Source organism: Bos taurus, chromosome 16 (assembly GCF_002263795.3).
Source record: "Bos taurus isolate L1 Dominette 01449 registration number 42190680 breed Hereford chromosome 16, ARS-UCD2.0, whole genome shotgun sequence".
Lineage (NCBI taxonomy): Eukaryota > Metazoa > Chordata > Mammalia > Artiodactyla > Bovidae > Bos > Bos taurus.
This window is the reverse complement of record NC_037343.1, coordinates 74673806-74745894: the sequence shown is the minus strand read 5'-3', so window position 1 is coordinate 74745894 and position 72089 is coordinate 74673806. Positions and strand designations below refer to the sequence as shown.

General features: G+C 43.9%; 2 long non-coding RNA genes across 4 annotated transcripts; one reads left to right on the top strand and one right to left on the bottom strand.

The window, feature by feature from the left end:
* Window positions 1-11069: 11069 nt before the first annotated feature.
* LOC112441795 (uncharacterized) lies at window positions 11070-20279 on the bottom strand. 2 transcript variants are annotated; one of them, XR_009490930.1, is made up of 3 exons: window positions 19931-20279; window positions 12245-12444; window positions 11070-11263 (listed from the first exon to the last, which is right to left on the bottom strand). It is a non-coding gene; the product is annotated as an uncharacterized lncRNA (long non-coding RNA). The 2 variants fall into 2 exon arrangements; XR_003029662.2 differs by having other exon boundaries at window positions 20117-20271.
* A 6178-nt stretch (window positions 20280-26457) lies between these two features.
* LOC132342506 (uncharacterized) lies at window positions 26458-39774 on the top strand. Of its 2 annotated transcripts, XR_009490929.1 has the most exons (5): window positions 26458-26539; window positions 32993-33062; window positions 34949-35075; window positions 37511-37711; window positions 38417-39774. It is a non-coding gene; the product is annotated as an uncharacterized lncRNA (long non-coding RNA). The 2 variants fall into 2 exon arrangements; XR_009490928.1 differs by lacking the exons at window positions 26458-26539; window positions 32993-33062 and adding an exon at window positions 33131-34156.
* Window positions 39775-72089: the final 32315 nt, after the last annotated feature.

Sequence of the window (72089 nt, the reverse complement as noted above, 5' to 3'; positions counted from 1 at the left end):
ACCTAGGCAAAGAAGACGAAGGGAAGGTTGTTGGAGAACCACTTCCTCTCTCCCCCTGCCTATCTGTAGCCCTCTGTTTCCAAAACCTCATTTTGTATTTATCTCCTTACTCATCCTTCCTACTCTACAGTCCCTTGGAGAGCAGGGACTGAGTGTTGTTGATCCTTGCATATAGGGCTTTGCCCAGAGGAGGCATTTCATAAATATTAAAATTGTAGTTAAAAACATCCCTCTTCCTCCATGAAGTTTTGCCAGATCATTACACTTCTATAGTACTTATTATTTGTATCATTCATTTGGCAATTAATCTTAAAAAGCCTTACGACAGTTTTTGTATTGTTGTACTGGACTGTTATATATCTTTCGAATTGCTACGTATTTTTTAGCCCTTTTGCGTATTGACTCTGCAGCTAGGCTGCAAATAAAGGTTTTGAGTTGAGGAACTGTATTTTCATTTATTCATCCATCATTTAGTCTGTACCTACCTTGTACAAGGCGATGACATAGGATCTTGATACACGAGATAAATAAGTTGGGATCACTGAAGGGCAGTACAGTGAGAAAGGCTCGGCTCTCCATATCAGAGAGAACTAGACTTGGATCCTAGACCTGCCACTTTTCAGCTGTGTGACCACAGACAAAGACTTAGCACATCCAACCTTGGCCTGTCCAGCTGCAAAACGGGTTGAGGCATCAACTTAGTAGAACTGTGGTAAGTTTGGTTGAAATGATACATAGACTGTCCTGGTGATGAGCACCTGGTGAACATTCAGAAAAAAGTAATTCCTTATTCTTTGGAAAGGTATCACCGAATAGTTTAGAAAGAACAGTGAGTTACACAAATAGCCAAAGCACCAGAGAGACTATATTAGTGGAGTCATCCTTTGTAATTGCCCCAGTCTAGCAGGTAAGGGCTTAATAAATGCTTATTGTTGATTGGAGGCCTCAGTAGTACCTCTACCACAAAGCTGTTTAAGTGAGTTCAGTGGATTCAATCCACTTCATTTATTTTTATTTTTTTAACTTTTGAAGCATAGTTGACTCAATAAGTAAGTCAGCTAGTTTCAGGTATACAACATTTTTATAGATGACACACTGTACAAAGTTATTGTAGTAGTATTGATTATCTTCCCTGCGCTCCATATTACCCACTTATTAATGTCAATGCAACTTACTTGTACTGACTCTTCATATCTATCTATATCTCTATCTATCTATCTATATATATTAATATTATTAAAGGATGTATGACAGGTGCCAGAACTGGAAGTAGAAATTAAAGCTTAGGAGAACAAAGTTGAGTTATTTCAAATCCTAAAAGATGATGCTGTGAAAGTGCTGCACTCAATATGCTAGCAAATTTGGAAAACTCAGCAGTGGCCACAGGACTGGAAAAGGTCAGTTTTCATTCCAATCCCAAAGAAAGGCAATGCCAAAGAATGCTCAAACTACTGCACAATGGCACTCATCTCACACGCTAGTAAAATAATGCTTAAAATTCTCTAAGTGAGGCTTCAGCAGTACGTGAACTGTGAACTTCCAGATGTTCAAGCTGGTTTTAGAAAAGGCAGAGGAACCAGAGATCAAATTGCCAACATCTGCTGGATCATGGAAAAAGCAAGAGAGTTCCAGAAAAAAAACATCTATTTCTGCTTAATTGACTATGCTAAACCCTTTGACTGTGTGGATCACAATAAACTGTGGAAAATTCTGAAAGAGATGGGAATACCAGATCACCTGACCTGCCTCTTGAGAAGCCTGTATGCAGGTCAGGAAGCAACAATTAGAACTGGACATGGAACAACAGACTGGTTCCAAATAGGAAAAGGAGTACGTCAAGGCTGTATATTTAACTTATATGCAGAGTACAGCATGAGAAATGCTGGGCTGGAAGAAACACAAGCTGGAACTAAGACTGCCAGGAGAAATAACAATAATCTCAGATACGCAGATGACACCACCCTTATGGCAGAAAGTGAAGAAGAACTAAAGAGCCTCTTGATGAAAGTGAAAGAAGAGAGTGAAAAAGTTGGCTTAAAGCTCAACATTCAGAAAAGTAAGATCATGGCATCTGGTCCCATCACTGCATGGCAAATAGATGGGGAAATAGTGGAAACAGGAGCTGACTTTATTTTTGGAGGCTCCAAAATGACTGCAGATGGTGATTGCAGCCATGAAATTAAAAGACGCTTACTCCTTGGAAAGAAAGTTATGACTAACCTAGACAGCATATTAAAAAGCAGAGACGTTACTTTGCCGACAAAGGTCCATCTAGTCAAGGCTATGTTTTTTCCAGTGGTCATATATGGATGTGAGAGTTGGACTATAAAGAAAGCTGAGTGCTAAAGAATTGATGCTTTTGAACTGTGGTGTTGGAGAAGACTCTTGAGAGTCCCTTGGACTGCAAGGAGATCCAACCAGTCCATCCTAAAGGAGATCGGTCCTGGGTGTTCATTGGAAGGAATGATGCTGAAGCTGAAACTCCAATACTTTGGCCACCTGATGCAAAGAGCTGACTCATTGGAAAAGACCCTGATGCTGGGAAAGATTGAGGGCAGGAGGAGAAGGGGACGACAGAGGATGAGATGGTTGTCTGGGGTCACCCACTCGATGGACATGAGTTTGGGTAAATTCCGGGAGTTGGTAATGGACAGGGAGGCCTCGCATGCTGCGGTTCATGGGGTCGCCAAGAGTCGGACATGACTAAGCAACTGAACTGAACTGAACAAAGAACTATCCATTCTGCTGATGGCGGTATCAAGGAGGAGGCCGAGTGAGCGTCAGTGCAAAAAAGGGAGAGGACCTGTTAGGAAGCTCGGGCAGAAGATTTGACAGAAGACAGCCCACAGGTAGTCCTGTTGTCATGACAGCCAAAAAGATCCCCACACTGCCAGAGGGCCCGCCTCACAGGGGCCTTGTTTACTCAGACACCTTCACTATGAAGGATCATCTCTCATTTAGTCCAAGTGAGGATCCGGAAGCAGCATCCAGAGAATGGTGGCCCCACAGAGACAAGCCATGTGAATGTCCTGTATCTTGCCTGCCAGCCTGGAGACAGGGTTGGGTCCACAGCCTCCTCCACGTTGAAATAACTAAAAGGTAGAAGATGAGGACAAAAGAGCATTCAGTTCCTTCCAGCTTATGGGTCAGATGGTTTCCCTTCATTGTCTACCTGGACCAGAGCCAAATATTCCTTCCACCCTGGTCTTCATGTCTTTCCGGGAAAGCAATGAAAACCTGAATTGACTGTGGCCTCTGCTTGCATGCTTAGTCACTTCAGTCGTGTCTGACTCTTTGCCACCCATGGACTATAGCCCACCAGGCTCCTCTGTCCACGGGATTCTCCAGGCAAGAATACTGAGGTGGGTTGTCATGCCCTCCTCTAGGGGATCTTCCCAACCCAGGGATAAAATCCATGTTATTTGGAGTCTCCTGCATTGCAGGTGGATTCTTTACCCATTGAGCCACCTGGGAAGCCTGGTTATGGCCTCTAGTTTTGGCCAATCCAGGAATTTCTGGTAGTGGCTGCCACAAGGAGGTAATGACCCAGTGATGTTAAAATGTGTCTGACCCCATTATGGTGCTCAATTGTTAGGCTCTAACTGAACTCCACTGCTTTAACACTGCCTTGGGAATCCATTAAAATAAACTTGGACCTGACATATGGTCAGATTCCTGCCACAATGCATAGGGATGTCACCCAGAAGTGACTCTTGACATTTCCTGGTGCCAGCTTATATGAGCTCCGCACTTAATGGTGCTTCCTGTCTTGGAGAAGCTTTGCAGAATATTCTTCAATCCCGAAAGGTCATTCAGAGGGAGTTTGCTTGATCTAACCCGAATGAGAAACACTTTCTTGAGCTCTGCAGGTTTCTCCAAATACTCCTAGAAGCTAATAGATTTCACGCTCACTTCTGTCACCCAAGCAAACAAGCATATGCCACCAAACCATAAATCAGCAGTTAACAGATTTTCATTTATGTGCTTTGACCTTGGATATAGTTTTTAATTTGCTTTTAATTTGTATTGATTTCCACTTTGCTTCTTTAGCCTTCCAGCACCTTCAGGTTAGAGGATGCTGCCATGACATCATGATCCTAGGTGATCTAGACGGAGGAAGGATGCAACTGGATGGCAGAGTCCAGGAAGAGGAAAAAGTGTTTGTGTTTAGAACTGGGGGAGAGGGACTGGCAGACTGAGGGCAGCCTGTGTCTCCTGAAAACTCAGCCCAGGAGAAGTCTGGCCTGCAGTTCATATGCAGTTCTTCTTCTACAGAAGAAGAATGGGTGAGTGGTGAAACACACACATTAGAGCTGTGGAAGCCTTCTGATTAAAATGGGCAGCCAGGTGATCTGAACACGGCATCAGCTGAAAAAATTCATCTCCAGCACCGGGCCTATTAAAGACCAAGGGTGGAAATTAACCTCGCTTAGCACAGTGATTAAGCTGCTGTCAATTGAGCCCTTTTCCTTTAGTGCTAAAAACTTACTGGTTTTTCTTTTCTTTAATTGGATTAAAATGAAGGAAACTCAAGACCTCAGGGGGAAAGAAAGCTGAGCAGAAACTACACTCAAGGGGCACCAGACTCTGGCAACTGTGCTGCTCCTGTTGTGAGAGTGCTTTTTGCCCCTTTGATGCCCGGACTCAGCAAGCTAGATATCTGACTTTCATTACTGGAAAGAAGCTGCTAGGATAGGAGCTGAAATGGACTTACTTCAGATGCCATTGACCACTAGAGCTGGAAAGAAAAGTTACGGGTGGCCTTCTCTTGATCTCTTAGGCCATTAGGAAGGAAGGATGGAAGGGAGGAAGTGAAGTCACTCAGTCGTGTCCGACTCTTTGTGACCCCATGGATTGTAGCCTACCAGGCTTCTCCATCCATGGGATTTTCCAGGCAAGAGTACTGGAGTGGGTTGCCATTTCCTTCTCCAGAGGACATTAGGAACCTCTGGCTAATGAAAGGCACCTGACTACATTTGTCTTCCCACCAAATTCAAGGCCTTGTGATATGTCTCTCTTATTTCTGCTAAAACATAAAACGTCTGTGTCTTTCATTAGCCGGAGGTGAGTAACAAGGATAACCAAACACTGAATGCTTTGGGTGATGGTCCTGAAGAGGACTGCCAGGGCTAATACAAGCCTGTATATATATGTCTGGATGAATCAGGAAAAGGTGACCTTCTGGAAGGACATAGATGCTCATCCTTACTGCTCAGTGACCAAGTAGAACATGTGTGCAAAGAAAAGAGCGGTCCTTCATAAGAGAAGGTGAGGAATGAGGACTCAGACACGTCTCTGATGGCACACAGCTTGATCAGCAGAACGCAGGCTGACTTTCAGCCATCCCTCTCGGCTTCAGTTAGGCGCACAGGGGGAGGGTACAACCTGCAGAACCGTAAGCGGTGGCCCCGTGTAACGATCTGGCAAGCAAGGAAGAAGCACGGACACTTTAAGGTGAAAGTGAAAGTCGCTCAGTTGTGTACAACTCTTTGTGAGCCCATAGTCCATGGAATTCTCCAGGCTAAAACACTGGAGTGGGAAGCTTTTCCCTTCTCCAGGGGATCTTCCCAACCCAGGGATCGAACCCAGGTCTCCTGCATTGTGGGAGGATTCTTTACCAGCTAAGCCACAAGGGAAGCCCAAGAATACTGGAGTGGGCAGCCTATCCCTTCTCTAGCAGATCTTCCCGACCCAGGAACCGAACCAGGGTCTCCTGCATTGCAGGCGGATTCTTTACCAACTAAGCCATCAGGGAAGCCCCATACTTTAAGGTACCAGCTGTATAAGCAGAGGAGGAGAGACCCTTTACCTACTTTCTTTCTTTCTTAGTAGAGTCTATTGGACTCTGACTGGCTGGCTCTGGGCTCCACTAAACAAAGATGGGTTAATTATGAATGAAGGGCTCTTAGACTAACTAAAGTGAAGCTGAAGCCACAGACCCGGAAGGGGTGCTGAGGGAAAGACATATTGTCTGCTTTCCCAGATATATGCCATGATCAACACGGATTCATCTCTCTGTGGTCTCCCGTCTCATCCAGATTTTCCCACAGTCCCTGGTACTGTATATTCAGAGAGACAGTTACAAACTCCCTCCCACCTTTGCCACAGACGGCATCAGGGCACACTCTTACACACTGATTAGAGAGCACACCCAGGTCCGTGCGGCACACACTGCCTTCCTGCGAGGCTGTGTGCCTCTTTTATGTCTCAGTTCCCAGCCACTGTGGACTCAGCAGGGCTTTGAGAGGAAGATGTGGGAAGAAAAATGATTTTGACCAATGACGTGAGCTGAGAGGAATTTCAGAGCCAGATAGTGATCGTGGCGCAAGAAAAAAGATGTTGGGGTGATCGGAAAGTGACTAGCCATCTACATCTCTGCTTGTCTAGATATAATACATACGTAGCTTTCTGCCCTCCTCTCTCTCTCTCAAATGATAGTTCTGTTTCAGGAATAGAAACTGTTTTCTTCTTCCTAAGTATGGTTGCCTCCTGAATCCTGCCTCTCTTTAATACCCTAAAAAAGCATTACCATGTGAATAGGTTTCAGCCAGCACAATCAGGAGCCTTTTCTGGGGTTTGCCAGATGCTTACAAAAAACCCTATACTCAGGAGCCCCACTTAAAAATGTAACGCTGTTGTTCATCCTCTCCACCCCCATCCATCTGCATGCCTCCTTTCTTCTGTGAGAACACAAGTTTTATCATGGGATCCAGATTCTGTGAGTCCCTCCTGAATCTTTCTCAGTGCCTTTTTGAGCAGAGCCAGCCTATATCAGGGCTTCCCAGGTGGCTCAGTTGTAAAGAATCCACCTGCCAAAGCAGGAGACACCAGTTCAATCCCTGGCTCAGGAAGATCCCCTGGAGAAGGAAACAGCAGCTCACTCCAGCATTCTTGTCTGGAGAATCCCATGGACAGAGAAGCTTGTTGGGCTACAGTCCACAGGGTCTCAGAAGAGTCAGACACGACTGAGCAACTAAACAGCTGCAGCAGCACTCTGCATCATCAGCTGGAATGGGTTTGCTTTGCATTCTTCCATCCCTATATATTTGAGGACATGGGCTTAGGGCTCTGTTCAACTCTGTCAATATCCCTTTAGCTAATGTGGGGTCTGGGAGACTATAGCCCGTGGGTCAAACCTGGCTGGCTGCCTGTTTCTTATGACCAGTGAGTTAAGAATGGTTTTTACTTTTTAAAATGGTTGAATAGAAACCAAAAGAAAAGTACTATTTCATGACACACGAACGTGATATGAAATTCAAATCTGGCAGAGTGGAGTAGTTGCAAAAGAGTTGGTATGATCAACAAAATCCAGATTATTTATGCTCTGACCCATCACAAAAAAATGATTGTCCACCCTGGACTAGCTAACTGAGCTCTAGGTCATGGGTGCAGGCTTGTTTTCTAGGCTAGGTGAGCCCATGGAAGTCAATGAAGCATACATAGGCAAAAACCAGAAACCAGAAGACTAGAGCTGGGAATTTGGACTGAAATGAGCATGAGATTTCTACACATATGCTTTTAGAAAAGCATTGTTTATATGCACAGAATATGTGCGATTTCCCCCTACAAAAGATTCAGGGTGTTCTTTTCATTGGACTGTGATTGCATTAGATGTCTGTTTGTCCTTAGGTCAGGTTGTCAAAGGGGACTTAGACATGCCAATGGCAACCTGTCTGGATAGATGGCTCTGTTATTGATTAACTCATTCCTGATAACTGTGAAATATTCAAGAACTGCTGCTGCTAAGTAGTTTTAGTCCTGTCCGACTCTGTGCGACCCCATAGATGGCAGCCCACCAGGCTTCCCCGTCCCTGGGATTCTCCAAGCAAGAATGCTGGAGTGGGTTGCCATTTCCTTCTCCAATGCATGAAAGTAAAGAGTGAAAGTGAAGTCGCTCAGTTGTGTCTGACTCTTAGTGACCCATGGACTGCAACCTACCAGGCTCCTCTGTCCATGGGATTTTCCAGGCAAGAGTACTGGAGTGGAGTGCCATTGCCTTCTCTGATTCAAGAACTACTTGCTTTTAAAAGTGAAATGAAATCCACAAGGGAAGTAATTAGTAATTGCTATCTGATGCTGATGCCTCTAAGCTGAAAGAGGCAGCCTCTCTTACATCTGCTGCATCTCTATCTAACTTCAAACACCGTCTCTTCTCTGGCTGGACATGAGAGGAAATGAGCTCTGGATAGCTGGGTGTGTTCAGTGCCTGACTCCTGAGTGTCTTAATTCTGACCATATAACACTTTTGTTTTGAGAACTCAAAATAATCAGATGCCTAGTTCTTACTGAAGAGATTCTGGATAAATGAAAGTGGTTGAAAGGCACAAACTTCCAGTTATAAGATAAGTAAGTACTAGGGATGCGATGCACAACATGATAAATATAACTGACACTGCTGTACGTTACATACGAAATTAATTAAGTGTGTATCCTAAGAGGTCTCATCACAAGGAAAATATATGCATATTTTTTCTTGTATTTTATGTCTATATGAGACGATGTTTGTTCACTAAACTCAGTGATAATCAAGTCATGATATGTGTAAGTCAAATCACTGTATCCTGTATACCTTAGACTTATACAATAGCTGTACATCAATTATATCTCAATAAAACTGGAAGAAAATAAAGACAGTGCTGATTCTGTGGGCCCCCGTGGAGACAGGTCATTTGAATTTTAAAAGCTTCCCAAGTGATGCTGATAAACACCAAGGACAGAGCCATCTTCCTCAGTAATGTTTATACCTCAAAAAGCTTCAAAGGAAATTCTCCTGTCCCTCTCCTTCCTCTGGTATCCTTCAATTCTACTGGGTTGATTCTTTTGAGTGTGTATAGAGAGTTTACCGTAAGCCAGGCACTGTGCTAGGGCATGTGGGTACCAAGGTGAACAAGACCCTTTGCCCACCTCCAGAAGCCCAGGGCCAGAGTGGGAGTGAGTATGGGCAGAGCGCACCAGTGTACCTACCTCCACCCTGTGAGTGTTCTTGTGGGTCCTACTGATGACACAGTGGGATGCTGGATCAGGTGGCTGGACTGCTGCGGAAAACTCGCAGAAGAGGCCGTGTACCTTCGTTTTAACCCCCATTCACCCGATTGGGATCTTGACTCCCACGTAGCTGGGCCGCCAGCCTGCCCCTCTGCCAGGACCATCTGGTGTCTCCCGGCCAGGCTCATAGGGCACCTGCAATTCCAGGGCAGAGAGGAGCTGTGGGAGGCTCTCCTGCTCTTCTCTGAACTGGGAGAATCTTTCTTCCCTTGCTTGGCTCCACATCCCATGGGGCTAGGGGGAACAGTGGCGTTTGCATTCAGCTAATGAGGCAGGGGGCTGGGAACAGGGCACCAGGGCAGTCTTCCACAGACGGTTTTATTGGCCCCACGGCACTCAGCGTGGAGATAATAAAATCTTTCTTCTTTTCTCTTCTCTTTTTGTCATCAGTAAATGAAGCAGATCCACTGCTGGGGTGACACCGAGTGGGACGAGATGTGCACTGACAAGGTGCCTGAATATATATTTTTCTGAACTATGATGAATTTACTTTTTGTCAACCGAGTCACTGTTCTGACCAGTGTCCCACGTTGACACTTTTATTATCTATAGCTCAATTTCATGGAGCAAATTTGGTTTTCTTTTCCAATCGTAAGATTCTTTTCAAAACAAATCAGCCTCACTCTCTGGTGTGCCTTTGTTTTGTCCTTCTTCCTAGGAAGACATTTCTTGAGGATTAAATTCATGTAGCTCTGTGTAGAATAAAATCACTCATTTTTCTCCAAGAAGCCTCTCGTTTCACCCCACTTGTTTCCAAAGAAACGGACCTTCTTTTTTGTGATGAGAATAGTACAAAAAAAGCATATATTTATTGAGTGCTAACAAGTAGAGAATTGGAGAAGGGAATGGCAGTCCACTCCAGTATTCCTGCCTGGAGAATTCCATGGACAGAGGAGCCTGGCAGGCTACAGTCCGTGGGGTTGCAAAGAGTCGGACGGGACTGAGCAACTAACACACACAATGGTAGAGAATATCTTCCATTGGGCCCTGTATTTATAATTACTTTTATTCCTCATGGTAGCCTTATGAGGTAAATTTTCATATTATCCTCAGATTATAGAGAAAGAGATGCAAACACAAAGAGCTAGAGGATGCAATGTGCCTCAGATCATTAGTTTACAAGCTGCAGAGTCGGGATATGAACTCAAAGTCTTCGGGCTATAGAGTCTGGGTTAAAAATCAGTGCGCAGCATCAATGTTTTGGACATGACTTCAGTTCTTACATTCCACTTAAGGTAAGATTCCTCAGTTTCCTGGACACTGAAGAGGGCAGAAGGGAAGCTGTTCCTATGGCCTGCTTATCTCTTCACTTTCCTCAGAGTTAGTGCTGAAGGAGATTGTGGTTGAACGTGGGGATGAATGCATACCACACAGCTGCGGATCAAGGCTCTGATGCTCACTCCCCAAAGACCCATGGATCCCTCCCTTCTTCTCACTGCTTGGGTTTTTTTAGGGGAGGGGAAGGTATGTTACAGTTATAACCTCACTGCTTGCAGCCCATCTAGTTAAGATGAAGACATGAATTTGATAAACTTGTTAAGTGGTTCTATTGACTCTACATTCTTGGTGATGGCTTATCAAGAGAAAGAAGCTTTTATCAACACAACTCAACTTCATCAAATCTGTGTCTGTGATCAGTCCATTGTGAGCTTTCACCTGGAATTAAATACTGTGAGTTATCAAGGCAAGGGCTCGAATGAAGATACAGGATAGCACCTCTGAGATTCCACTAAATATCCAAGAATATTTCATCAGTTTCTTCAGGGAGAACTTTCCCTTCCCTCACTTGCCCCTCTTAGCTTTGCTTACTCACATTCTATCAAGTAGTAGTCTGGAAATAGCTTTCCTGTCTCTGTTACATAAACTTATTACAGGTGATGCTAAGCTGCCTGGGACCAGTTACCCCATAATCTGCTGAGGAGTTTGGTCAATGGTTAATTATAGAACTGAGGAAAAGAAGAGGTTCAAACCTGACTACATTCTCTTCACGGCTTGGCAACAACCTTTAAGAGGCAGAAACTCAATACTTTCAAATGCTCATTTTATTCCAGTATCTGGCAGCACAGTGCTTCAGGAGTCCTTCCCCAGGTCCTGGAGGTGAATGCTGATTTAAGTCCATTCCATTTCCCATTGCCATTGGTCAGTCAAGGCTGGGCAAGTGATACTCTCCTGACCAATGGAGGGAAGTCTACTGAGGCTTCTGGAAAGGTTTGTCTCACTTGTAAGAAAAAAAGAAAAGAAAAAAATCAGATAGAGACATGCCTCTTTTCACCTTTGAACTTTGTGTGAGGTAGCGATGCTTAGAGCTTCTGGAACCATCTTTCATATACAAGAAAGGAGGCCATGAAAATTACAGAGAAGCTGATACAGAGCCCTGACATTGGTGAGCTGCTAAATATGCCTACCTGGATCCACTTACTCAAAAGGGGGGATAATGCATGATCTTATTATTAAACTTTTTTGTGTGTTGTTACTTACAGCCTATAGAACCCACTTGATGGAGCAGGTGTGAGAAATCACTGCATATACTTTCCACTCCTAACTGCTTTTACTCTTACACTTCCTGCTCCCATAGATGCCTGCCTACTGACTCCATCTGTTAAAGTCCTACACACTCTATGAGATCCACTTCAAATGCCACCTTCCTTTACTCAAACCAGTATGACTTCCATCCCATATGACTTCTTGCCTATTTTAGAAGGCAGTGATAACGTTCTTCTTCACATCATGATTATTTCTGTGTTTATCTGATTTCTACTACCAGACTGAACATCCCTTATGGATGAATATTATGTCTTATGCTTCTTTGTGACTTTGAAGTGCTTCCCTGGTGTCTGACCTTAGTGGGTACCCAGTAAATGCTTGATGAATTGAATGGAATGGACTGAGGGCCTGGGGAGACATGAGATATAATCAAAGGAGAAGCGACAAACTAGTGAAATATGAAGTTAAAGGGAGACCCAGCTCGATGGAGAAAGCCTAAGGCCTGGGAACCTCTCATATCAGGACATGGGGAATTGCCAACTCCGAAAATATATATTAGGGCTGATAGGTCCATGCTGGGTAAGAGTTGACAGTTAAAGATGAGGGTCTCAGAAGCTAAAAACTAGTAAGCACAGAGATAAATGTATACCTATAAACTCACAATTCATCTCAAATAATGTCTTTGCAACTTAGTAATGTAGGAAGGAGAGCCCACCTTGGAAATCAGGCATGGTCACTGTGACATGTACCTAACAGGTGAGATCGCTGAGTAATAGATGGATTGCTTATTGTCGAGTTGCTCTCAGCCAAGTCTTGGGAGCCATGATGCCACCGCACAACAGTTTCCTGGACCTCAGAGAGGCCCCTTCCTCATTGATGCTTGAGTGGCTTTGGAAATCCAAGAATGTGTGGGAGCTGCAAAGAAAGTGGTAAAATATATTTGCAACTGAGCAAATTTCAGAGCTTCATGTGACATTCAAGGCTGCAGGGGACATGGGCTAGACATGCCACAAGGGGAAGTGTGGAAGACGCTGCTTCTAAGATTTGAGCTGAAAGTGAAAAGATAAAGAAGTGAGAAGATTGAGTTTTATTTGGGGTAGAGAAATGAGAAAGCAAAACTTCTTATTCTAGGGGTTGAAATGTAGGAGATTCCAGGGTGTTCTACTGAGAAACTTTTATCTAGTTGACTGGATTGGATCCTGTTTGTTTGTAAGACCAGTGAGTTCATTTACATTCTCCTTCTTCTGCCCTTTTCCCCTCCAATTTTCTTCTTTATTTCTCCTCTTTCTCTTGTCTTCCTCCTGAGAAGCATGGCTCCTGTACCTGTGCAGTAACTTCCAAATAATGAATTAGTGGCCCAGTCAATTCATGTCTGTATCCATTGATAAGAAAGTAGCAACTCAGTCTGTGTGTGAAGCCAGCTTGGAATTGTGGAAGTGGGCTAGAAGTGTCCATTTCTAAGGGGAAAACTCAAATTTGAACTCTCACATTACTGATCACTTAGAATGGCCCTTTCCATGGTGTGTTTGGCTGTTTATGGCATATTTTTATATCTCTGATGGACATTCAGATAAACAGGACCCTATGGAAGACCATAGAAAGTATGGCTAAGTGAAATGTGTCACATGAATATTAATGACTTTGCACTCTTTAAAAAGAATTGGGTGATAGCCCTCCCCATTAAAAAAAAAAAAAAAAAAGACTACAGAACTTGAACTCAAGACAGTCAAGCTCTAGTCTAACTGCTCATATGTAGTCCAATACTGACCATGCTCCTTCTCCTTCCTCGACTTCATCTTCTTGACCTTTAGAGTGAAGGCATTGGACTGAATGATCCTAAAATCACCTTTAAACATTTCACTGTGTGTTCTTCAGCTCCTGACTGGGCACTTCTAGGCTTGCAAAGTAAGATGGGTGCAGGCAACATTAAAGCCCTCCCAGCCACGCATGTTTCCTCCAGAGAGCCTGGGTACGTGGTGATGCAGGAAGAGCCCACAGGTTCCAGATACTCTGATCACAGAGAAGGGCTCCGCTGCCCCTTGACTGGGTTGAGGTCAAAGTACAGGTTTTCATAAAAATGAAAGTTTCATCTGACAGGCACGTATCAAATGCTGAGTAGTTCTAATGGTGTGCTGGTTCCCTGTAGCCACTTGGAAAGACCATGAGTCAAATATGAGTCACATATCAAAACATTTCTTAAGATGCAAATCCTTAAGATGCACATTTTCATGCCATGTTGAGAAAATCAGCCCTTAACCCTCCAAACACTTCCTCCCATCTGTTACTTTCGCCTCAGTAACTGCCCAGAGGATGCCCGTTTCATGGTTCCACTCAAGCTCTTCTCCCTTTCCACAGCAAGCCCACCCCTCTCTTTTATTCAAATCTTCAGCCTACCAAGTTCCATGGAAATGAACCTAAAAGGACTGCTGCTCATTCAGCTCACTCCAATTCTCATGAGACCTGCTGTCTGGTTTCATAATGTTCTCGATTTGTGAACCAGTCCTGTTTTATAACTATAGCTTGTTTACATTTCTTTAAACTTTTTTCTGAATGAACAAAAAATTAAATCCTATAGTGCTTTGCAAGTTTTCAAAAGTTTCACACACATGACTTCATATAATCCCATAATAAGACTTCTAAAAATTTCCTACCCCATCTTGCCCTTTCCCCTCTCCCTCTCCCCACTGGTAACCAATAGTTTGTTCTCCGTATCTGTGAGTCTGCTTCTTTTTTTGTTTTTATTCACTAGTCATATTCTTAAATCCCACATATAAGTGGTCTCACACAGTATTTCTCTATCAGCCCAACATTTCGCTAGCTTAATGTGCTCCAAGTCCATCGTGTTGTTGCAAATGGCCAAATGCCCTTCGTTTCTGTGGCTGAGTAATATTCCATTGCGTGTGTATACACACACATTCACACTGCAGCTTTATCCATCCGTCTGTTGGTGGATACTTAGGCTGCTTCCATACCCTGACAACTGTAAATATCAGCAATAGCTTTTTGTATTCATCTCCCTAAAACAAAGGAAACAAAAGCGGAAATAAGCAAATGGCACCGTTTGAGTGTGATATGGAGCCCACATGCACATACGCACATACATAAGCATACACATCAGGCCATTCACATTATGCTTAAGTACCAATGCACAGCCACAACTAAAAACCTACAGTTGCCTTAAGCCTGAACCACGCCTACTAACCCACTTCCACAGAGTGTTCAGGAAGGGGTCCGCCTCTGCCTTCATTCTCTGGGACAGTCCTCTCCCTTCAGTGTTCAGAGCCCAGAAGCCCCTGAGTACCCACGGCCATCCTGGCATGGGAAGGGAGAACACTTATCTAGGCCTACTTACCAGAACACAAAATGCACCAGACTTAGCTGCAATATTTGTCTAAGGGCTGAGAAAAGCAAAGAGGAACAAATTAGCACTGTGTCTGCTGCGTGCGTATAGCACTCTGTGAGTCTAACACTTGCAAAGCACTTACACGTGGGTTGTCTCTGGGAAACATTACTTCCACCCTGTGTGGATATACATACTATCTCTATTGTGGGCTGAATAAACAGAGCCCCAGAGTATAACTTATTTTTCCAAGCTTTTGTAGTTACTGAATGGTCAATTCAGAATTTAAGCCTGTAATTGCCTCCTACAGAGTCTATGGAATTTCTGTGGCATGAATATGATGTCCATTGAGAAATGTGGGCTTTAGGAGAGACTGATAAATATTTTCACTGGATTTATTAAGCTAAATAATAGTATTCCTTAGAGTCTGTGATTCTAAGAAGTCTATTATGGTTGATAACTGCAGGCCACAGCATCTACTTTTCTAACCATTCATTCAACAAATATTTTAAAAATTTCTTGAGTTCAAGGTCTCATGCCAGTTGTTGCCATTGTTTTGCATGTACACACACACACACACTTGCACACTCCCACACATTTGTGTGTGCAACCAGCCACTTGCCATTGTTCATTCTCCATTCCCAATGAGCCTATGCCATGGCCAACACCCTTGAACACTGGTATTCTTAAAACCGTTCCAGGTTAGTACCAAGACATACCAGGAAGTGGCTTGAGGAACTTTCAAGACCCCTGAAAAGTGAAAGTGAAAGTGTTAGTCGCTCAGTCACGTCTGACTATAGCCCAGCCAGGCTCCTCTGTCCATGGGATTCTCCAGGCAAGAATACAGAATGGGTTGCCAATCACTTCTCCGGGGGATCTTCCTGATCCAGGGATCGAACCCAGTTCTCCCGCATTGGAGGCCGATTCTCTACCCTCTAAGTCACCAAGAAAGCCTTAAGAACCCTGAGTAAAGTCAATTCAAAGGAGACCTCGAGAGCCAGTGGTGCCCCCAGCTTCCTAGCATCCCCTAGCTTTGCTCCTGGCCTCTCCCTGGAACCACTGCTCTTAGCTTACATTATCTACAAACAAGGGTGATTTATTTCCTCCTCAAACTGTTCCAAAAATTCAAAGCTGCTCTATGAGACTGCAATAGTAGCTGGTAGATTAAAACTCCATTCTAGACTGTCAAACTGCTAGTCAGCACTGGGCCTCAGGAGGAAGGGAGAAAAGACAGCAGGTAGCCAGGGAGCAGGGATGTTAGGGAGGAGGCGGGTGGGGGCGGGGGAACTTCACTGTCCTCTCCTGCTGTGTGCGTCAGGAAAGGTAGCCAACGAGGCCATTGTGTTTGCTCAGTGGCTTTGCTTTGGCTTTGTCTTCTTCCCAAGTGTCTGACAGCACGTGGGCAAGGGGCACGCTTCATTGTTTGGGTTCTCTCTTCTCTCTGTGTTGTCAACAGCACCCATCTACAAAGAGACATACAAGGAATAGTTTGTTTGTTAAAAAAAAAGAAGAAGAAGATTCTTTTGTTTCCTGTCTGGCTCTCTGCAGCTAGGAAACAGTCCTCACAGAGAAGAAATTTTTAAAGAAATGCTACCTAATTCAAAGGTAGGTCAATCTATCTCTGGCCTCATCAGCTTTATGATCTAGATTTCTTTCCAGTGCAACCTGCCCACCGCCAAGGAGAGCCACCTAAAACACGGGTTCTAGAAAAATCATAGGTAGACCCCTCATAAGATGGGCTGCTGCCTGGCACCACCATAATTCACTTATTGATTACAGTGGGTAGAGACTTGGATTGTTTACAGCAAAGTTTTCTGAGCTTTTATTGATGCTGCTGCTAAGTCTTGGCAGCCAGAAGGGAGAGTTGGCAGGTTCTGTAATCCAAAGAGAGGCGCTCTGAAGACCTAGCCTCAGAATAGCACCAAAGAAGCAAATGATTTGTGATACCCAGATGCAGTCGTGAATATTCAACTAGTTGAGAGTTTAGGTTGAGGTTATTTCACAAACAAATCATTATAGAAGAAAAGCGCAAAGAGAGAGAGGATGGGGAATAAAAAAAGGTGGTGCTGAGCAGTGTTTACCCCAGGCCCTAGGTCTGGCTGAGTGTATGCAATCCTGAGAAAGCATAATGGGTGATCTTAGATGAGTGTAGGTCAAAACGTTGGCTTAAAACTCAGCATTCAGAAAGCTAAGGTCATGACATCCAGTCCCATCATCTCATGGCAAATAGATGGACGAAAGCGGAAACAGTGACAGACTTTATTTTCTTGGGCTCGAAAATCACTGCAGATGGTGACTGCAGCCACAACATTAAAAAGACGCTTACTCCTTGGAAGAAAAGCTATGACAAAGCAAGACAGCATATTAAAAAGCACAGACATCACTTTGCTGACAAAAATTCGTATAGTTCAAGCTACACTTTTTCCAGCAGTCATGTACAGATGTGAGAGCTGGACCATAAAGAAAGTTAAGTGCCAAAGAATTGAAGCTTTTGAATTGTGGTGCTGGAGAAGACTCTTGAGAGTCCCTTGGACAGCAAGGAGATCCAAACAGTCAATCCAAAAGAAAACCAACCCTGAATATTCACTGGAGGGACTGATGCTGAAGCTGAAGCTCCAAACCTTGGGCCACCTGATGCTAAGAGCCGACTGTTGGAAAAAACCCCTGAAGCTGGGAAAGATTGAGGGCAAGAGGAGAATGGGGCAGAAGAGGATGAGATGGTTGGATGGCATCACTGACTCAATGGACAGGAGTTTGAACAAACTCAGGGAGATGGTGGAGGACAGGGAATCCTGGTGTGCTGTAGTCCATGGGTCACAAAGTATCAAGCAATACTGAGTGAATGAACAGCAATAGGTCAAGTAAAGCAAAGGAAATTTTGCAATTTGGAAGTCACATCAGATTGACCAGACACTGTACATTTGCTGTCACTCACTAAATGGCATTTTAAACTTAACAAATTAGGAAATAACTTATTGACATAGAATCTGATATACTGTTAGTAGCACCATCCGAGCTGGCCTGGTGGTGGTTGCAGCTCTCGGGTGTTGAACTATAAACTGCCGGTGAAGTCTGGGACCACATCTCATCACAAAACATCATTCTATCATGTAGTTAATATGTTCCTTCAAGATTTATTAAACAACTATTATGTACCAGTGTTATTCTAGGCACTGGGGATATAATGATAAACAACATTTTGAAGAGGAAATTTTTAGAAGAAAGATAATGAAATGAACGAGTATGTTTATTTCAGACAGTAGTAAGTTCTCTGAAAATAACAGAACTTGGTAATGTACTGGAAAAACCTGTTGGGTTAAGTGTAAAGCTTCTTATCTCGGGCAGTTAGAAAAAGGCTGACACTTGAACTGAGACCAGAATGAGGAAAGATGGACCGTACAGGCACCTCTAAGAACAATGTTTCAAGTCCGAAGGTCCCATCGAGGGGGATTCATATTACATAATTAAGAAACAGGAAGGAAGTTGGCAAAACTGAAAAGCAGAGATCCTGGGTAGACTGATATAAGACGAGGTCAAATCAGGATAGGTTTAGATTTTAAGTGTCTTGGGACCCCATTAGATGATTTGAAGAAAATAGTAAGATACTATTTCAGGCGATCACTCAGGTTATTATATGGAACATACAAGCCAGGGAGACCAGCCAGGAGGCTGAGAAACTGTCCAGGCAGAGATGAAGGTGGAAGATGTGGAGGTGGAAGAAGTCACATTTGAGAGGGTAAGAGGATTGTTTTAAGGATTTCTAAATATAGAATTGCAACAATTGTTATTGCTTTAATACACTTGATTAGGAAATCAGCACTCAAACTAAGTATTTTACTAATAGTGAATATTTAGCATTAGACTCAACCATCTCATGAACATTCCCCAGACCCATCCCAACTGTTCTAACAGGTAGGTATGTTTTAACAATAGCATAGTGATTAAGAGTTTAAACTCAAAAATCAAATGGGCCTGTTTTCAAATTCTGCTTATGTCCTGAGATGTTTGGCAAATCATTAAACTTCCAGATCTTCAATTTTATTAATTGAACCTTAGATAATAAAATTACCAGCCTCACAATTGTTGTGGGCCTGAGATAATGTATGCACATAACCCAGTTGCAGACTCATGACAAGTTTTCAAGGCATATTAACTAATATTCTTAATACTTCTAAGTGGGGTAGATACCTTATTCTTCTGGTCCAAACTGCAAGACACATCAATGTCTTGCCTGACTGATATTCACAGAGCAATCTTGAACGTCTCAAAAATGTAGCTTCTAATTTTCTTCTCACTTAAATTGAGGTATAACTGACATATAATACATTGTAATGTTTAATTTTTTGACAATAGTTTTGATGTAAGCATACGGTTATGAAACCATCATCACAATCAAGACCATGAGTAAATCTACTGTCTCCAAAACCTCCCTCTTTTTCCCTTATGCCACCTCCCTGCCCCTTCCTGCACCCTACCCCAGTCTCTGGGAAACCACTGATCTCCTTCTGTTACTATAGATTGGTTTGCATTTTCTAGAATTTGATATAGTAAGTGGACTCATACATTCTATATTTTTGCTGCTCTGGTTCCTTTCACTCAACACAATTATCTTGAAATTCAAGCATGATGTTGTATGTATCAATAGTTCGCTCCTTTTCATCGCTAAGGTGTATCCTTTGTATCCATAGCTGCTGCTGAAAATTCCGGTTGTTTCTAGATTTGTCTGTTTACAAATAAAGCTGTCGTGAGCATTTTTGTTCTTGTCTTTGTTTAGCTGTATGGCTTCACTCCTCTTGGATGAACACGCCAAAGTGGAATGGCTGGATTTTATGGTCCGTATGTGATTAACTTTTACAAGTAACTGCAAAACTGTTTCCCAAAGTGTTTACATCATCTTGCGCCAGTGTTTGAAAGAAGCTCCAGTGGTTCCAGCACTGGGTATTGGTGAATCCTCCAAATTTTAACCATTCGAACACGTGAGTTATGGTTTCTCGTTGTGATTCTAACTTGCAGCTTTGTAATGACTAATATTTTAATTCAGATAGCCCTTTGTGTGCTTACCTCCTCTTTCTCTGAAATCTTGAGATGACTATTTGCATGTAAGAATTCATTAGGTTTTCAATAAATAAATAAATAAGATAGATGACAGATAGGTAGAGAGAAAACAAAACAGATCTAAGTGCTTATCATGTTCCAGACATAATTTTCCATACTAAGAACAGAGCAGTCGAATAAGAAACGCGCTACCCTTGTGGAGTTTCCAGTCAGTGAGACAGGCAACAAACAATGTCCTGCACTGTTAGGTGTGCACAGGCAGTAGGAAGGAAGGTGAGACAGCATACGGTGCCGTAGTGAGGGGGCGGGGCCACAGCGGAGCTAACTGTGAGGGGGCGGGACCACAACGGAGCTAACAGTGAGGGGGCGGGACCACAGCGGAGCTAACAGTGAGGGGGCGGAGCTAACACTGAGGGGGCGGGACCACAGCAGAGCTAACAGTGAGGGGGCGGGACCACAGCGGAGCTAACAGTGAGGGGGCGGGACCACAGCGGAGCTAACAGTGAGGGGGCGGGACCACAGCAGAGCTACATTTTAATGGGACCTCAGGCTGTCACATGTACTACCGCCACGACATTGCAAGGTCCTGAGGGCCCTTTAAGCACTTCCCCTCTGGAGGATTTTGCACCATGGCTTGTGCTTAACGCCTATTTGTTAAGTATTCTTATTCTCATGATCCATTCCACAAGGCTGAGGGTCCTTCCATTTGTCTGTCTTGTTCACTGATGGATTTCCCAGACAAAACTCAGGGCCAAGAACACAGTTGGCATGCAACTGTGCATAATTATCAATCAGACAGGTGAATGGAGGAAGGGAAGAATGGGTGCTCTAAAGGAAGGCTCTGATGTCCAGAGAGAACTCAGCGCCAAGACTGAGGCAGGAATTCTGGTCTATGGCCGCAGCCAGCCGGGACCTCTCCTGATGGCTCCCTTCTCTTGGCCAACTCCTGTGCCCAGTGCGTCTGGATTTCTGTTTCCACCCCGTTTGGTTCTGATGGGAGCTGAGTGGTCTCCAAGGTATTCTTACCTCCACCATAGAATGACCTGGTTCCAGGTAAAATCGGTGGCTTCTTGTGGCCTTACTATGTCATATAACATGCAATTAGTGATGGCAGGGTCTTCCTCCTTCTCCAGACTGAGAACTTCTGTTGGAAGAAACCAGCCTTGTCACCTCTGTGACCCTCCCACCCCATTTCAGAATTAGGTACACGGGAACTCAGCAAATATTTATTATATGAAATTGAATCCTCAGTCCCTCTAAATGATTCAAGATGTCACTGAAATATCCTTCATCTCTTCCAGAAGGTAGAACAAGAGGAAATAGCCCATGTTCCTAAAGTGTGAGTGATTAAGGTTAGACCTAGGACAGCTTAGTTTTGGTCATCTAAGTTGTTCAAATAAGTCCACACATGTAATTTTACACTTTGTAGTTTTTGAAAACAGGAGTTTTCAGTCTGCACTGGTTTTGAATTGGTCTAAAGAAGAGACAGTGGCATGGATGAGATGACCTTTTAAAGTTTTTGAAATGTGTTCAAATGTGTCACTTAGCCTTATCTGTAGGCAACATCCTCTAGGAGCTCAAGTTCCAACCCCACAGACTTGCTCAGGCCACTACAGTCCTCTGAGGCTCCCCCTGAGAACTGCAGGCATTGCCTCCTGGTCCCAAAGTTTATAGTTTCTGCTGAGCTCAGGAAGGGAGGCCCCTTACCTGGCAGGGAGAACAAGCAGAGCTGCAAACCGCAGTTCCCTTGAGAATCCCAAGTAAATGCACCATCCAAGGCATGTCGCTGCCACCACAACCTGTGCGGTGCAGTGTGGAGGAGGTTTACGGCGGCCTTGCCCCGGGCTGTAAAGTTTATTTCTGCACATTAACCCATCCATTGTCCCTTCCCCTGCTGCCTCTTTCATCTTCTTTGGTAGACCTGTCAGGATCCCCTTTCAAACGCAGACCCCGCTGGGTGGCCTGGCAGAGCTGGGGGAAGGAGCTGCTCTCTCAGCACCTTAATAAAGGCCCGGATGTGACACCCACTGCACCCAGGCAGCCTTATATCGCTTAGCATCTGCTGCGCTAGGAGATCCTAAATAATCTCGGTGTCCTCATCTATGCGCTGACTCTGAGGCTTCTATAAACCAACAATAAGCAAGACAATTGTAGACAAAAGGAAGCATCTTTGCATTGGAAGATAAGTTGAGGGAAAGGGGGATTGTGTCTGGGTTCAGTTTTACTTCTAGGAGGACCTGTGTTCCTTCCCAGGTCATGATTCCTGACTCCATGGGGGAAATATTTACAGACAGAATGGGAATAAAATAGAGGAAGAAAATATGGTGGCAATATTCTCATCCATGAGGTGGGGATAATAATACCATCTTCTTCATCTTTTTTTGAAGGTTGTAAGAGAAAATGCACATAAAGAGTTCAACACAGAGACTGGTACTTAGAAAGCGAACCGTAAATGTTACATCAAATTATTCGCTGCTGTAACTGTTAGAGCCAACTTTCTGGGAAGTCAGTTGGGCATGTCAGAGGGAGAGGGGGATAAAAAGGTGGAAGTCAAAATAAGACAAGTGGGCGCTTCGTTCTTGCTGAGAGTCAGTGAACAGCAGCAAAGGAAGTGCCCACGCTGAGGGCCAGACAAGCCTGGTTTGTCATGGGAATGAAAGGTACGCCTGGAGTCCCCCACAGAGGGGATGCACAATGCACATTGGCTCTCTTTTCTTTCTTCCTTCTTTTTACCTCACGGACTTGTTTCTCAACAGGAAATTCTTTCTGTCCAAAAGCACTTCGCGGTTCATTCATAACTAGGCTCAAATTCCATTAGAAATTCTTGTTTTAAATCATGACTGCCCTGGTTTCCAGCCTCAGGTGTGCTGTTTTTAAGCATATGGCCTTGGGTATGTGTGACTTAACCAAACGGAGGCTTAGACTCCTCTTCTAATGAAGAGGAGACGTTAACGTCCATAGCAAAGGATGCTTAGGATGCTTGTCTGAGCTAACACAGAAGGACGTTCAGCATACAGTGGTGCTCAGCAAGTAGTTTCTCATAAACATAGGTGCTCATACACACAGCTGGATTGCAAGAGTGGCTGCGAAAACAACTATATGGGTTCGAATTTCTTCAATTTTTAGTAACAAAGAGAAAACTATATTGCTCCTTCCAAAATGTTGACGCGTGAGCTACAGAGGAAAGAAGTGCCCTCCCCCAAGGAGGAGTCCTGGGGCGGGACACATTCAATTGCTCTGTCTCCATTCCTGAAAGTCCTTCGTTGCCTCTTTTGATGAAATGAAAAACATCCCAAGTAAAAGACAGTACAATGCTACCCTCCTCACTGGCCTGCCTGTTGCTTCTTACTGAATTCTTGGCTTATTCAGCCCTTTTCTCATCAGTACCAGCCACACACAGGAGTGGCTTATGGCAGGCATGGACTTCTTCTGAGATGTGCTGACCTCAGGCCCTGTCTGACCGGTGCTTACTACAATGCCTCTATTTTATAGATTGAAAACCCTGAAACCCGCAGAACAGGAATGAGTAGGTCAAAGCTCTAATAGGGACATAACATAGGAAGACAGTGAATTTCAGTCTATTTTCAAACTGCAGAGGACTTTGTATTTTTTTCAAGTTATGAAAGCGGTTTGTGTTTGTCGTTCTAAGATACGTGACAGGGTTCAGTAGAGGGGAAGCTGGAGAGGCCAGCCCTGGTGCGGAAAGCACGTGCCACCCACAGCGCCCACAGAAGTGGTCTTACCTTGAAGATTCGATATAACCACAGAAATTATCTTTACTGTGTTCCTGCTGAATGCAAGGTTTTAATTACCATCTAAGTAAAATGTGCACAATACTCTGGTTTTCATAGGTGCAGACCCAAAAGGCTTCTTAAAACATCAACAGAAGGCAAACGGTTCTGTCTAGGATCAGTTGTTAAACCCAGTCTGCTCTTACAGAACCCCAGGTGCCGACCTGCCCTCTGCTTGGCTCCAGTTTCTGCACTTAAACCTCGTTGTTTCTGTTGGTGTGGCCTGTCTTTGCTTTTGCCCACATCCCTGCCAGCTGTCTGCCCACCTGGACTACTGCTCTAGATTCCACACCTTATCTGCTTCCTCTTGGCTGACTTCGCATTACTAAAGTTGAACTCGGTTTCCTCCTCTGGTTTCAGGGCAGCTGTGTGCCCTTTCTGTTTTACTGACTGCTCTCCTGATTCTGGGGCTTCCCCAGTGGCTCAGTGGTAAAGAATGCTCCTGCAATGCAGCAGACGAAGGAGACCTGGGTTTGATCCCTGGGTCGGGAAGATCCCCTGGAAGAGGAAACGGCAACCCGTTCCAATATTCTTGTCTGGAGAATCCCATGGACAGAGGAGCCGGCGGGCTACAGCCCATGGAGTCACAAAGGGTCAGACACGACTGAGCACACATGTGACACTCCCAGTTCGGCCCTCATCTGTGCCCAGGCCCGCCCTGCTGCTCTGGCTCTGGCCTCTGGCCCTCCCTGAGTGGCTCTGCTCTCCTGTGACAGCCCAGTGCTACCTGTGTTGGATTCCTTACACTCCCATCAGAGCAGCTCAAAGGTTTTGTTATCTTTCATGCCCTGAAATTACCCAGAAGAAGTGACTACAAGGAGGCAAGAAAATATGACAAGAGCATCATCTCCATTTTGCAAAGCTCTGGATTAAATTCCAAAGTGATGAGGCAGCTAGGCCAATCAAGTCAAGACCCACTTCAAGACAGTGTTCACGCTCCCTGACGCTCGTTCTGCTCTCCTGCCTGCCAGCATTCTCAAGATGTGAGAGAGAGATCTTTCTATAACACAGGAGGTGAGAGGCCAAGCAGAGAAAGCCACCTGCCAACTTTCTGCCCATCGTGGGCCCTCTGATATGGCCTCAAAGGAAAAGAGACAGATCTGTTCCTAAGTAACCAAGGCCAATAAGGGGACACTCACCGTCTTACATTGCCTAGGGCCAACGATAATAAAGCGCCACAAACTAAGGAGCTTAGAAACAACTGAAAGGTACTGTCTCTCAATTCTAGTGGCTTAAAGTCTGAAATCAAGGTGTCAGAAGGATCATACTCCCTCAGAAACTTGGAGGAAAATCCTTCCGTGCCCCTTCCTAGCTTCTGGTATTACCTGTAATGTTTGATGATTACTGACTTACAGATACATCAGTCCAATTCACATGGTATTCTTTCCATGTCTCTGTCTGCAAAAACACCAGTTGAGATGGGTTAGGACCTATCCTACTCCAATATGGCCTCATCTTAAATAATTACATCTGCAATTTCTCTGTTTCCAAATAAAGCAGCATTTTGAGTTATGAGGATGTAGGACTTAAATACATTTCTCTTTTTGGGGGGAAGAGGGAGAGGAGTAAAAGATGGATAAAATTCACCATGTGAAAATCAGTTGAATGATTTCATGTTAAAATAAGTTGAATTCCCTAGCAGGAGGAGGAGAGATGACAAAAGGCATGGTGAAAACAGAACATGGAAAGATAAACTCTAAATCAGTCTATGATATTTGCATCAAATCTTCTGGGCCTTCTCCTCACACAGAGCAGAGGACCACTGGCATCATCTTCCTCCTGGGGTCCTGGTAGGAAGACTCTGCCGACAGTGAGGTCTCCCCACCGCATAGCACAGAGTGGGATGTGCAGCATTTCATTTGTTCTTTTCAGTTCAGTTGAGTTGCTCGGTCGTGTCTGACTCTTTGTGACCCCATGGACTGCAGCACGGCAGGCCTCCCTGTCCATCACCAACTTCGGGAGCTTACTCAAACTCATGTTCATTGAGTCGGTGATGCCATCCAACTATATGATCCTCTGTCATCCCCTTCTCCCCCTGCCTTCAATCTTTCCCAGCATCAGGATCTTTTCAAATGAGTCAGTTCTCATCAGGTGGCCAAAGTATTGTAGTTTCGACTTCAGCATCAGTCTTTTCAATGAATACTCAGGACTGATTTCCTTTCGGATGTACTGGTTGGATCTCCTTGCTGTTCAAGGGACTCTCAAGAGTCTTCTCCACCACCACAGTTCAAACGCATCAATTTTTCTGCACTCAGCTTTCTTTATGGTCCAATTCTCACATCCATACATGACTACTGGAAAAGCCATAGCTTTGACTAGATGGACCTTTGTTGACAAAGTAATGTCTCTGCTTTTTAATATGCTATCTAGGTTGGTCATAGCTTCTCTTCCAAGGAGCAAGCGTCTTTTAATTTCATGGCTGCAGTCACCATCTGCAGTGATTTTGGAGCCCCTCCAAAATAAAGTCTGCCACTGTTTCCACTGTTTCCCCATCTATCTATTCTTTTGCTTTGGGACAAAACCCTAGATTCAAGTTTCTCCTGATGCCTAACTCATTCCTGCGCTCAAAATTTCCAGGGGCTGGAGACCAAGGCTTGAGTTCAATTCTTGGGCCTCCAACTACTTCAGAATATAACTTGATATGTTCAGCATGCCAACAACTCATAGAACCTGAAAGCTGAAAAGGAACTTGAGGTAATGTCATCTTTTTTCTTCCTCAGGACAAGAAATACTTTTGCTGCATTCCTGACAGTGGTCTTCTAACTACTATTTGATCTCTTCAAAGATAGAGTGAGTGCTACATCACAGAGTATCCCAAGTCCTGGTAGGTCAGCTTTAATTACAGGAGAATGCTTTTCGATGCTGAGTCAAATTCTAACCTCTGATTTCAGCTTCACTCTGGTTAACCTTAGCTCTTGCCTCCAGGGGATGTTTTCCAAACTGTTCTCTTCAGTTCTAGAGTGTCTGGGGAGCCCCTCACAGATGTCTGTGACAGGTCAGAGAGGTCAAACATTCCTGCTTCAGTCTGAGCATCACTCTCTGTTTTTCCTGCTCAATTTCTGTTAGATTTTTGTTGGAATTTCCTGAAGAAAGAAAAAAATAACATATAAGAACTATTTCGTTTACTTAAAACATGGTTCTTCAAGTTATCAAAAGTAGCCATTGTTTCCATTTCTCAACCCTTTATTCTCCAGAATAAATTCCCTCGACTCCTTCAATTTGGACTATATCCTGATTTCCAGTCCTTCATATTTTTCCAGTCTGCATAAACATCCTCATCTGGACGTCTGTTCTCAGCATAATAAATATGATGACCCTTGAACATGAAGGTAGCATCAAGTACATAATTGATGTTCTCATTTGCTTGTGTTTCTGAAATGGAGGTTGTGACATCTTCAGGCCATTTTTTTGCCTAAAAAAAGTTCTATGATGTTGAATCCCAATCATCTAAGAAGCAATTACAGGAAAGTATTTCCTGGTTATGAAGGTTTTCCTTAATTTGATCCTTATCTCATTTCATGTATCATAGGGTTGCCAGGAGCAATCTTTTTCATTGATCTCTAATGTGCTTCTTTCCTCCTGTCAACCTGCCCCAGAAATGCATTGTGCTCATTCTTTTTTTTTTTTTTTAATGGCATTTTATTTGGGAGGGGGGTATAGTTACTTTACAATGTTGTGTTCATTTCTGCTGTACAATGAAGTGAATTGGGACCCACAAGGCTCCTCTGTCCATGGGATTTCTCAGGCAGGAATACTGGAGTGGGTTGCCATGCCCTCCTCCGGAGGATCTTCCTGATCCAGGGATTGAACTCGTGTCTCTCAGGTCACCTGCATTGGCAGGCAGGCTCTTTACCAATAGCACCACCTGGGAAACCCTCCATGAATATAACACACCTCATTCCTCAACTAGTCCTACTGTAACGGGCACTGCAGGAAAGGACTCTATCACCACATGCCCTAGCACAAGAGCCCAGGGACTGGGGCTCTGGCTGCAACAGACCTGGGAGGCAGGTCTTGTGAGTCGCCCCCATAGAGCCACTGGGCAGACAACCCACAAACTGGAGAACAATTAAATCAAAGAGGTTCTTGCACTGCTGCAAAAGTTCTAGACCCCACAACAGATTTCCCAACCTGGGGATCTGGAAAAGGGACTGAGAACCCCCAGGGAACTTGACTTTGAAGGCCAGTGGGATTTGATTACAGAACTTCCCTGGGACTTTGGAAACAATTTCATGGAGGGCACAAACAAAACCTTTTGCACACAAGGACCCAGGAAAAAGAAGCAGTGACCCTACAACAGACTAATCCAGACTTGCCTGTGACTGGGAGGCCTCTGCAGAGGTATGGGTCAACAGAGGACTGCCTTGGGGTCAGAGGCACTGAACACACGAGTTCTGGCATAAGTCCTTTGGTGGGAAGTCCCCATTACTGCCATTGTTACCATTGTTTGGCCTCAAGCCAAAACACAGGGAGGGAACACAGCCCCACCCATCAACAGAAAATTGGATTAAAGATTTACTGAGCATGGCCCTGCCCATCAGAGCAAGACCCAGATTCCCCCACAAGTCCCTCCCATCAGGAAGCTTCCACAAGCCTCTTATCCTTCTCCACTAGAGGGCAGACAGAATGGAAACCACAGATCAGATCACAATTACAGAAAACTAACCAAACTGATCACATGGAACACAGCTTTGTCTAACTCAGTGAAACTATGAGTCATGCAGTGTAGGACCACCAAAAACGGATGGGTCATGGTGGAGAGTTCTACAAAATGTGGTCCACTGGAGAAGGGAATGGCAAACCACTCAGTATTTCTTTCCTTGAAAACTCCATGAATGGTATGAAAAGGCAAAAAGACAGGACACTGAAAGATGAACTCCCCAGGTCAGTAGGTGCCCAATATGCTACTAGAGAAGAGTGGAGAAATAACTCCAGAAAGAGTGAAGAGACAGAGCCAAAGCAAAAACAGCATCCAGCTGTGGATGTGACTGGTGATGGAAGTAAAGTCCGATGCTATAAAGAGCAATATTGCATAGGAACCTGGAATGTTAGGTCCAGGAATCAAGGCAAAGTGGAAGTGGTCAAACAGGAGATGGCAAGAGTGAACATCGACATTTTAGGAATCAGTGAACTAACATGGACTGAAATGGGTGAATTTAATTCAGAAGACCATTATATCTACTCCTGTAAGAATCTCTTAGAAGAAATGGAGTAGCCCTCATAGTCAACAAAAGAGTTTGAAATGCAGTACTTGGGTGCAATCTCAAAAGCAACAGGATGATCTCTGTTCGTTTCCAAGGTAAACCGTTCAATATCACAGTCATCCAGGTCTATGTCCCAACCACTAATGCCTAAGAAGCTGAAATTGAACAGTTCTATGAAGACCTACAAGACTTTCTAGAACTAACACCAAAAAACAACCACTTTTTCATCACAGGGGACTGGAATGCAAAAGTAGGAAATCAAGAGACACCTGGAGTAACAAGCAAGTTGGCTTTGGACTACAAAATGAAGCAGGGAAAAGGCTAACAGAGTTTTGCCAAGAGAATGCACTGGTCATAGCAAACTCCCTCTTCCAACAACACAAGAGAAGACTCTACACATGGACATCACCAGATGGTCAATACTGAAATCAGATTGATTATATTCTTTGCAGCCTGAGATGGAGAAGCTCTATACAGTCAGCAAAAACAAGACCAGAAGCTGACTGTGAACTCCTTATTGCAAAATTCAGAATTAAATTGAAGAAAGTAGGGAAAACCACTAGACCATTCCATTAGATCACAAACCACTAAATCAAATCCCTTACTATTATACAGTGGAAGTGAGATTCAAGGGATTAGATCTGATAGATAGAGTGCCTAAAGAACTATGAACAGAGGTTTGTGACATTGTACAGGAGGCAGTGATCAAAACCATCTCCAAGAAGAAGAAATACAAAAAGGCAAAATGGTTGTCTGAGGGCTCCTTACAAATAGCTGAGGAAAGAAGAGAAGAGAAAGGCAAAGGAGAAAAGGAAAGATATATCCATCTGAATACAGAGTTCCAAAGAATATCAAGGAGAGATAAGAAAGCCTTCCTCAGTGATTAATGCAAAGAAATAGAGGAAAACAATAGAATGGGAAAGACTCTTCCAGAAAATTAGAGATACCAAGGGAACATTTCATGCAAAGAACGGACCCAATAAAGGACAGAAATGCTATGGACCTAACAGAAGCAGAATATATTAAAAAGAGGTGGCAAGAATACACAGAAGGAACTATACAAAAAAGATCTCCATGACCCAGATAACACGATGGCATGATCATTCACCTAGAGCCAGACACCTTGTAGTACGAAGTCAAGTGGGCCTTAGGAAGCATCACTGTGAACAAAGCTAGTTGAGGTGATAGAATTCCAGTTGAGCTATTTTGAATCCTAAAAGATGATGCTGTTAAAGTGGTACACTCAGTATGCCAGCAAATTTGGAAAGCTCACCAATGACCACAGGACTGGAAAAAGTCAGTTTTCATTCCAATCCCAAAGAAAGGCAATGCCAAAGATTGTTCAAACTACTGCACAGTTGGACTCATCTCAGTTCAGTTCAGTTTAGTCGCTCAGTCGTGTCCGACTCTTTGCGACCCCATGAGTTGCAGCACGCCAGGCCTTCCCTCACACACTAGCAAAGTAATGCTCAAATTTGTCCAAGTGAGGCTTCAACAGTACACGAACCCAGAACTTCCAGATGCTCAAGCTGGATTTAGAAAAGGCAGAGGAAGCAGAGATCAAATTGCCAACATCTGTTGGATCATAGAAAAAGCAAGAGAGTTCCGGAAAAAACATTTATTTCTGCTTCATTGACTACGTTAAACCTTTGACTGTGTGGAACACAACAAACTGTGGAAAATTCTGAAAGAAATGGGAATGCCAGACCACCTGCCTGCCTCCTGAGAAACCTGCATGCAGATCAAGAAGCAGCAGTTAGAGCCAGACATGGAACAGTGGACTGGCTCCAAATGGGGAAAGGAGTACCTCAAGGCTGTATATTGTCATCCTGCTTATTTAACTTATATGCAGAGTATATTATGTGAAATGCCAAACGGGATGAATCATAAACTGGAATCAAGATTTCAGGGAAAAATGTCAATAACCTCAGATATGCAGATGACACCACCCTTATGGCAGAAAGCAAAGAGAAATTAAAGAGCCTCTTGATGAAAGTGAAAGACGAGGGTGAAAAAACTGGCTTAAAATGCAACATTTGAAAACCTAAGATCATGTCATCCATTCCTATCACTTCATGGCAAATCGATTGGGAAACAATAGAAACAGGGAGTGACTTTATTTTCTTGGGCTCCAAAATCACTACAGATGCTGACTACAGTCATGAAATTAAAAGATGCTTGCTCCTTGGAAGAAAAGCTAGGACAAACCTAGATACATATTAAAAAGCAGAGACATTACTTTACTAACAAAGGTCCATATAGTCAGAACTATGGTTTTTCCAGTAATTACATATGGATGTGAGAGTTGGACCATAAAGGAAAGCTGAGCACTGAACAATAGATGCTTTTGAACTGTGTTGTTGGAGAAGACTCTTGAGAGTCCCTTGGACAGCAAGGAGATCCAACCAGTCCATCCTAAAGGAAATCAGTCCTGAATATTCATTGGAAGGACTAAAGCTGAAGCTAAAGCTCCAATACTTTGGCCCCCTGATGAGCAGAACTGACCCATTGGAATAGACCCTGATGCTGGGAAAGATTGAAGGTAGGAGGAGAAGGGTTGACAGAGGATGAGATGGTTGGATGGCATCACCGACTCAATGGACATGAGTTTGAACAAGCTCTGGGAGTTGGTGATGGACAGGGTGGCCTGGCGTGCTGCAGTCCATGGGATCGCAAAGAGTCGGATATGACCGAGCTGAACTGGACTGAGCACAATGCTAACCTCTATGGTAGGTAGTCTAAAATGTGGTTGGATCAGTGAAGGATACGTTTTCCTACTTTGTTTCATTTGTGCTATTCTTGGCTTCTTCTCTATCTCACCCTTCCAAATCGGACCATAAGCAACCTGGAGTGAGATCTGAGGCTTTCCATGAGGCTGAAATAGCAGAGCTCTTTGGGAATCCTGAACCCTGAAGAGTAACAGAAAAGAATTGATTGATGATCAAAGAGTGGATCCTGCATCCATCTCATCGACGTGTTCTTTTTTTTCTACTCATTTTTAAATTAAGTTTTTGACTCACTGTGATACCTTGATCCAGCTTCCTCTAGCTCAGTCCCTCAGTCCATGCTCAGGTCATGGAAATCCTTCACATAGTTTTGACAGCATGCACATCCTTGATGAGCTCGGTGAGTTGGGTTGCACCTTGAAATTGCAAAAGTGAAGGTTTGCCTAATGATTTTTAATTAATTTTAATTACTTACATTTTGAATGGTAGTTTAGCATTCTGATTCCCAGCCGCTCAGATCACTCTGGGATGCCTGCCAATTTCCTTTTTACACATTTGCTCCCCTGTTTGGTAATCAAAGGCTTTAAAGAAAACCCCCCAAAGATTCAATATGTAATGGGGAGCCCCTGGGAGACAGGAGTGGATTACAGTGTGGGGTATGGATAATATAAGATCACTGTACTTGAATTTACGAAAAGATATTTTCACCTAGGGAGCATCTTACTCTTAGCAATGAAGCAGAATCACTCCCCTTTTAAATCTTACCCATACACATAAGTGTTCTAACCCCAATGCAACCTTAATCAATTCCTATAACTTTGCAAAGATAGAAGCAATGGTCCCAAAGGAATGAGATGATATTTCCCCAAAAGGTTGAGATGTCACTTAATTTGTAAAGATGCATTAGAGATAAATCAGAGGAGAACAAGAAATGGGAGGTATTCACAGTGTAACAGGAAGGATTTAGACAAGACACAAGGAAGCACTTTTTGGTTTTAGATGGTAAGACACACTTCACACAGGCTTTCAACCACAGTTGAGAACTCTCTTGGGGAAGAGGTCGCAGCATTTTGGAAAGCATGTGGATATTGACACAAGAATAGTCAGGTTCCAAACACTAACTTTTTAAGCTTTGGAATCAGGGGAAATCATTTGATTCCAGAAATTCAGTTTCCATTTCTACAGTCATTCCTGTTTCACTGGTCAGTTGAATATTTTATATAGTATTTGGTGCACATCGGGTGCTCAGAAATATTAATCTGCTCTGTCTTAATCTCTCAGGGTTGTAAGAAAGCTACTATATACTGGATGTTTATAAGTGACAGAAATGTATTCTTTGTAACTCAGGAGGCTGGGAAGTTCAAGATCACGGCCAGCACATTCAGTGACTGATGAGAGCCTGCTTCTTAGTCCACAGGTGACTGTCTTCTTGCTGGGTCCTCACACAGCAGAGGGGTGAATGAACTCCATGGGGTCTCTTTATCTGAGGCAGCAGTCCCATTCATGAGGGCTCCACCTTCATGGCCTAACCACTTCCTTCAGGCACCACCCCCAAATACCATCACATTGGGGAAAGGTCATACTTTCATACTTGCAAACATATGTACTTGCATACATATGCAAAATTAAAATTTTGTTGATTTTGCATATCTTTCACAGTGAATTTTTAAAATTGAAGTATAGTTGATTTGGGCTCCCCTTGGGAGAAAGAAATGGCAACCCACTCCAGTATTCTTGTCTGGAGAATCCTGTGGACAGAGGAGCCTGGAGGGCTGCTGTCCATAGAGTTGCACAGAGTCGGACACGATTGAAGCGACTGAGCACGTATGCATGTGGCTCAGTGATGAAGAATCCACCTGCCAATGCAGGAGATGTGAGTTTGATCCCTGGATCCAGAAGATCCCCTGGAGAAGGAAATGACAACCCACTCCAGTGTCTTTGCCTGGGAAATCCCATGGACAGAGGAGCCTGGTGGGCTATAGCCCATGGCGTCACAAAGGAGTCAGACATGACTTGGCAACCACACAAAAACAATGATAAAGTAACAGGCACTGTTTCTGTCCCCACTCTGACACTGGTTACATAGAAAAGCAACAGAGGGAAAGGTTGTATCTTCTGGAAACAGTGTAACAAACTCAGTCCCATAGATGATAACCTGAAGTCCTGGATCCTGAGAACATGAATAAAACATGTTCAGAGTGCTGGTGCCGTGACTAGCCTGAACTGGCTACTTAGTCTTGGACTCATCAGGCTCGTGCAAGATGGAGCAGATTCAGGACTGTATGTAACTTCCAGTTGCTGTGGAGATACTCAGCTTCATGTCAGATGTGAAATGAGAGAGGGGGCCAGATTACAGCATCCTGTGGAAGACACAGCTCACAGAGAAGTGGTGTATGTCTGAGATAGAGCCACTCATGTTTATTCAAGGAGTTTAGTAACACTATCTTTGAGGCAGCACCTGAATTTTACTTCGAATCCAGCTGTTTATCAAAGATATTTATTGGTCATCGGGTATGACATTTCCATTTCTCTCTCTTTCTCTGCCCACGTTTTCTTAAATGGCCACTTTCCCCTTGTTTCCCTACTTTACCCCCTTGGTTAACAACTGGATTTTGCAACCTGAAGTCCTGATCGAAAGTTTTGAAGGGGAAATTAGTTTGCTGCTGCTACTGCTAAGTCGCTTCAGTTGTGTCCGACTCTGTGCGACCCCATAGATGGCAGCCCACCAGGCTTCCCCGTCCCTGGGATTCTCCAGGCAAGAACTCTGGAGTGGGTTGCCATTTCCTTCTCCGGAAATTAGTTTAGGGTGACTTAAAATTAGTATCAAGGAAAAGAAATTTTTAAGAATTTTATGAGTTCACCAAAGTCAAGGATGTTTGATCTTCACAGTCCTCTTTTCCTGGACCAACTCTTTTTTAATAGATTTAAGTAGATGCGATGGAGGCTGCCCCCCAGGGACCTTGGAGATTAAGGCGAAATTGGCAGAGGGGAATCAAGTGGAAAGTTGCCTATCTCTTCTGTCCACAGTCTCTGTACAATTCTTACCACAAAGATTATACACAATGTCTTATTCATGAACTTTGAAACAGATTGGTTATTCCCATTGGCCCATTGTATGGAGATGACTCCCTTTAGGTTCTTCCGTCTCTCTGCCAGGATAAAGGCCAAAATGAGAGGCACAGACAGTCTCTCAGATCCTTAAAAAGAAAGTCATCAATTTCTTAAATGTCCTTAATTTTGAACCCTTGCTAAGTTGTTGCCATGTCCACTTGGAAACCCCGCCACCCTTTTTTTTGATCCCAGAATAGATTCTACTGTCAGCAGATATTAAGGCCACGTATCACTCCTGGAGTATGAGGGCTGAAGGAGGAAGGTGTGGAGAGAGGGAGAAACGACATACTGGCAAGTCGAGAAGGATACAATTGAAGGAGTGAGTCTATTTTCTCCTGAAACAACAACAAAACTGGGTGGGTTGCCTGGTGGGGAGGGCGGAGATTGGTTTCCACACTAAGTTTCAATTCTCTTCCTTCCTCTCAATTGCCTTTCTACTACGTCCCATCCGTGTCAGAAGATCGCCCGAGTGTCTAGAATCTTTGAGAAGAATCATGATTGGTATTTGAAGTGAGGGCTTAGAGTACCACTGAGTGCTTTTGTGTTTCCAGGCAGCCAGAATGAGAGAGGAGTTGCAGACGGGAGTGTTAGTCAGAAAAGTGGGGAGCCAGCTTGGTGGGGTGTGGGGGGACTTCCACCTGAGAGCTGGGGGTGGTGTCATCCACGGTTCCGTGCAGTGTTGTCGGAACAGCCCTGGCCCTGCTGAAAAAGTTGAGGAAGTCGGCACAATCGGTGGTAGCCTGGATCAAATATAGTCTCTTGTTATCCTGCGCAGAATCCCAGCCCTGATGGAGTTTTTTGTGTCCAAGGCTTTGAAGGAAAAGCGAAAAAGATGCAGTTCCTGCCATTCCAGTTTAGCAAAATTTTATGGGCGCTTTATCTCTGACAGCCATTTCATGCTTTTCTTCCTAGAGCTTGGGAGGCAGCCGAAGCCAGTTCTCAACACCTTTGAAAGGAGAACTGCGCTTCTCTGAAACGGGAAGCTTTTTTTCTTTACAGCTGCCGAGGCTCCTGTTCCTTCCTCCGCGACGGGATGCGAGGCGCTGCTTTATGTCTGCACTTTGTCAGTGCCTGGGAGTTGTCGACGCTTTGGCAACGTCGTTCTCCAACCCAAGGGACGCTCTTTTGTTTCTTCATCTACTAAGTTTGTTCCCTCTTCTTTTTTTCTTTCATTTAAAAAAAAGTATAGGTAGCAAAAGGCATTTTAAATGAGTGAGGCAGGAAGGTGCCAGAGTGTGGTTTCTATACCTCAGTGAGTAATGATGAGATTAAAAAAAAAAAACCATGTGTTCCATCCAGGTAGCTACCCAGGCACCTCACCAGGGGAGAAAGCAATAGAAACTGGAGACCACAGGGGAAGACGGTGCGGAGGCCTGTTCGTAAAATCTCCATTACACTTCTTTCTTCCCTTCGTATTCAGTTCCCCAGGGACTGAAGGAGCTGGTATGAAAGAGCCTTTCATGGAATGAAAATCCAAGAAAGCTACACAATTGCAAGCGTCTTGGAGACGACTGCAAAAGGAGTGTGGCGCTCAGCTAATTAAGTGATGAAGGCAGCAGAGCCATTCCTGACTTTGTGGCCCTGGCATCTTGGCAAGCAGGGTTGGAGTTAAGCTCTCCTCATCCTGACAACTTTGCCATCAGTCCCCGCTGCAGAGCTGCCAGTCGGCACTTCCAGGGAGTATCCGGACTCTGCCTTGAGATAGTGAAGAAGAATCACTGCCGGTTCACGCACCTCAAAAGTAGAAGTTCTCATTCAAGGTTCTTCCCTTGCCCTGTGGTGAAGGGTGGTGTGTAGAAATAGCCCTGAAATTCGAGTCAGGAGTCCCAGATACTAGTCCTGGCTCAACTTATTTCCAGTTGTTGCAAGTTTTTCCCTCCATGAGATGAATTAACAGTAATTCTTACTCTTACTGACTCTTGAAGGGAACAAATGACATAAATCTATGTGTTATATGAACTGTACTAGGTCCCATCATTCCACTGTAACTATTCCTAACCGGGCTGTAAACTTTCAGAAGATGTCAGATTAAAACTGTTGAGAAAGAGAGATCCAAATGTAAGGGAGTGAATTGACAATAACAAAATGAAGTCTTTTTTTTTTTCTTACTTGTAATATGATCCAGCCACAAGTTAGTGATAATATCTTAAAAGTAAATCATTTTTCTTTCTTGTCTCATCACCCTTTCTGTTTACATTCTTTTCTTCTAATATTACCCTACTCAGCCTGCTAGAGTAATTAAATCACAAGAGAAGAAGCACTGAACAGTGATTTTGAACAGCAGTGGGCGTTCAGATGTGCGTGGGTTAACCAGAAAATCTAGTGGGCAAAGGAAACTCTATTGGATGATTCCCCAGGCATTCTCCTCCCTACCGATGCCCTGTTTATCCTTGCCTGAGAGGTGGCCTGCCCCTCAGGGACTCTTGAGTGTCTCCTATGACCCCTGGCTTTACTGGCTGTAGCTTGGCAAAGGGACTTTCCCAGTTGAGTCGTTGGATTTGTCCTAACAATCTGAGTTCAGTCTCTCCGAGTCCTTACTCATAGAGGTTGTATTTGCTTCTCCCCATAACCTCAAGCCTACTGCTCATCTCAACATGTCTACCCTGGGCTAATATATCCATCCTTCCTCCTGATTGTTCTCGACTTTATTTGGTGGTATTGACACCATTAACCTTGTCAGAGCTGTTCAGCAGGAAAGTCTCAAATTTCTTTCCTTGACAGACTCTGAAAGTCTTTATTTATTTCTCTCCCCAGGTGTGAACTTTCTCACAGCTTCAGAGTTGTCCTGTTATTTACAAAGTAATCCAAAAAAAAAAATCCATCCAAGGCTAATGTGGAAGTAAGGCATCAGGGTTTCCAGTCCTACTCAAATATCTGATGATCCTTATGAAGAAAGGATGGATGGCAAGGGGAAGAGCTGATACTCTACCTGGGTTGTACCTGAATCTTGAAGAGGTAGGAGAGGTATACTAATTTAAATAGCATTCTTCAGTGGGAGCTCAACCCTGGCTCAAACTAAACATATGAACTGAATATTGGGGTTATTTCTTAAATATGGAACTGGAGTCACCATTTCATGGCTTCCATCATCAGTTCTGGAAACACAGTTATGCTGTATCTTATGGTTATAACTTGACTTCAGCTTGGTTCCCAAAACCAGAGCACAAACTTGTGCCCTTGGTCTGGTACCATGTTCTGCAGAGCATGAGTAGTTTTGGGGTTCAGCTCTACTGGGTTGAATAATGTCTCTCTTCACACCCCTCCTCCCCATTCCCAAATTCATGTCTACCCAGAACCTCAGATTTGACTTAAGACAGTAGGGTCTTTGCAGATGTAGTAAGTTAAATTAAATGAAGTTGTACTGGATTGGGGTGGACCCTCATCCGATGACTTGTGTCTGTATAAGAAGAGAAAACAGAGATACAGAGATACACAGGGAGAGCACCATGTGATGACAGAGGCAGTTCAGTTCAGTTCAGTTCAGTTGCTCAGTCGTGTCAGACTCTTTGCGACCCCATGGACTGCAGCACACCAGGCCTCCCTGTCCATCACCACCTCCTGGAGTTCACTCAAACTCATGTCCATTGAGTTGGTGATGCCATCCCACCATCTCATCCTCTATCGTCCCCTTCTCCTGCCCTAAATCTTTCCCAACATCAGGGAAATTGATGTTCCGAAGAATTGATGCTTTTGAACTGTGGTGTTGGAGAAGACTCTTGAGAATCCCTTGGACTGCAAGGAGATCCAACCAGTCCATTCTAAAGGAGATCAGTCCTGGGTGTTCATTGGAAGGAATGATGCTAAAGCTGAAACTCCAGTACTTTGGCCACTTCATGTGAAGAGTTGACTCATTGGAAAAGACTCTGATGCTGGGAAGGATTGGGGGCAGGAGGAGAAGGGGACAACAGAGGATGAGATGGCTGGATGGCATCACCGACTCGATGGATGTAAGTTTGAGTGAACTCCGGGAGCTGGTGATGGATGGGGAGGCCTGGCATGCTGCAATTCATGGGGTCTCAAAGAGTCAGACAGGACTGAGTGACTGAACTGGACTGAATTGAACTCTCCGCTCTGTGTTATTTATGCGCCCCTCCCCCCTGTGTTATTTACATGCTCCCTCCCTGCGTTATTCACTAGGCAGTAAGCAGGGCCCCAGGATCTGCTTGGCACTTGGCACCATTTAGTTTCTTAAATGTGCTGGCAGAAGATTCTGTCTTTCTATGGGGAGCTTCTTTTGTTCTTTCATCCTTTGACTTTCTTCTTTCTTCCCTTTTCTCTCTTCTAAGACAAAAACAGAGGAATTTCAAATGAGCCAATTCATGGTTTACAAAAATGGTCTTATCCATATCTTGGTGAGTAATTAGTAGCATCAGACATCCTGCCTGAGTACATTTTTTGCCTCTCATCTAACCCCTTAACCCTGACATCCAAAAAGCTGTAATCTTCAAAATCAGAGTAGGAAGGGACTTCAGCTCATTTTCAATGCACAGAAAATAAGAGGGAGAGGAGAGAGTGAGGAAGATGGAAAGAGAGAGGGACACACACACACACACAAGCTAATCAATCATAGTTAGGAGAAAAATGCAACACAGGCAGCTACAAGAAGCTAGTCTAGTGAGCACCATATATATCTGCAAAATATAGACACAGGAAACAAAGATACACTATCTGTAACACCGTTTTAGTGAGGCAGGAAAATACTTAACATTGGGGATGTATGACTATGGAGAATGTGGCTTAGAATTGATGGAGTGTTCATCTTACATTCAGTTCAGTCATGTCTGACTCTTTGAGACCCCATGAATTGCAGCACCCCAGGCCTCCCCATCCATCACCAACTGCTGGAGTTCACCCAACTCACGTCCATCGAGTTGATGATGCCATCCAGCCATCTCATCCTCTGTTGTCCCCTTCTCCTCCTGCCCCCAATCCCTCCCAGCATCAGAGTCTTTTCCAATGAGTCAACTCTGTGCATGAGGTGGCCAAAGTACTGGAGTTTCAGCTTTAGCATCATTTTTCCAAAGAACACCCAGGACTGATCTTCTTTAGAATGGACTGGTTGGATCTCCTTGCAGTCCAAGGGACTCTCAAGAGTCTTCTCCAACACCACAGTTCAAAAGCATCAATTCTTTGGTGCTCAGCTTTCTTCACAGTCCAACTCTCACATCTATACATGACTACTGGAAAAACCATAGCCTTGACTAGACGGACCTTTGTTGGCAAAATAATGTCTCTGCTTTTTAATATGCAATCTAGGTTGGTCATAACTTTCCTTCCAAGGAGTAAGTGTCTTTTAATTTCATGGCTGCAGTCACCATTTGCAGTGATTTTGGAGCCTCCAAAAATAAAGTCTGACACTGTTTCCACTGTTTCCCCATCTATTCCCCATGAAGTGATGGGACCAGATGCCATGATCTTCGTTTTCTGAATTTTGAGCTTTAACCCAACTTTTTCACTCTCCTCTTTCACTTTCATCAACAGGCTTTTTAGTTCCCCTTCACTTTCTGCCATAAGGGTGGAGTCATCTGCATATCTGAGGTTATTTATATTTCTCCCAGCAATCTTGATTCCAGCTTGTGCTTCTTCCAGGCCAGTGTTTCTCATGATGTACTCTGCATAGAAGTTAAATAATCAGGGTGACAATATGCAGCCTTGACGAACTCCTTTTCCTATTTGGAACCAGTCTGTTGTTCCATGTCCAGTTCTAACTGTTGCTTCCTGACCTGCATACAGGTTTCTCAAGAGGCAGGTCAGGTGGTCTGGTATTCCCATCTCTTGAAGAATTTTCCACAGTTTATTGTGATCCACACAGTCAAAAGCTTTGGCATAGTCAATAAAGCAGAAATGTTTTTCTGGAACTCTCTTTCTTTTTCGATGATCCAGCAGATGTTGGCAATTTGATCTCTGGTTCCTTTTCTAAAACCAGCTTGAACATCTGGAAGTTCACGGTTCACGTATTGCTAAAGCCTGGCTTGGAGAATTTTGGACATTACTAGCATGTGAGATGAGTGCAATTGTGTGGTAGTTTGAGCATTCTTTGGCATTGCCTTCTTTTGGATTGGAATGAAAACTGACCTTTTCCAGTCCTGTGGCCACTGCTGAGTTTTCCAAATTTGCTGGCATATTGAGTGCAGCACTTTCATGGCATCATCTTTCAGGATTTGAAATAGCTCAACTGGAATTCCATCACGTCCACTAGCTTTGTTCGTAGTGATGCTTTCCAAGGCCCACTTGACTTCACATTCCAGGATGTCTGGCTCTAGGTGAGCCATTGTGATTATCTTGGTCATGAAGATCTTTTTTGTACAGTTCTTCTGTGTATTCTTGCCACCTCCTCTTAATATCTTCTGCTTCTATTAGGTCCATACCACTTCTGTCCTTTATAGAGCCCATCTTTGCATGAAATGTTCCCTTGGTATCTCTAATTTTCTTGAAGAGATCTCTAGTCTTTCCATTCTGTTGTTTTCCTCTATTTCTTTGCATAGATCACTGAGGAAGGCTTTCTTATCTCTTCTTGCTATTCTTTGGAACTCTGCATTCAGATGCTTATATCTTTCCTTTTCTCCTTTGCTTTTTGCTTCTCTTCTTTTCACAGCTATTTGTAAGGCCTCCCCAGACAGCCATTTTGTGGGAGCGCATAAATAACGCGGGGTGATGGGGGACATGTAAATAACACAGAGGGAGGAGGGAGCGCGAGGCAGGCAGTTCTTTCTGAGTGAGGAAGGGACCGGGCTTCAGAGAATTCACTCCCAGACTGTCTTGCCTCATCTGGTAGCCCAGGTAGGCACAAAAGCTTATCTAAGTCATGAATCTGAGTCATGAATTCCATTCGTAAAGTTGCTTATTGATCGACATCAATAGGTGGGTTTTAAAATTTTCTGACCGTGTGCGTCCCTCACTAACTGGACTCCAGGGTCCCTAATGCCATGTTGCGTTTGCAGAGTCTGCCCTGGTTCCACTGTCTGGTGTGCCATGGACGGATGCCTCATTTCCCCCTTTGCTTTCTTTGTCTTTCCAGATAATATTTACTTATACATTGTAGATAATAAAGAGAGATTTTACTGATATCAGGATTGAGAGAAACCACGCTAAGCTATTTTCATGATTTAGCAGGTAACGTAAAGTGCTTCCTGTATCCCCTTGGATTCCTTTGCCATTTATCAATTTTGTGCAAACAATTTTGAGTACGTTTCCATTGGCAAAATCAGTCCCTGAATTACCATCAAAGGGCTGCCCTAGGGCTCCTGAATCTCCTTTAATTCTGTGTACAGAGAATCAGAAGTGCTTGAGAATTTACATCTCTGGGGGGACAGCCCTTAATGACAAATGGGCTTGAGGCTATAAATAACCCAGCGACCCTGGTCCCATTTGGGGCAAAATCTATGTTTGTAACTTACTCTCCCTGCAGTGCGCCCCTGTGGGACTGAGCTACAGTTACTCTAGAGGAACTCTGCTTAATATCACAGCCACACTTGACTGCCTGCCTTTCCTAGGTCCCGTTTCCCCATTCCCCTACTGGTTTTGCCTGGGGCACTGTGTAATAAAGTGCTTTCACACAAATTATCATCTCAGGGTCTGTTTCTAAGGTCTAGATCTAAAACACATGTGCTGTCTTATTTAATGCTTCCAACAAGCCCATGAGATAATTTTTCACAGACAAGAAAAAAAATCCAGAGTGATAGAGCCATTTCCAGTCCAGTTTCGCTGGTCCAGCACTCGTAGCCCCTACACCCTACTGGGGTTAGCCCTCCAGTTCTCTCGCTTCCCCGGCTTAGGCCGTGCGTGTGGCCAGTCTTGCCAAGACACCCTTCTGCCTGGGAATCTGGGGCCAAGATCCCTTGTCCAGCTTTTTGGCAGATAATCCCAGCATGTCTACTGGGGCTGCAGTCTCCACTCTGGCACCAGGGGCAGGTTTCATGGACAATTTTTCCATGGAGCTGGGCTAGGGGGATGGTTCAAACACATTGCATTTATTATGCACTTTATTTCTGTTATGTTGTGATATATAATGAAATAATCAAGCAGGTCACCATAATGCAGAATCAGATCATCAGGCATTAGATTCTCATAAAGAGTGCACAACCCAGGTCCCACACATGTGGAGTTCACGGTAGCGTTCCAGCTCCTATGGAATCTGATGCTGCCACTGACCTCACAGGGGGTGCAATAATGCGAGCAATGGGGAGCAGCTGCAATACAGATGAAGCTTTGCTCCCCCACTGCCCATTTCCTATTAGGCCATCGACTGGGCACCCCTGCACTAGGGAGCCCACTCTGTTTTTGCCAGTTCTTTGTAGCTCCTTTCCTGAGTCTGCATTCTTCCTAAAATCCCCCACAACATCACCCGTCCTGAGTACTGATGGATGATTTGAACTCCAAAATGGATGTAGATAACCCATGTGTGAAGTCGTTCAGTCGTGTCTGACTCTTTGTGACCCCATGGACTGTAGCCGACAAGGTTCCTCCATCCATGGGATTTTCTAGGCAAGAATACTGGAGTGGCTTGCCATTTCCTTCTCCAGGAGATCTTCCCGACCCAGGGATTGAACCCGGGTCTCCCGCATTGTAGGCAGACGCTTTACCGTCTGAGCCACCAGGGAAGATAACCCATGTTATCTACAGATCTTGAACTCACACATGCATGGACCCTAAAGTTAGATCCTCGTGCCCTGGGGGCTCAATGAGTGGCCCACAGACCAGTGGTACTGGCATCACTTGATCCTGTGTTAGGATTTCAGAATCTCAGGCCGCATCCTCACCTAGTAATACAGAATCTGCATTTTAACAGTATCCCTTGGGAAATCCTTAGGCCTAGACATTGAGGCCACACTCCCAGGAACTCAGCAATCTGGCTTCTAGACTGGTCCGTCAGCTCACCACCCTTCCTGACACAAGCCCCCAGCATTCCATTTGGCCAGAACCATGCTGTTTGTGTCCTTTTATTCGATTTGTTAATTTCTTAAATAGCTAAGAAATTCTGTCTCTCTTCTTACATCAATCTCCTTCTGAATCAGTTTAAAGTGATTATTTCTAGACAGCATGGATTCTCACCTTGGGTCGGAACACAATGTCAATTTGCCTGAAAGATGGATAAACTACCTGTACTGTTAATAACCAGTCCATTCTAAAGGAGATCGGTCCTGGCTGTTCTTTGGAATGAATGATGCTAAAGCTGAAACTCCAGTACTTTGGCCACCTCATGCAAAGAGTTGACTCATTGGAAAAGACTCTGATGCTGGGAGGGATTGGGGGCAGGAGGAGAAGGGGACGACAGAGGATGAGATGGCTGGATGGCATCACCAACTCAATGGACGTGAGTCTGAGTGAACTCTGGGAGTTGGTGATGGACAGGGAGGCCTGGCATGCTCCAATTCATGGGGTTGCAAAGAGTCGGACACGACTGAACTGAACTGTTAATACAGAGGATACAGTCTACAGACTAAAGTGGAAGGCTTATGATGAGTCCTGACTTCCAGCTTGAGTGAAAAATACCTGCTGCCTTGACTTAGAGGGGTGTGTTCTGAGGAAGAACCTAAAACGTTAAGTACTTCAATGTCACATCATTGGTGAAATGTGGCTTCTTGAAGTTCTGCTACAGACTGCGTTCAGCTGTTCTCTAGGAGAGCTCTAAAGAGGCACCTGCTTGGAAACACAAACCTTCTCTGTAGGAAAGGGCGAGGACTTTGTGGAAAAACAGAAGGAAGTAGTGAAGAGATTGCTCCAAAGGTTTATTTTGTGATCTTTACAGATACTTGTATTAAAAAGCCTTCCAGCCATAATAGGACTGGAGTGATATTTGTCAAGTAAGGATACAATTTGGTAGATGGCTATTTCACAGTGCAGGGTCTGAGCTATTGCAGCTATCAGGAGGTCTGAAGGTATGGGGCTTACTCCAGGTTTTTCTAATGGGAAAATATCAATGGGCATAGCTTCTTTCCATAGTCAGCAGCTCCTTTTAACACCACGAGAAATTTAGCAAGGCTGTGACTATCTGTGTTTCCTTCCTACTCATTCACTTTTCCTCAGTTCATAAGATGTTCTTTGTGACTCTTTCTCATCTGTCCCAAAGCTGGCAACAGGGAGAGATTTCTATGTAAACCAAAGAAAAGATTTTTGAAAAGCTAGAAAAATTACTGAGTAGGAAGTCTGACTAATTTCCACTGTACATTTTCTACTTTTTGAGGCTGTTGTCTAGAGCAAGACTCAGCAGAGCCTTACAAAGATCCAGAAACTGAATAGCTTAGATTTTGTGGACCACACAGTCTTTGTCATAACTCCTCATCTCACCCCAAAATAGCCTTGGGTGATAATAAAATGAGTGAGGGTCTTTGTGTTCCAATAATCCTTTCTTTTTGAAGACATGTGTGTGTGGGGGGGGAGGAATTTTACCCCAGCCTTAGTCCAATGAGACGCTGTGATCCTGCCCATCAGCACGTCCACCCTGGTCCAGGGCACCTTTATCCCTTGGGAACCTGAGAGTAATTTTCTAATTAGTCTCCTTTCTCTTCCCTTCTTGCCACCCTAGAATCCATTCTCTCCACAACAGAGTGAAACTTTAAACCAAAAGGCAGGACTCGTCTCTTGCCTGTTAAAATCCTTCGGTAGGTTTCCACACCACAAAGCTCGGGTATTCTGCTATTGCCTCAGACCCGCCTGCCGTTCCCTGTCCTCATCTCGTGGCCACAGTCCACGTCCATCACGTTGCCTTTCTTTTGTTCCCTCAAACACCCGCTTCTTTCCTACCTCAGGGTTTTTGCTATGTGGTGTTCTGCGTGAAACGCTGTTCTCACCCTGTCTGGACAGCCCTGCTCCTCCTTCAGGTTCTAGAGTTGATGTCGTGTCCCCAGACTAACTCCAGCCTTAACTATGTACCCTGTTATTCTCTCTCATGGCAGTCTTCTTTTCCCCCAATATCCTTTGTGCACTTTTTAATCAGTACACTTGAATTTCCTTGTTTCCTGTCTGTCTCGTGGGCAAGTGTGAACTCTGGGATAGCAGAGCCTGTGTGGTCACTGTGGTCCTGGTGCCTAGAACAGGTCTACACAGAACAGGCACAGACATTAGATTTGTGGCAGATGAATAAATGGGTGAATGTGTACATTAAGGATCGTCTGTGGTGATCAAGAGGTTTTTTGGGTTGGAACAGAGTAGTGTACAAAGACAACACCAGAACAACCCTGGGTGTTTTTGGTTTTTTGCCTTTTTTTTTTAAAAAAGAATGGACCAGCAGGAAGAAACAAGCAAAAGAGTGAGATAAGACCCAGGTGAGAACAAAGGAATTAGCAAACAGCAAGTGTAACTGAGGAATGAATGGAAGACCCTTCAAGTCAGAAACTAGATTTCTCTGTCTATTTTTGTATCAGTCCAAGATGGGATACTTTACAAGTCCCAATATCAATTCATCAAATGAAAAGGTGGTTGATGAAAGAGCAGAAGGTTATAGAGGGCTTTGAGGGTTCCTGTACAGTTTTAAGATTCAAAGACTCAAATTAAGTCAGAGGACATCCTACTTGGTTAAACACTAAGAAGACTGGAAAATCAGAGGGGAAAAAGAATATAGCTGATAGCTCAGTGTGCAGGATAATAGAGAGAAGGTTTTGGTTGGCAGGAGTGTGGGAGACAATGGTGTGGAAGAGAGAGCTAATTGTTTCCCTACATCGCTTTTCCTTTTTTTGCTTTTAATGACAGAATCCCAGTTTTACTTGGGCATATGGATTTCCTGTTAAACCTACATTTTCCTGCTTCCCTTGCAGCTAGATAGGTCCATGTTACTAAGTTCTGACCGATATAATGCAAGTGGAAATGATGTGCATAGCAACTGATCAAGGATTTTATAATGTAACAGTGTTTCCTGCATTCATGGACCTGAACACAGAAGCCCCACATTGAGGATGGAAGTACTGAGTAGCCAGCCTGCGTCTCTGCATGACTTCACGGAGCAGAGTTTCTTGTTCACCCTGGACCTGTTCTTTACTTGATCCCGTGTATTTTAAAATTTAGAGTAGATTATCCTATTATATAATTAAAGTAGCATGGTAGAACCAGAAAAAAAGAAGCATACTTTTCAGGAACCAAGTAATGAAAAATCCTGGGCTGGGAAGGATTGCATTGGTGGTACTAAGTCTGTGAAGTCTTTACGCAGTTATACGTATATCTATCAAACTAGACAATGTAGTTTTGCTTTAGGAATGTGAATAGCAGATGTAAAGCAGACCTCTGGAGAGTAGTTTCCTGTACTCTAAATATCTAACTAAAATTGATTCACCTAATGGATGGTTCGATCCTTAGATGGATGTGAAAGTGTTGGGAGTCCTGGATATGGAAGGACTGGGCTGACGATGTGGAAAGATAGCAAAGAGAAGATAGTTTCTGCAGTGACTGTGGCCATGAACTGCCTGATATTTGAAGATTACCTTGTAATGTGTGTGTTATCTGTTCGTCTAAATGATGACTTTCTTGAGGGAATATTAATTAGGTCATGTCTATCTTTATGTCTTTCATGCATGGAAATCCAGTGTTCTGCACATGATAAGCTTTCAGCCAAACATTGATCAAATGACTAGCCTCAAGTTATTTACTTCTGTTGTGCCTTGTCTACCCTTATTCCCTGGGTTAACCCCACCTGTGTTCTAGCCAAGCTGTCCTTACATGGTAACCTCCCAAATACCAAAGGCAGACAGGCAGCTCTGGAATTTCCCTGCAAGCTAAGAGCCAAACTATTGGTTTGTCCGAAATGTTCGTTCAGATTTTTCCATACGAAAGCCCGAACAAACTTTTTGGCCAACCCAATAGACTGTGGGTATGCATCTGAAAACTGAGAACCTCCAAGCTTTCAGACATAGAAAGGGATGGCATTCACCTCAGTCTCTTTCCTCCTTAGTCTTCTTTGGAGAGGGAGGAAAGGATGTCAGAGCAGGTGAGTGAGACCCACAGGTCAAGACACATGCAGAGACGTAGAGGCGGGCAAAGCAGCAGCACAGTCCAGTTCCCTGAGCTGTCAACCTTCTACCTCTCACCCCACACCAGATTCTTTCCAATTTTCCCTCTTAAATTGCAATCCAAAACACACTGCAGATGTGATATCATTTTCCCCGATACTGGACCCTCCGAGTTAATGACTTTCCTTCCTTCTAGCGGGGAAACAATTTCGTTTTGCTTAATGTAATAATCTATTATAGTCCTTTCTGTTCACCACTCTGACCCAAGGCCCAGTTTCAGAGGAGCTCAGCCTCTCCCGCCCAGCTGCACGGGGAGCATTATTGTTGGTGTTTTGTGAATTCTGCTTTGTGAATTGTGGAGCGACGGTCTACCCCGGCCTACCTGATGATCTCCCAGGGACATAGTTTTAATACCAAGGGACTGCCAGGAGACAAAGCTAGACAGTGCGGAAGAAAGAGATGCATGACTGACGGGGAAATAGAAGAGCTGCACCATGTTCAAAGGCAGCCTACCTGGAAGTTCCCTGGACTAGGGGCAGGGTCTGGGAAATGTGAGTACTTGGTTCTGGCTGTTACCTTTACCTGAGCCACACGTGCGCTCTGGGATCCTCTTTTCCTTCAATGAACCCAGAGGAAATTTAAGCACTCGTGGACTAGCAGTGATGGGCCCTGACTGCCTTGCAACAATGTGAACAGACTCCTAAGTGGGAAGAGCATTTCTGGGAAAGGCAGGTGGGGCGCCTCTGAGAGAAATTTCCTGAAACCAGAAGCAGCCTTCGGCTTCCCCCACTGCTGACTCAGATGGGGGCTTGGTGCCTTCACCAGCGCAGTTGACAAATGGGAACGAGGCTAATTTGGTGTCGTTTGTTTCCCATTTCCAAGCCCTCATTAAAATAATCTGCTCTGATTGTCTGGGGAAGTTATTTTTTGCACTTCCTTTCACTTTGCTGTATCGGTACAATTTCAGACACAGCAGATTTCTGCGTGGAGGGGTCCAGACAGCTCTGTGGAGAGATGCAGGGTTGGAGGTAGGGGTGGGAGGGGGCTTCAGGAATCACTGGGAGCAGAGCCACATCTCTTGGCAGCCAGGGAGGTGGGAATCCCGGACCCTCCACCATCCCCTGGATTGGGTCTCTGAAGAGCATCCCGATTCTGGTGTTGAGGGAGTCTGGAAAATTCCTGTGATCAGAGAGTGGGAATGAAGGGAAATCTTCATTCTGGATAGTATCATTGGGAAAGGATTCTCCAGGAAGGGAATGAAGAAGCCCAAAATAGACTTCAGGATTTTGATTCTGTTAGTCACTCATATATGAGACGGTTTAGCCCACAGAAATAATGATGAAGAAGACAGCTGTTCATTTAATTGACTTTTGCTAAGAACCTACTATGTGACAGACAGTGCATAATGTGATGGGGACACAAAAATGAGTGGATTATGGGTTCCAGCTCCTTTTCTGTGTCTGTTTTCTCTCTCATCTGTTTTCAGGATGAGAGAAAACTCAGGAAGCCTGTCTCTGCAGGCAGGCCGCTATCGCCATCTGAGGTGCTTTACACTGTCTTGGTTGGACTTAAATGTTTGCCCGTAGAATCTGTCTTCATGCGTGTCTCTGGTCCTCCTCATCCCCTAGGGTCTTGGACAGAAATTTGTTAGCTTAGATTTTGCTCTTCTGAATCCAGTCTCTGATGTCTGCCTGGTGGCTAGTGCCCAGTCAGGCCAGCCTCACCCCCAGCCCACTTGAGTGGGACCCTTGAATACCAGTCCTAGAAAGGATTAGATTTGGGTGGGGAAATAGAGCATCCACATGTGCATGGATCAGTGAGGCTGGCAGGACAGCACGAGACAGAAGTCCAGCGTGGATCTCACTGCTGTCCTGGGTTCACTCCTCACCACCCAAACCTAGCCCCAGAAGGCAGAGACAATGCGGTGATCCTGCCCCAGCCAGAATCCCCAGGACCATAGCAGCAGTCTCCTTCACTGGCTTTCATCTAAGCCCTGCAACATGGTTTGTCTCTGACTTCTGTAATAGAACAAGACTATTTCATATTTTTTCCTATTGCTGCAGTCCGTGGGGTTGCAAAGAATCAGACACGAATTGGCAACTGAACAACAAACATTATGGTGATGATGATAGTTAAACTATTTTTCATTACTATACATTGCCACCTACTGTGTGCCAAGCAGTGTTCTAAGCAGTACAAATATAAAAGCCATCAAGATACAGCCACAGCCTTTGGAAGGAATCTACCAAAAAAAAATATGATGAATAGCTCCTTGAGTTTCTGACTACACTGGAGGAGAGCTTTACATACAGGGTAGAGATTAATCAAATGTCTTCCTCTCCCAACATCCTTTATCTTCATCCTGGTGTCTGCCCCACACCGATGTGCCCTTTTCTTTTCCTCATTCTCTGTTCCTGCCAACTCCCTCCTGTCCCAAAGCAGAGATGCCTCACGCATTCAAGTCTATCTGTAAGGTCTTCAGGCACTTCATGTTTTCACAATCAACAAATTTTAAAATCTTGGAAAGGGTTTTTAATTGGCTAAAATGCTGATTGCCATAACAACTGGCTAATGAACCATCTGGTGGCACATGTAATATTTATTTATGAATTAAACTGTCATGCACTATGGAGTCTAGCTTTCTCTCAAGGACAGTTTGGTGGCCATCTTTGGTGAATGCAAATTCCCTGCAGGGGGCGGCGCTTAATGGATCTCCAAAAGGACAAGAGAGAAGTCAAAGTGGGAAACGACGCTCCACTTCGGAGTAGCTGTGAATTTGTGTCAAGTGGAGAAAAAAGCGATCATAGGCAATGGAGAGGGAAATCCAGCCAGGAGAGGATGGAACAGGTTCAAGGTCTGGGCACCGATGCTCCCTATACTCTGCAATTTAATATACTAAACAGAACTCTTGATGATAATTTACAGACCACAGGAATGTGTTCTTCTTGAATTTAAGTAGACTTTCCAGGTTCTCGTGATTATCAGAACAGAATTTGAAGACACTGAAATTATGGGGAGGCAGTAATAGTGACTTAGGGTAGGAATCTATCATCAGATCTTGAAGTTTTTTATTTCCAAGTTGGTATCAGTCACTGACTTTCCAATCCAGGGGCTAACGTTAGATGATCAGACACCCTCTGAGTATCCGACTAGAGCTATACATCTTTCCTAGAAAAAAAAAAATATGCGTATTCACACAAAATTTAATTACTCATATGCCTTTGCCTGTATCCCAATTCTGGCTTTTGAAAATTCCAGGTTCAGACTCCTGAGTCATCCTGATGAGTGTTTTTCATATCCACAGTCAACTGAATGATAAGATCAGCACCTTTTTCCATAACCACTATGTGCCATATCCCAGGATGGAGCCAGCAGATGTGAGTCTAGCACCGTGACTGGGTCAGAGGAGGTTCTCAGCTCATTGACGGCTGAGGGGCTACATATGGATAACGCTTTTTTCTTCACCTGATTTTTCAACCAAGTAAAGGGCAGATTAAAGACAGGTAAATGGAAACCAAAATGTCAGCTTTATTATTTATTATAGAATTGTTAGAAAATGTGACTTAGCCTCTCTAATATAGAACCCCAGAATTAAATCACTTATTTTCTTAGACATAGACTATTCTTAAGAGAGATTGGTCTTCCCTGCAGGGGAGGGCTCTGTAATGAACAATTTACAGGCAGGTAGATCCCGAAGAGCTAGATGGAGAAGGAAGCCAAGGAGCGATATGCTAATGGATATCACTCCAAGTGGAGAGGAACGTTGGAAGGGAAAGCAGGTATCGTCTCCTTGTAGTCAACTTCTTTTCTCTAGCTTCCCTTTCAGGAAAATCAAAAGCAGTTTCTTTTTGCAGAAAGATCAGGAACTTCTCCTTTAAACATACTCAAGATCTAGAATCTGGGAAGCCATGGGTTCATTGGGAGGAGACTGGACTTTGGAGGCAGACAGACCTGAATGCAGACTTCTGCTTCTTACTAGCACTGTGACCTTGAATAATTGACTTCTTTCAGCCTTGGCAGCCTTGAGAAAAATCTTATGCAGACAAAATCTTTGAATATTTCCGTGTATGGCAGGAACGAGGACGGCTACTTCTATCCCCATTCAAGATGAGTTTGTGTGCGTGTGGTAGTGATGGGGGTGGGGAGGGGTTAAAAGCAAAGCATCTGAAGGGAGGAAAGACCGTCTTAAAGAGTAGAGGCCACGTCAGGAGGAACCAAAACCCATAACAGGATCAGGGCATGAGGCAAATGCTGCAGCAAGAGATTTGGAAGCTGACCGGAGGTTCTCAGCACAAAAACCTTAGGAAAATGACTGAGTTTTGAAACAAGAGAAGGAAAAAAAGCATGCACATATACAAAAACACAATACACCAGAAATCAGCGCGCTGAGAGATGGCAGCAAACCAGATGGGCCATCGGGACCTCTTCCTTTTGTGCTGAGGTGGCTTTTGACTGTGTGTGGGTTTGAGAGTTTGTTAGTTCATTGGTTTCTAGTTTTGTTTGCTCTAGGCAACACTTGAAAAGGATATAAACAAAAAAGGTGGGGGAAAAGTCCCTCTGCTTGCTGACTGCCTTCAGATTATCCTGTAGGCCTCCACCAAACTGACAGGAAGGGCTGCGCCTTTCCTTAGACTCTCTTTCTCTCTCCCCATCAGTCCCTCCCTTTCTTCTGGCTTTCTCTCATTCTCTCTGTCCCTAGACACACACACACACGCACACACACACACCCTAGCAAAAACGAAAAAGAAGAAACAGGGAGATAAGATGTCCTCTCTCTATCTCAGGGGGCAGGCTCTTGCCTTGGTTATCTCACTCTTTGCTGCCATCAAAAGTTGTCCTCAGCCTCTGGAGAATCCCCGCCTCCTCTGCCAGCTTGCGGCAGAGGCAATAAAGATGTGCAGTTTCTTATAGAGAGTCCTGGACATTTGTATGCACCAGTCGGCAGAGAGAACCCCTCCACGAATTGAAGGGGACGTGGCTTCAGTTGGATGGGAATCAGACATATTTTTAGTTTGCGGTGGGGGGAGGGTACAGAAAAGGGTAACCAGAGGAGAATGGAGAAAGCCCAACCCCATTTCATTAAATCCCCATGAATATGCAAAAGAGGGCTAATTGCCCTCTTCAAAAACTAATCATTCTAAATTTTACAAGCTGAATTATAAAACCTGACACACTTATGTTTTCCTTTTATTATATTTGTAAGCATCACTCCTTCTGCAAAGAAAATCAGATGCTATTTTATCAGTTGCCGCCATCTCCCCTTCTTTTGCTCCCGACCCTGTTTTCCCCTCCCCTTTTGCTGAACACTGCAGCATTGCCATGTGTATTAATTGCCCTGTGAAATGCACTTGAAGTCATTAGAATTCCCCACTCAAAACTATTATCTTGTGCCATTATGCCTTTGCATTATATTTATTTAAATGTGCCTCTTCTGAATTAGCTCATTTTTAACAGCTAGCCATGCCTGAAATATTATTCCCATCCAAGCTGCTCTCATATCATTTTTCTCTCCTTTATGGAAGAAATGTCTGCACTCCAGCCTCCCATCCTGACAGGGGCAGCTTTATAAGAAGGCAGAGGCTGATTTTCTGTAACAGGCTTCCTTAAGAGGGGATCCCAGGCGTAGGCTGCTTTTGCAAAGAGGGAATCCTAGGGTCTGGATGGGGAAAGTCTCCAGCAGCAGGTTGCCTGCTACTTGTTGTACCTGCTCTTCATCTGTTCTAGGGCATTCACTGAAGAAAGAAAGAGATCAAACCCCAGTTTCTAGTGTCTTCTTTGCCTTTTTCTCGGAAAGTTCAACAGTGATGCCAGTTGTCACTGGCAGCTACCCAGGAGCCACCCGATGCCCAGGTGGCCATCCTGACCTGGGGCAGAGGAATGAATCAGACAGCCACTCAAGTCCTCTTCCAGACCTGAATTTCTTGAAGTGGCTAAGGAATTTCTGATATCACCTGACACTGAAATTTCTCTTTCTCTACTAAAACTAAACTGATGCTCATGTCCCTACTTTTGAGATGGCCCTTTCAATTACCTACTAGAGACGTGGCTTCCATTCTTATCTTGTTTCCATTCAGAGCAAATATATAACTATATTTAACATGTATATTTATCTCAGTGGGGCTTCCCAAGTGGCTCAGTGGTAAATAATCCACCTGTCAATGCAGGAGAATGCAGGTTTGATCCCTGGTCCAAGGAAGATACCCTAGAGAAGGAAATGGTAACCCACTCCAGTATTCTTACCTGAAAAAACCCTATGGACAAAGGAGCCTGGTGGGCTACAGTCCATGGGGTCGCAAAGGTCAGACGTGACTTAGTGACTGAACAACAACGACAACAACAAATTTATCTCAATAGCAGAGCTTAGAATGTATTACTCCCATAAATTCATTCTCCTAGATCTCTTTTGCTGCTAAGCTCTCTATGCCACAATTGCAGGAAACACAATACCATAACCTAGCACTTCCCTAAGTACGGTATCATAGATGTCTTATTTTTATTGTGCCCTTTTGAGGTAGGAGATATACAGGCCCCAGGCTAAGCAGCCATGGCTGGTCTCCTGCTGACACTTGGCGATGGGATACCAGTGGGAGCATTAACACTGGGCACATTCTTGTGGATTTCCTGGCCAGACACACATGCAGAGAAGACCCTTAGTCTAGAAGAAGGGCAAAAGGGAAGAGAAGATGTCAGCTGGAATCCCCCTTGGCTGAGAGGTGTACCCACACCAGGACCAAATATGAAGATGATTGGCCAGAGACAACCCAGAAAACTGCCCCTAAATGAGCAACCTAACCTGGCCCTCCTTGGAAGGAAAGTTATGACCAACCTAGACAGCATATTCAAAAGCAGAGATGTTACTTTGCCAACAAATGTCCGTCTAGTCAAAGCTATGGTTTTTCCAGTAGTCATGTATGGATGTGAGAGTTGGACTATAAAGAAAGCTGAGCGCCAAAGAACTGATGCTTTTGAACTGTGGTGTTGGAGAAGACTCTTGAGAGTCCCTTTGGACTGCAAGGTGATCCAACCAGTCCATCCTAAATGGAATCGGTTCTGAATATTCATTGGAAGGACTGATGCTGAAGCTGAAAGTCCAATACTTTGGCCACCTGATGCAAAGAACTGACTCATTGGAAAAGACCTTGATGCTGGGAAAGATTGAAGGCAGGAGGAGAAGGGGATGACAGAAGATGAGATGGTTGGATGGCATCACTGACTTAATGGACATGAGTTTGAGCAAACTCCGATAGTTGGTGATGGACAGGGAGGCCTGGCGTGCTGCAGTCCATGGGGTTGAAAAGAGTCAGACATGACTGAGTGACTGAACTGAACCTGCCCCTATTGTGGGCAATTCACTCTGAGCTCGCCTGTGTGCTCTTCCATGCGTATTCTGTTTTTTTCCACATGTCCTCTGCTTCTAATAAACGTTTGTAACTTTTCCATGATCCTGATATCTTTACTTAATTCTTTCTTCAAAGACAAGACCGAGGTCCTTCTTCCAGATTTTCACTGCCCTAATCAATTTTACTTATGAGTCAAGTGGAATAGAGATTTGACTAAGGCTACCCAACTAGTGAGTGGTGGAGAGTGGACTCGAGCTTAGGTTTCTTCTGGATCTTTTGTTTTTCCAACAACACCAAGTTGCCTACAGTGTAAATAAGATCAAAGTGTTGGCATAAATATTGACAGAGACAACCAAGAAAGACATTATGAACTAGACTGGCCAGAAATTTGACCTGGGCATGAGGAGAACTGCCGATGATAAGAGGGACAGAACAAATAAGCCCTTCATCAGTAAAAACAAGAAATTCAGATGTCAGACTCTTGCAAAGCTTCAGTAAGCAAATGGGCAAAAGTCTTCGTGGACTATAATGAAAGCTTCATGACCACAGGGATGTTTATTCTTTTGTTGCCTGATAAATAAATTCTGAGTATTCAGAAAGATGCCAGACACATAATAAATTCTTTAAACTTTTTAAGACATCTTGGGTTGATTGAATGTGTGGCATTAATTGTTAATGGTCTTCGAGGTGCGCTAGGTTCTATTGTGATTAGCAAAGCGCTGGACACATGAGCTGAGGCAAGGGAGTGTCTCAAATCTGAGAGTCTAGTCTATCCACCAACATTGTCGTCTGTGAGATGATCCTGGACACCCCTGCCCGAAGAGCAATGGAGAGATTATTTAGCAGAGGAAAGGGCTCTGAAGTCACTCTGGGGTATCTAAGACTAAGGAAGAGGCAAGACCCATACAACAAAGAGATGAAGAAATCTTTGCACCTTTATTAACCCCTAAGAGCTCCTGTTTCATTCTATTTGCCTAGACCATGGAGATCTATACCAGACTTCCTGAATTCTGAGAAGCAGGGAAAGTGACTGTGACATAGGCAAGGAATTGACTGAAATTCTCTCATGAGGAAAAGGCTAAACATATATATGAGTTTTGACACACAGGCTCCGGATTAGTGAGTAGGCTCCAGAGGAGGCTCTCTGCCTGCCCTGATGGGATCAGAAGCAGCTGAGATGTAGAAATTGGGGTTGAGGGCAAGCTGCATGTTACAGCCAGTTTCCTCATAACCCCAACATTAACAAACACTACATATCTAGCTTAGTTCTACCCCCGGCTTGGATGTCTTTGCTTTTGCTACAGGATGACACAGAAGGGCAGGCAGACCCTTCAGAGGTTATATTCAGTTTAATTTCCTCTTAGGGATGCCTCTGATACTAGCAGCGGCCTTTTCCTTGAGGGAAGGGAAGGGCCCTTCCTAAGCTTCAGGTGGGAAGCCCATGGGTGCCCACTGCAAGGTCTTCAAAGAAGAGCAGCCTTGCTGATGCCTCGAGGTTTGCAATCTTCTCTGGCTTGAATCTCAGAAAGCTTCGTGTCTGCCTCGATCCCTTAGGAACAGGAGATGATTTTTTCCCTCCTAAGTATATTTTTCTCTAACAAGTAACGGCCAGGAAAAGCAAACACATCCCTAGCTGGCTATTGCAGCCCACAAGTCAAGACCTCCATTAACAATGCCTCCTTTCTCAAACAACCAAGCCGCACAAGATTGCTTGTCTTTCAGAGAATGGGCTGTGACGGCACAGGCTGCTAAGAGCTCCTGTTCTTGAATGCCCAGGTATCAGGAGACATAACGGGGTGGGATAAAAATGTCATGGGGCTAGGGTGACAGGAGATGGGGGTGGTAGGTAAGCCTAGACATATTCCCCTGTGAGAGGCTGAGCAAGCAGATGGGATAGAGTACTTTTTTTTTTTTTTCTTTTACTTTTCAAACACTGTTTTTTTCATCCTCCTGTCAGATGACCCTATTCATTAAATCATTTTCTCCCTATTGAATATTTAAACCCTGGACCTGAGATGTACCCAGCGATTCCATAGTGAGGTTATGTCCGGCTTAATTTCCTCTTACAAGACTCTTCTGACACAGCCAGCAGCCTCTTCTGCATTCTAGGACGGCTCCATCGGTCACTGCCACAGGGACACCATGGCCCCTTCTCTGCCACCCCTGGCCCGTGTCAATTCTGCCTCGTTCCTGTTGGCCAAGACTGTTTGATTTGTTTATTTCTTGAGGGAAATTTGGAGATGAATTTGCAGGTGGTAGAAACTCTCTTAACTCCAGCATTTTAATGGAAGATTGGTTCCAAATACTGACACAATCAGCACTGTGCAAGGGCTGGAGTGTAAGACTGGGGATGAACACGTCTCTTTTAAGTCTTCAAGTCCCCATAGGTTTTCCTGGCGCTTGCTAAATGGGTGATTCCAAGTGGGAAGTTCTGTGCAAAAAGCCTGGGATCAAGTTCCTCATTAATTTCTCACTCCTTGAATGCTCTTGAGAAACTTAAATTAAGACTGATCATCTCATCTTTAAAATAGAGATAATGATTATATCAAAATTCACAGGGCTGATGTGAGAATTAAATGTGATAATATTTGTAAAAGTGTCTTATACAACATTATACGGGTAAGACGTAGTATCCGTGCTGACGGGAGGCAGATGTCGCGATAGGAAATCTCTGGAGGTTGCTCCCAACATAAACATACTGATTCTTCCGTTAGCTGAGTCAGGAGCTGAGACAAATGGCTGCGGCCGTGGTGCTTAGCGACCAGCCTCTTTTGCTGCCGCTGCTGATCCTCACAGAGGCCACTAGGTGGCACCTCTTTTTAAAATCTCTCCACTTTCCCAGATGAATCTGGATCCTTTCAGAAGGACGAGTCATGAGAGCCGGCTTTAGTCAACACCAGGGGAGTCTGGAGTACTGCCTCCTCCGTGGTGACAAAGCCCTTTGTGAGGACTGAAAGGACTCTTGAATTAAGAAAATGCATAACTTAAATGCACACCACCCTTTCTTGCTTGTTCCCAGTTTCCTCTCCGCCATAAGAACAGGAGTGCATTTTCATCCCTGTCCATTGCGATCTGTCCAGAAAACCCGGTTGAACCTTTCTGAGAGGGTCTGCGAGGGAAAGCCAGCAACTGTTTTCTGAACTCCTTAGGAAAGCGAGCAAAGCCCCCTTTTTTTCACCTACAACTGAAAATGTGCCTAATCTCACAGTCAGCACCCTCTGTATCGGAAAGCTCCTTCTCAGATTTCCTCACGTCCTGCGGCTAGCCTGAGCCCAGAACAAACGATTTCCTAAAAAAACCAACTGAGCCGTGGACATTTTCCCTCGGACCAAAGGAGAACTTCAGGAGGCTGCAGAAGCACCGAGTGGACAGTGGGGCTGCTGAGGCTGTAGCGCAGGCCGTCTGTACACCAGCTGTGTGATCTTGGCTAAAACCACCTGCCCTCTCTACATCGTTTTCTTACCTATCAAATAAAGATTGAATTAAGGAGATCGTTGATATTCCCATCAGAGGTCCGCACTGTCTGAAGTCATGTAGTTATGTGGGAAGGTTATGCATCCGATACCTATCATTGACATGAGTCTGCTTGTTCCCTTGTCAGAGATTTGACAAGGACTTCTGTCAATAATTTAAGAAGCGTGCATCCATTTATTTCATAAAGTATGCTCTTCCCGAGATGTTCACATACAGCTACCAATGTTCTCCTCTGGGACCCCTGAGAATGGTTCAGTGGCTTTTCTGGACAGATGACAATGGACAGTGCTGAAAATCCACTCAGCTTCATAGTATTACTGCAAGGAATTAGAAACAAGCAAAAAGCGGTGGTGTGTTTAATTTAGGCATGTTTCTAAAATCTAGGGGACCTCCACTTCCCTGACAGTCCAGTGGTTAAGACGCCACACTTCCAATGTAGGAGACACAAGTTCAAACCCTGGTTGGGGAAGTAAGATCCCGCAGGCCATGTGGCACAGCTAAAACTAAAGAAATACATCCAGGCGACCTCTGTGCATGTTAGTCTTTTCACACACATGCAAACTCCTTGAAGGCAGACGAAACAACTTCAATCTGCCCTTCCATCTTTCTTTGCATCCATACAGACACCTACACATGGCCTGTGCTCTGTGGTTAGTTAATAGTAAATATAGCTGACTGACAGACAGCAATTAGGAGGAAAAAAAAAAGACTTTATCTAGATAAAAGTTCTGGTATACTCACATTTAGCGTAACATTAAAAACAATAAATAAAAAGAGCAGTTAAGCTTTATTAAGCATTAGGAGGTAAACAAGATAAGGACAGAGATTTTTGTCTGCTCGCCAAATGTTATATCCCAGAGCCTAAAATTAATGTTTGGGACATAGAAGGCATTCAATAAATATTTGTTTTATAAATGAATGAAAGAATACTCACCCTGGGCTCTGTTTTACAGACTGTCTAAAGTGTTACTATTATTTTCATCCATGTTAGGCTTGAGAGAGTGAAAGCTAAGAAAACATAAATGACTTGCCAAGTTTTCACAACTAGCATGGGGAATACTGAACTTCATGCTAGCTTGTCTGGTTCCAAAAGCCCCTAAGCGTAAAGCTAAGTAGTCACTGAAAACACTTCATTATTTCCTTTGATTACTAATCTGAGGCAAGAATATGTACTGGTATTTATCATCCATTAGTACATTTTTTTATTTTCTATAAAGAGAAAAGAACAGGGAAGGATGCTCCTCCAGGTCCATCGGATACGCTTAGCGAAGAGGTCAAACCTATTTCTCAGTACAAGTCAGTTTGCAAGTGTGTACACTAGGTGGCGAAAACCAGGTTAGCATATGTTTCATTAAGGATGTGTACTAGGATTAAGCATGGATTAAATGCTTAGTAGGTGTGGATTGAAGGGTGGTGAAGGGCCTGCTGGAGACACATAAGAGAAAGGATTTTGACCCAAGAGAAGAGGACTGGAATGAGACCATGTATGGGAGGACCCTCAGATGACTCGTTTTCTCTCCACAATTCCTATATTTGCTTCCAGGGCCTTTTGTAGAACATCTACTTTGTGTTATCCACTATTCTCAGAGCTGATGATACAGCAGTGAACAAGACAATATCCTGACCTTATTATGGAATTTTGGTGCTGCCAGGGCACCATGGATCTGAGCAAATGCACCTATTTCTCTCAGCCCTGCTGACAAAGGTTGAGGGCAGTCTACTTAAGGGTTTAAGCACCATGGATCTGAGCAAATGCACCTATTTCTCTCAGCCCTGCTGACAAAGGTTGAGGGCAGCCTACTTAAGGGTTTACTGGGATCTACCCAAACCTGAAAATGAAAAAGGCATGAATTGGGTTCTGCACCTTTTATTTCCAGCACTTTAAAATAATTCCAAGAAATTATATGCACTCTGGTTTTCTTCTACCTTTTTACTTTTCTCATCTTTCAGAGGATGGAGAAAACAGGCCCAGTGAAGCACACAGGCTCAAACCAAGTCACATATGCTTAGGCTCTTTCATTAGAGTTCACTTGCACAAAAGGAGAGTCATTTGTGCTCATTGCCAACACTCATCCAAAACTGTAAACCTGATGTTGAAAGAGACCTTAGAGATGATGGATTTTAACTTTCCTATTTTACAAATGAGTCTCCTGAAGCCTAGATAAGAAAGAGGAGTACTTAATCAAGGTCACAGAGACAGTTTGAGTAATAGCCCCAGATCTTTGGTCTCCTATTACCTAATCCACGATGACACAATTGCAAGACTCCCGGTGGAGACACAAAGACCAGGAAGAAACTTTACGGGAAGAAATCAAGGTAAATGTTCTCAAGGACACTCAGTGCTAACTGTATGATTTCTATGGCTTGAACCGATCTTGCCATGAAAATAGTCAGCAGGTTCATGGACTCCCTTTCCAGAGATCTCTGCTTCACACCCCGCAGCACTGCAGACCCCAGATATGTCGGTAGGTACATTCTGTCTTCATGATGTGCCTGGGCCTTTAGCATCGTCTCCAGGAGGGTCTTAAGCCTCCAGCTTTGCCATACTTGGAATAAATTAATCCCCAAAGCCCACCGTCTAGCCATTCCCCTCTTTATACCGATAAAGTCATGGTTTTGTGTCTCAGATTAAACCCAGTCTTTAGATTCTGACATCAAACGACTGGCTCAGGGCTTCCCTGGTGGCTCAGTGGTAAAGAATCTGTCTGCCATGGCAGGAGACGTGGGTTTGACCCCTCTCATGGAAGATCCCACGTGCCTCGGAGCAACTAATAGCAACTCAGAGCTATTGAGCCTGTGCTCTAGAGCCTGGGAGCCACACTGAAGCCTTCATGTCCTGGAGCTGGTGTTCCACGACAAGAGAAGCCACTGCAATGAGAAGCCCCTTGCACCAGAACTAGAGAATAGCCCCTGGTCTCTGCAACTGGAGAAATCCAGAGCATCAGCAAAGATCCAGCACAGCCAAAAATCAATCGATCGATCAATAATTTCTTTTAAAAAGTACTGGCTCAGTGTGAGAAGCCATCATTTACTCACTTGCTGTCAGGCACCAGACAGTCTCCTTCATATTACACAGATACTTCTAATTTGCCCCGGAGTCCTGTGAGGTCACTGTAGAAGCTAATGGCGCTAAAGACCTTAGAGATGATGGAGTTTACATTTTTGCAAAGTGTTTCCAATTCTTTTCCTATTGTATCCAATTCTTCTCCATCTGAACACAGAGTAAGATTGTATTTTCCTGAACCCCTTGAAGTAAAGCATGCCTAATTTGAGAGGAAGAACAAGCACAGGGTCACAGGACACCCCAGGATAGGCATGAAGCAGAAGAGGAAAATAGACCTTTTCCAAGAGATTCAAGGGATTGTTTATTATTGCAGCATTACCTAGCCTAAACTGATCCATCTGCTTTTCTTAACCTCATTTTATACAGCAGGACACTGAGCTCAGAAAGATACTATAATTTGCACAAGTTTTTACATATGATAATTAATAGAGCAAGGAGTTTAATCTTGCTGTCCAACCCTGAATATTCATTGGAAGAACTGACGCTGAAGCTGAAGCTTCAATGCTTTGGCCACGTGATTGGAAAAGACACTGATGCTGGGAAAGATTGAGGGCAGGAGGAGAAGGGGGTAACAGAGGATGAGATGCTTGGATGGCATCATCGACTCAATGGACATGAGGTTGAGCAAACTGCAGGGAAGCCTGGAGTGCTGCAGTCCATGGAGTCACAAGAGTCAGACATGACTTAGCAACTGAACAATAACTCAACTTCAGTCCCTGGGGTCTGACTTGATATCTTGTGATCTTTCTGCTGCAAAGTGATGTCTACCCATCTGGCCTTGTCTTCACAAGGGACGCTTCTGCCTTCAGTCCCTTATGTCTTCCAATATTCTTTACTGAAATGTTTATTGTTTGTCTTTCCTTAGTATTACTGTGACCATGTTTTTTACTGACTCAAAGTCTCTCTATTGCCTCTAGAATTAGTGAAAGGAAACAATAGGAAGTATTAAACAAGGTCCTTTCTCTCAAACAATGGCTTATTGCTTCTACTGCCAGGACTCTCGGAGAAGGCAATGGCACCCCACTCCAATACTCTTGCCTGGAAACTCCCATGGACAGAGGAGCCTGGTGGGCTGCAGTCCATGGGGTCACTACAAGTTGGACATGACTGAGCGACTTCACTTTCACTTTTCACTTTCATGCATTAGAGGAGGAAATGGCAGCCCACTCCAGTGTTCTTGCCTGGAGAATCCCAGGGACGGGGGAGCCTGGTGGGCTGCCGTCTATGGGGTCGCACAGAGTCGGACATGACTGAAGCGACTTAGCAGCAGCAGCAGCCAGGACTCTAACATCATATATATGGTGCTCTGATCAGGATGAGCCAAAAAAGGGAGAGGACAGAAGTGTAGATTTTCCCTTGTCCTCTGGCTCCAGGGAGTCTGTGGATGAAACAGATCTTTAGGAGTCACTTTTATTTTCTGTACCCAAACTCACTCTCAGAGTGTATCAGGAGAAGCCATTTCCACCTCATTGTAAAGGAGATAATTCTAGAACTTTCTCGAACACCTCTAAGTGTCTCCTTTCTCTTTCCCAGGGGCCCAGCGATCACCTGCAAGGGCGTTCCAAAAAGGCAGACCAAATGCACTTGGCAATATTCCACCGCTTACCTCAGGTTAGGTTCTGATTTCCCATGGCGCCCATGTGCTCCCTCGAAATATTTCTTGGCATTGATGTTTACAGAAAAATAATAAACAAAATCCACATTGGCACACATATTGATCCCCAGATTTCACTGACATTTACGAATAAATGATGGATTGCCTTTTTTGAGAGGCTGGCTGAGCTGACCTGCGTGGCCCGTACATAATTTACTTTTGATTAAAGGAGTGCTTCAACATCAAGATTCTGTTTGGGAGCACTGGGTAGGATCGATACGTTTATGACACAAACTTTCAAACAATGTACTCTGAGCAAGAAGTCTCTGCAGTCAATTCCTCTCAGATTTGGTGGGGGTCGGGGGTGAGGGGAAAGGAAAGGCCTAGAATTTCTGAGAGTTTGGCACAGAGCACGGTTAGCGTCTGAACACAGAGTGCCTCTGCTGTTTGTAGCTTTGGACCTGTGCTATTATCAAGGGAAGCTGTTGTCAGAAATTTTGAGGGCTCAAGATGTCTCACAAACACCCCTAGAGGAAGGGAAAGAGAGAGTGACAACAGTTGATTAGAAAAAGAAGCCTTCTGAGAGAAATGGGGATTTTTTAAAGCCAATTTTTGCGTATTTTTACCCATCCTACAGAGGCAGAATGTATCCTGCAGACTGTAGCATTTGTTTTCAAACACGTGAAGTTGAACGCTTTTAGATGTCTTCTGTAGTATGTCACATTCTGCACCACCCCTTATTGCTTCAGATCTGGTCTATTTTAGGAACTTTTGCTCCTGCCTCTTCCCTGGAGACATTTCATGTTACCGTGCTTGCTGAAGTTACACTGCTTTGGTGATGCTGTTCCTGAATGCCTAGTCCAAAAGGATGTCTCCATTCTCCTCATGGTTATATCACTGATTAGCTGGAGAATGAGACTGATAACAATGCCCCAAATATATGAAATGCATAGCTTATTCAGGCTGCTAGAGAAAAATGCCGTAGACTGAGTGCCTCATCAACAACAGACGTGTATTTCTCATAGTTCTGGACGCTGGGATGTCCAAGATCACGGCACCAGCAGATCTGGTGTCTGTTGGTTCCTGAACTGGCCTCTCTACATAGAGGGCAAGGCGAAACCAAAGGAAGAGGCAGACCACCCTAGATTGGTAGGTGGCTGTTTTAACTAGCAGGGAAACTTACATACAAGGCTTATCTTGGGCATCTGCCAAACAAGTAGATCTCTACACCTGCCCATCAGAATCTTATGGTTTATATAGAAGCCTTAACTAGACTCAATCACTTAACACCAACCAAAGAGGCCCGACAACACTCTAGTCTCTCAAGGCTTTGTCTTTGGGACAGCTCCCATTGTGGGAACAGTGGACAGAACATATATTCCAAGGGCAGGGGAGGGTGCAAGCAGCTTCTGGTTGCCAGGATCCACGTCGCAGGTGGTCATGTCCTCTCAAGTACCTCCTCCTCTGTGTCTGGGCAAGGCCTCCTGCAAGGCCGCAGGTGCTGACTTCCTTGTGTCCTCACTTGGTGGAAGGAGCTAGAGAACCCTGTGGGATCTCTTTATAAGTGCACTAGTCCAGTTCATTCATGAAGATTACATCTTTATGATCTAAGCACATTTCAAATGCCATATCTTCCAATACCAATCACAATAGGCATTGGATTTCAACATATAAAATGGGAGAGGGATGCAAATATTTAGGCTATAGATATTTCTGCATTCCATGTAACATTTACAGCGAACCTCTGTGGGAGGTAATGGCATAATCCCGATTATCCAGATGAGAGAATGGAGGCTTAGAAAGGCGCGATGACTTGCTCAAAGCAGCATAGCTGGTGATTGACGGGTGCTGTGTTCAAAGGCAGTGTATCCCACTCATTCAGACCACTGTAACAAAATGCCCTGGACTGAGTGGCTTATAAACACACAGTTATCTCCTTTTTATTCTCTTTTTGCTCAACCACTTTGCCTGTTGCCATTTCCTTAGGAATAGAATTAATTCCATGAGGGCAGGGATCATGTTTTACCCACCACCATAGCCCCAGAACTTACACACTGTAAACACACTGCCGATAAATGTGTGCTGTTGTAACTGAAGTTAGGGGAGCCCTAGTCCACCAAGCATAACTGCATTAGATTATATCGTATCTGGTGGAGGGGGTAGTAGGAGGAAGAGGTGCGAGAAGGCTAAAACCCAGTTCACAGTCCGCTCGCCAGATAGAGCCCCTAGCCTGTGGCTGTATCCATGTGTAAGAAGAGGCACCTTTTACAAATGTGTACAAAGATGTCATACAGGCTAATGATGGCCTTGATGGAACTTCAGGTGATTCAGACACTTGGAAATCCCAGAGTGAACACAGTGACAGTAATTAGAGGCATCAAGGCCCCAGCTTGCCGTGGCAGGATGGATTGAGGGAACGCTGAAGACAAGCAATAGTGACTTAGTTCTAAAGAAATAAAGAGCTTCCCTGATGGTTCAGCGGTAAAGAAGCTACCTGCCAATGCAGGGGTAGCCAGAGACATGGGTTCAATCCCTCAGTCCAGGAGAGCCATCTCCTGGAGAAGGAAATGGCAACCCACTCCAGGATTCTTGCCTGGGAAATCCCATGGACAGAGGAGCCTGGTGGGCTACAGTCCATTTCCTGTATGTAGTTCCCCATATCATCTGATTTTTCTCTTTATGATCTACATGGTAGAACTCATACTTAAATCATCTATCTCCTCTTGAATCTTTCTTCCATCATTTCTACTGTCAACAGATGTCTATCAGATCTCTGTTATGCACCAGGCATTATAATAACACGAGGCGCACACACACACAAAGACTGAAAAGATAGACCTGGTCCCTGCCTTTGAGGAGCTTGCAATCTAATTGTTGGGGAGGGGCATGAATTATATAATTAATTGTAATCAGATATGCTTTTCAAAATAATAACAACTACTGATGGTTACCATTTATTGAGGGATTACCCTACACAAGGAATTTTGGTGAGTATCTTTAATGAATCTTCTCATTAGCCTTGACAAAACACAATGAATTATGCATTATCTCCTTTCTTTAAGTACTTTGGTCCAGAAATCTCATGAGAGGTAGTTCAGACTTCTTTTCTTCCCACTCACAGTCAGTTGGAAATTTCATACATTTCTTTATATCTGCTTGAATTTTAATGCCAACATATTTCCTTACTTCTTTTCTATCTCCAAAGAGGAGCCTGATAAACTTCAGCTTCCAAGACACTTTAATTTCCAAAAGTCACAGATTTTAGATTCCATGGCTCTGTCCTGCTTCTCCCAGCTTTCTCCCTTTGGTGCTGCAGGCACTGCTGATCCTTCTCAGTGCTGAGCTCCAGCCCCACACCACTCTTCACTGTGAGACTCATGTAGGACCTAGGAAGTAACCACAGCCCCTGCTCTCTAAAACAGCCAGCCTTCCTTGGCATTCTGTAATTAATGGTGCAGATACAGCTGTCATTAAAGTAGAATATCGACTTTCATTAGCATGGTTGATGACTTTATATCTTGTAACTTCCATATGGAAATATCATTCCTTTGGGCTAAAGAAGAGAATGGAGACTAGCAGAAGCTGTATTCAAATATAACATGTGAACATAAAGCATAAACCATTGTTATTTACACGTTGTTGTCACTCTGATAATCCATTGTCCATCTTAAGGGAAGAACCGGCATAGGTTACCCTTATATATGAGAGGGTAGGAAGAGTCTCACCTGAACGAGGTCCTGAGGGAGGTAGCAGAAGAATTAGAGAAGGAGTACTACCGAATTGTGTAACACATGTAGATCCTGTGTTAAGGACTTTATACATGCTTTATTATTTATTTCTTAGCAAAAACACTTGAGAGATATTTTAGTTGCTATTTTTAAAGTTTGAAAACTGAATCCCAGGGAGGTCAAGCACTTTGTCCTAGCTTATTTGGATAACTAGGGAAAGAGGAAGAATTCACACCAGGCCTAAAAGGCAGTGAGGCTCTCCCACCTCAGAGCACTTACCCTCCCCTACATTCTGCACTGATGTATAGAAGACACCAGGAGAGGGTGGAGCTGGTGGCCTACGACTCTCAACACGTGGGAGACTAGTCCATTACCTTGCTATAAATGTACATTCTTGAGACCCATCCCACACTACCTGAAGCAGAAACTCCAGGGAGTGGAGCCTAGCAATCCAATGTTTTATCAAGTCCTCCAGGTAGGCTAAAGTTTGATTAATTAATTAATTTACTTTTCATGTTATATTGGCATATAGTTGATTAACAAAGTTGTGATCATTTCAGGTGTGCAGCAAAGTGATTCAGTTACAAATACAGCAGTGTGTACATGTCAGTTTTTAAATATAGCAGTGTGTGCATATGAGTCCCAGACTCCCTGACTATCCCTCCCACCTACCATCCCTCCCCAGGAACCATAAATTTGCTCTGCAAGTCTGGGTCTGTGTCTGTTTTGTAAATATTTTCATTTGTTTAGTTTTTGAGAGTCTGTACATAAGTGATACCGTACCATATCTCTCCGTCTCTGTCTGACTGACTTCACTCAGCGTGACAATCTCTACGTCCATCCATGTTGTTGCAAATGGCACTATTTCATTACTTTTAATGGCTGAATAGTATTCCATTGTATATACGGACCACATCATCTTTTGTCCATTCCCCTGTTGGTGAACGTTTAGGTTGCTTCCATGTCTTGGCTATTGTAAATAGTGCTGAAATGAACATTCGGTCCATGTATCCTTTCATACCACGTTTTTCTCCATATATGTGTCCAGAAGTGGAATTGAAGGATCATATGGTAGCTCTATTTTTAGTTTTTAAAGGAACCTCCATGCTTTTCTCCACAGTGGCTGTCCTAATTTACATTCACATGAATAGTGCAGGTGGGTTCCCTTCTCTACTAACCCTTTTCAGCATTTGTTGTTTGTGGATTTTTTGATGATATTTGTTCTGACTGGTGTGAGGTGATATCTCACTGTAGTTTTGATTTGCATTTATCTAACAACACAAGAGAAGACTGTACACATGGACATCACCAGATGGTCAACACCGAAATCAGATTGATTTTGTTCTTTGCAGCCAAAGATGGAGAAGCTCTATACAGTCAGCAAAAACAAAAACAAGACTGGGAGCTGACTGTGGCTCAGATCATGAACTCCTTATTACCAAATTCAGACTTAAATTGAAGAAAGTAGGGAAAATCACTAGACCATTCAGGTATGACCTAAATCAAATCTCTTATGATTATACAATGGAAGTGAGAAATAGATTTAAGGGCCTAGATCTGATAGATAGAGTGGTTGATGAACTATGGAATGAGGTTCATGACATTGTACAGGAGACAGGGATCAAGACCATCCCCATTGAAAAGAAATGCAGAAAAGCAAAATGGCTGTCTGCGGAGGCCTTACAAATAGCTGTGAAAAGAAGAGAAGCAAAAAGCAAAGGAGAAAAGGAAAAATATAAGCATCTGAATGCAGAGTTCCAGAGAATAGCAAGAAGAGATAAGAAAGCCTTCTTCAGCGATCAATGCAAAGAAATAGAGGAAAACAACAGAATGGGAAAGACTAGAGATCTCTTCAAGAAAATTAGAGAGACCAAGGGAACATTACATGCAAAGATGGGCTCGATAAAGGACAGAAATGGTATATATGTGAACTGTGAACTTCCTGATGTTCAAACTGGTTTTAGAAAAGGCAGAGGAACCAGAGATCAAATTGCCAACATCCTCTGGATCATTGAAAAAGCAACAGAGTTCCAGAAAAACATCTATTTCTGCTTTATTGACTATGCCAAAGCCTTTGACTATGTGGATCACAATAAACTGTGGAAAATTCTGAAAGAGATGGGAATACCAGACCACCTGACCTGCCTCTTGAGAAACCTATATGCAGGTCAGGAAGCAACAGTTAGAACTGGACATGCAACAACAGACTGGTTCCAAATAGGAAAAGGAGTCCGTCAAGGCTGTATATTGTCACCCTGTTTATTTAACTTATATGCAGAGTACATCATGAGAAATGCTGGACTGGAAGAAAAACAAGCTGGAATCAAGATTGCTGGGAGAAATATCAATAACCTCAAATATGCAGATGACACCACCCTTATGGCAGAAAGTGAAGAGGAACTAAAAAGCCTCTTGATGAAAGTGAAAGTGGAGAGTGAAAAAGTTGGCTTAAAGCTCAACATTCAGAAAACGAAGATCATGGCATCCGGTCCCATCACTTCATGGGAAATAGATGGGGAAACAGTGGAAACAGTGTCAGACTTTATTTTTGGGGGGTGCAAAATCACTACAGATGGTGACTGCAGCCATGAAATTAAAAGACACTTACTCCTTGGAAGGAAAGTTATGACCAACCTAGATAGCATATTCAAAAGCAGAGACATTACTTTGCCAACAAAGGTCCATCTAGTCAAGGCTATGGTTTTTCCTGTGGTCGTGTATGGATGTGAGAGTTGGACTGTGAAGAAGGCTGAGCGCTGAAGAATTGATGCTTTTGAACTGTGGTATTGGAGAAGACTCTTGAGAGTCCCTTGGACTGCAAGGAGATCCAGCTGGTCCATTCTGAAGGAGATCAGCCCTGGGATTTCTTTGGAAGGACTGATGCTGAAGCTGCAACTCCAGTACTTTGGCCACCTCATGCGAAGAGTTGACTCATTGGAAAAGACTCTGATGCTGGGAGGGATTGGGGGCAGGAGGAGAAGGGGACGACAGAGGATGAGATGTCTGGATGGCATCACTGACTCGATGGACGTGAGTCTGAGTGAACTCCGGGAGTTGGTGATGGACAGGGAGGCCTGGCGTGCTGCAGTCCATGGGGTCACAAAGAGTCGGACACGACTGAGTGACTGAACTGAACTAAAAAATATAGACTGTCTTTTCATGTGCTTCTTGGCCATCTGTATATCTTAAGAGAAGTGTCTATTTACATCTTCTACCCACTTTTGATTGGGTTGTTTGTTTTGGTGATATTAAGCCACATGAGTTGTTTGTAAATTTTGAAAACTAATTCCTTGTTGGGATTTGCATCATTTGCAAATATTTTCTTCCATTCCGTGGGTCATCTTTTCATTTTGTTTATGATTTCCTTTGCTGTGCAAAAACTTTGGAGTTTAATTAGGTCCCGTTTGTTTATTTTTGTTTTTATTTCCTTTACTCTGGGAGACAGAGTGAAAAAGATATTGCTGCAATTTTTGTCAAAGAGTGTTCTGCCTATGTTGTCCTCTAAGAGTTTCATAATGTCTGGTCTCACATTTAGGTCTTTAACCTAATTCAAGTTTATTTTTGTGTATGGTGTTAAAGAGTGTCCTAATTTCATTCTTTTACATGTAGCTATCCAGTTTTCCCAGCACTATTTATTGAAGAGACTATCATTCATCCGTTGTATAGTCTTGTCTCCTTCGTCATAATTTAATTGACCGTAGGTGTATGGGTTTTTTCAAAATGAATAAAATACCTAGGAATAAACTTACCTAAGGAGACAAATAGATTCAAGGGATTAGATCTGATAGTTAGAGTGCCTGAAGAACTATGGATGGAGGTTTGCAACATGTACAGGAAGCTGTAATCAAAACCATCCTCAAGAAGAAGAAATGCAAAAAGGCAAAATGGTTGTCTGAGGAGGACTTACAAATAGCTGAGAAAATAAGAGAAGAGAAAGGCAAAGGAGAAAAGGAAATCTATATCCACCTGCATGCAGAGTTCCAAATAGCAAGGAGAGATAGGAAAGCCTTCCTCAATGATCAGTGCAAAGAAAGAGAGCAAAACCATAGAATGGGAAAGACTAGAGATCTTGTCAAGAAAATTAGAGATACCAAGGGAACATATCATGCAAAGATGGGCAGAACAAGGACAGAAACAGTATGGACCTATCAGAAGCAGAAGATAATAAAAAAGAGGTGGCAAGAATACACGGAAGAACTATACAAAAAAGATCTTAATGACTCAGATGACCACGATGGTGTGATCACTCACCTAGAGCCAGACATCCTGGAATGTGAAGTCAGGTGGGCCTTAGGAAGCAACACTGTGAACAAAGCTAGTGGAGGTGATGGAATTCCAGTTGAGCTATTTCAAATCTTAAAAGATGATGCTGTGAAAGTTCTGCCCTCAATATGCCAGCAAATCTGCAAAGCTCAGCAGTGGCCACAGGACTGAAAAAGATCAGTTTTCATTCCAACCCCAAAGAAAAGCAATGCCAAAGAATGTTCAAACTATGGCATAGTTCAGCTTAGTTCAGTCGTTCAGTCACATCCAACTCTTTGCGACCCTATGAACTGCAGCATGCCAGGCCTCCTTGTTCATCACCAACTCCCTGAGTTTGCCCAAACTCATGTCCATTGAGTTGGTGATGCCATCCAACCATCTCATCCTCTGTCATCCCCTTCTCCTCCTGCCCTCAATCTTTCCCAGCATCAGGGTCTTTTCAAATGAATCATCTCTTTGCATTAGGTGGCCAAAGTATTGGAGTTTCAGCTTCAATATCAGTCCTTCCAATGAATACCCAGGACTGATTTCCTTTAGGATGTACTGGTTGGATCTCCTTGCAGTCCAAGGAACTCTCAAGAGTCTTCTCCAACACCACATTTCAAAGGCGTCAATTCTTCAGCACTCAGCTTCCTTCATGGTCCAACTCTCACATCCATATGTGACTACTGGAAAAACCATAGCCTTGACTAGATGGACCTTTGTTGGCAAAGTAATGTCTCTGCTTTTTAATATGTTGTCTAAGTACGGCACAGTTGAACTCATCTCACACACTAGCAAACTAATGCTCAAAATTCTCCAAGTGAGGCTTCAACAGTACATGAACCCAGAACTTCCAGATGTTTGAGCTGGATTTAGAAAAAGCAGAGGAATCAGAGATCAAATTGCCAACATCTAATGGTTCATAGAAAAAGTAATAGAGTTCCAGATAA